At 49.5% G+C, this 71,399-nt stretch overlaps 1 protein-coding gene across 1 annotated transcript; it reads left to right on the top strand.

The window, feature by feature from the left end:
- The first annotated feature begins 36,611 nt into the window (after positions 1-36,611).
- On the top strand, positions 36,612-43,521 carry CDRT4 (CMT1A duplicated region transcript 4). Its single transcript, XM_045525263.1, has 3 exons — positions 36,612-36,654; positions 41,373-41,495; positions 43,073-43,521. Exons 1-3 carry the CDS (start codon positions 36,612-36,614, stop codon positions 43,519-43,521), a joined length of 615 nt encoding a protein of 204 aa, XP_045381219.1.
- Positions 43,522-71,399: the final 27,878 nt, after the last annotated feature.

Genomic DNA, 71,399 nt, shown 5'->3' with positions numbered 1-71,399 from the left:
GAGTTCCTGTTTCGGTCTGGGGAAGCCAGTCCCATACTGTAAAGAGCCCTGGCCCCACCATTTTTTGTGACGAGGCAGGTGGAGAAAGCCTTGCTCCCACGTCGCTTTTGGGTGACAGAGCCTGGGGCGGGTAACTTCTGATTTTCCCCTCAGGAAGGCTCCGGCCTGTGCACCTCCAAGTTAGGGGATGTTGCGAGGTCCTGTCCGGCTGTGGGTGGGGGTGGCATCCTTCCCACGCCAGGGCAGCCTTCTTGTCATTTCGGCTTGCTGTGACAGAGGGTTGGGGACTTGCTCAGGCGTGGCTCTCTTGCCAGGTCTCCTCTGCATTTCTTTCTGCCTAGGACCTCTTCCAAAAGGACACAAAGCCTGGTGCCAAGTCTGACTTTCACTGAAGTCTTTGGTTGCCGTGGGTCCTATGCTCTTGAGGGGTTAATCTGTTTCCAGGACTTTCTGTACCTCAAACCAGCATAGACCACGATCTCTTTATGCTCAGCAGCTTTTAGCTCCATGGTCAAAGAAAGAAATTTCAGTCACTACATGTAGTAACGTATCTGGAAATGTAACAAATACTTCAATCATAGGATGTCTTTGAAGTTTTCTAGAAAAGTCTTTTTAGCTTTCAGGCTGGGCAGAGGTTGATTCCTCGGAAGGGAGTTGGGTTACCAGGAAAATAGAAATGATCTTTGGTCAGTTCCAGGAAATGAGAGTTCCGGAGCTTCTCACCCAGAGTAGAGCAAGTTTATTCACGGTGGGAGTGGCCCTGGGGGTGTCTGGCTCTGTCTGTGAGGTAAGGTGGGAAAAGACGGTTGCTCCAGGGGAGACAGGATTTGCACCTCAGTCCTGCTGCTTTGCAGCTGTTGTTGGGGGTGAGTGTCACTGGGCTCAGTTTCCTCATGTGGAAACACTGATTTTAAAAAATAGCCAGGTGTGGTGCCTGTAACCTCAGCACTTTGCGAGGCTGAAGCGGGAGGATCGCTTGAGGCCAAGGCAACATAGTGACACTCTGTCTCTACAAAAAAAATTAAAAAAAAATTAGCTGGGTGTGTGGTGGCACACACGCCTGTAGTCCCAGCTACTCTGGAGGCTGAGGGAGGCTCGCCTAAGCCCAGGAGTTCAAGGTTGTAGTGAGCTATGATTGGGCCACTGCACTCCAGCCTGGGTGACAGAGTGACTCTGTCTCCAAAAAATAAAATACAATAAAACCTACTTTGCGGGGTTGTTAGAGGCGACACAGGAGGGGCTCTGTGAGAACCCATGGATTTGAGTGGGCACAGGGAGGGTGCCTCTGGGAGTCAGTGCCCCCCGCCCCAGGGCTACCCTGTTCACAGGGGGGTTCATAGTGCAGCACCTCAAGCTGTAGATGCTCTGAAATGTTTATCCCTTGCCGAGTGAAAATCGAGTTGAAACTGATTTGAATGATGAATGTTACGTTAGGGAGTTGGTTAAACCGGTCAGAATTTAGGGATTCAAAGCCTGGCTCTGCCATGCTACAGAGCAAATTACTTCTCCTTTCTTATGCCCCAGGGTCTTCACCTGGAAAATGGGAGGGATTAGAGTACATACCTTACAGGCGTGTTGTTGCTGAGTTAGTGCTTGTAAAATGTTTCAAACTAGAGCCTGGCACAAAATGAGTTTTCAGTGAGTGTTAGCTTTTATTATAAACGCCTCATTTGGAAAGAAAATAGCTAATAACCCCAAGAGTGGCTTTCATCTGGGGTGGATAAGTGGGGAGTCATATCAGAATTAAGATATTTACTGATTATTTTACATATTTGAAATTTCAGATAATATTAAAGGAAGCAATGATACTTTCATCTTTTCCAAAAGAAGCATTAAGTTTTAAAAAAGGTTGCCACTGGCTTCTGGCATGGGTCCATCTTCAAGGCATTTTGCAGTGAAGAAGCAATTGATGAGCGGTGATTTCCTGAAGCTTTCTGTATAGGAATTTGATGTATGCGCAGGGTCTGCTGGAAATCAAGAGAGCGACAGGCCACTTCAGAGTTCCTGGAATGTGAAAAGCAGAAAGGAGAAAACGAGTTTCCAAACCCACTGTGATATTCTTGACACTTGCATTAAAAAATAATGCTTTTCACTATACTAAAAATGCAATGCCTTATAATTGCACTATTTTAAATTAATCATGGGATTCCTAAATATTAATAATTTAATAGTGCACGGCAGGAGGTTGATCAGCCCGTTATGCTTTAGATGTAGCAGTAACTGAGACAGTCAGTCACTGCTCTTAAGAAGCCATTGACCCAGTGGAGTAAACAAACGTGTGAACAACCAACAATACTGCAGTGAGATAAGCCTTGGGGGTCCCGGGGGGGAGCAGTTAGCTTTGCCTGGGCGGGTCAGAGAAGGCCTACAGAGGTGAAGTTGGCCTTGAGGGAAGGGAAGGGCCTCTGATGCAGAGGATCTGCTGCTCTTTCTCCACGTCCTGTCTGCTCACGTCCTGCCTCCCCTTCCACTGCCGGCCCCATATTGTCTGGTCCTTCCACTGCCGGCCCCATATTGTCTGGTCCTTCCACTGCCGGCCCCATATTGTCTGGTCCTTCCACTGCCGGCTCCATATTGTCTGGTCTTCGCAGGGAAACTGGCTCTGCTGCTTTGCTCTCAGAGTTGGTTTATTTTTTTTACTATGAGAGTGATTTGGTTTCTTTGAGCTTTTCAGTGGGAAAGAAGGCAGCAGTGGGAATATGTGGGAAATAATCACTTTAAAAGGCAGCACCACCCACGTGGTGTGGCTGCAGCACGAGGTGCAGAGGTGCGTGAGGAGCCGTGGGGGAAGGTGAGGCTGACCAGGTTCGGGGTGGAGTGTTCTGTCTGCTGCGGGCCGTGGAGACAGAGGGAGCCCAGAACACGGGGAGGCCCAGCGGGAGCCCGAGCAAAGCTGTGTTTCCGAGAGGAAACCCCAGCAGGGGTGTGGAGAACTTCTTCCCCGGGTGCCGAGGTTGCCTGGCACGAGCAGGGGGGACCCCACCCCAGGTTCAGTTTGGACATGAAGACTGATGGCTTCACACACACCAAGAGGGCACACAAAGGTTTACAACTTACCTGATGAGGCTTTTTGAGGAAGAACAGGGAAGCCCTCCCAAGCTGGTTCCAAACGGGGTGAGAGAGCAAGACAGGAGACTGGCTGGGGTTTTTTTTCAGGGTGGTTACAGGGTGTGGCTAAGCTGGGGGTGCCTGTGTGCGGGCAGGGGCTTGTGTGGTTTGAATCTCTTGCCGGCTCCAAAAGAGAGGCAGGATTTCGTATCAGCTTGCCCAGAGGTAGAGCACACAGGAAAGCGGGAAGGGGGAGGCTGAACAGCTGTCAGCAGCCGAACATCAGCAGTTACAAAATGGATTTGGAAGAACAAAGACCAGTTTGCATGCTGTTGTGATAGTCTAGGCCGGTGGTTCCCAGCCTCCTGTTAAAAATACAGCTTCCTATTCTTTTAGCAATTTTGAAATATACATTATTATTATCTGTGGTCACCATGCAGTGCAAGAGATCACTAAAACTTATCGCTTCAGTCTAAAATTCTGTGCCCTTTGATCAGTATCTCCCCCTCCCCCTGCCTGCTCCACCCCCAGCCTCTGGTAACCACCTTTCTACCCTCTGTTTCTACGGGATTGGCTTTGTTGGATTCCACGTGTAAGTGAGATCACACAGTATTTGTCTTCCTGCATTTGGCTTATTTCACTCAGCATAATGTCCTCCAGTTCCATCCATGCTACAGCGAACGACAGAATCTCCTTTTTAAAGGCTGTGTGTATTTCATTGTCTATATACACCACATTTTCCTTTACCCATTCATCGTTGGTGGACATTCAGGTTGCTTCCATGTCCTGGCTGTTGTGAACAATGATGAAATGAACATCGAGTGCAGATATCACTTCGACATATCAATTTTAATTCTTTTGCACAAATACCCAGAAATGGGATTGCTGGATTATATGGTAGTTTTATGTTTAGTTTTACGAGGAAACTCCATACTGTTTTCCATAATGGCTCTACTAATTTATATTTCCACCACCAGCGTACAAGACACCCTGGCCAACAGTTGGTACTTTTGTCTTTTTGGTAATAGCCATTCTAAAAGGTGTGAGGTGACATCTCATTGTGGTTTTGTTTTGCATTTCCCTGATGATTAGAAATGTTAAGCATTTTTTCATGTATCTGTTGGCCATTTGTATCTCTGCTTTTGAGAAATGACTGTTCAGATCCTTTGCCCATTTTCTTAATGTTCTCACCGCAAAAAGGTAAGTCGGTGAGGTGATGGATCTGTTAATTAGCTTGATTGAATTTTTCTATAATGTACACACAAATTTAAAAAACATCAGATTTTGCCTCATAATTATACACAACTATTATTTCCAATTAAAAATAAATAAATTTTAAAAATTGAAAAAAACCCCAAAATCAAACAAAAGAAATACAGCTTCCTAGACTTTACTCTAGACCTACTGAACCAGCATTCCAGGGTGTAGGTTATGGAAATTTGTGTTTGTAAGTAGCTCTCAAGTAATTTAGAAGTACATTTCATGGAGTGACATTGGGCTATAGTCATGAAAAAGAGAAAAAGGATTGAGAAACAATAGGTATTTATGAGACCTTTCCCCTAGATCTTGTATCTTAGACTCTTTGGGGATTGTGCGACATGTGGTTGGAAAACCAATTTATACATTTTGGGGGGAATAGAAAATCTTATGAGTCTATCTAGAGAGCAGTGTTCATGTGATTGTGAAGTTGCACACACATTTTCCTGTGCATTATCCACTGTGTGCAGACAGACAAGCTGAGGAAAACACTTGCTTGACTCCTCCCCGGTCTCAACATGCTGTGTATCTCCACAGTTACTGTTGGGAGTGTGAACTCATATTCATAGTTGCCAACGAAAAATGGAGTTAGCTCTGTGAATCTCTTACAAAATAAATTACATAATGTGTTCCAAAGATGAAAGGAATTCCTGCGGGATTGCCTGCTATTCTGGAAACTGTGTTGCAGCATTCTTTCTCTCTTGAGCTGGGCGTTAAGGGTTCACTCACTGTCTTGTGCTCCATCATGAAAACAACTCAAAGCTGGGAGTTTTGACGTCCGTCTAAGAGAAGTAACAGATAACCCAAAAGATTTGAGCCACCGGAACTCATAAGGAAGTGCTGAGGGAGCCCGTGGCGGGAGCGCTGGTGTACTTATGGCTTGGTGTTCAATACTCTCTCTCTGTTGTGTGCCTTCCTCTCAACAGCTTAGTGACTCTCACGATTTGTCCATAGGTCTTCCACTCTCTTGGGTTTCTCATCTTGGAAGCGGGAACATGAAGAGAAAAATAAGCAGGAAAGTGATGACTAAATCTATCATGTGTCTCCGTATCTGTCTACCTAGCAAGCTATCTAATCCATCATTACGTGTTATCCATTAATTTTATCTCTCGTCTATTCTCTTTCTCCTCTCACCTTTGGCATATATTTGGAAAAAGATAATTCAGTAGATACTTTTCTTTCAAAAACACCTTTATTGAGAGATAATTCACTTTCCATATGATTTTCCAATTTAAATTGTACAATTCAATGGTTTTTAGTATATTCAGAGTTGTTGCAGGCATCACCACAATCCATTTTCAGGACATTTTCATTTCCCCGGTAAGAAACTGCTTAGACTTTAGCAGTCACCCCCCAAACCTCCTGTCCTCCCCCAGCCCTGGGCCCCTCGACCTTGTGTCTCTGTGGACTTGTCTATTCCATTCACATTTCGTATCAGTGGAATCCTACCGTCTGGGGCTTTTTGTGAGTGGCTACTTTCACTCAGTTTAAAGTTTTCAAAGTATCACGTAGTAGCTATTCTTTTGAAAAAAACTATGGGTCAGGTGAGACATAATGAAAATCCTTCTTGGAGGTAGGGGAGGAAATTTTGAATTTTGCATTTGCTCAATAAAGTATTGTTGAATTAAATTTATTTTATTTATACTCAGATGCTAGATGCTCAATCTCCCAACAGGATTGAGACACAAGTCCTGTCCTCCAAAATAAAATGCTGGTTAAGCAGGTGGATTCTGGAGCCAAACTGCCTGGGTTCAAGTCCTAGCTCTACCCACCCACCCTGTTGCTAGTTGTATGACCTTAAGCAAGTTCTTCAACCTCTCTCAGACTCAATTCCTCATTTGAAAAGTGGGAATTCAAAAATTGTACCTAATTTCAAGGGTGGTAGTGAGGGCCAAGTAAGAGCATAGATGCGAAGCTCCCGGCACATTGCCTAACCTCTGCCAAGCCCTCAGTAAAGGTTGGCAATGATTGTCATTAATTATTCAAAGAGCTATAGTCCGATGGGCACGTGAATGACTGCAATATGATCTAAGTGCATCAGAAGCAGTATGATTAGAGGGCCACGGACACAGTAGAGGAAACAATCAACTCTTTGTTTGTGGGATTGCTGCAGGGAGCACAGATCCAGACCCAGCCTACCATATATATTTTGGGGCTGCTGTCATGTTTTAAAGATTTTAAAATTCAGTCCTTTTAGGCAGGCAGTCACCCCACCACTCCTTAATGAGTCAAACCAGTTTGTTTGGTCTGTGCCCCATTGTGGAAGATGACCTTTGACCCAGAACTTAAAGGTTGGTTCTGAATTAGCCAGACTGGGAGCAAAAGGTAGGGGGTGCTGGTGGGGATTTCTCATTTATTACCTCAAAGTATACAAACTTATCAGATGATCGGGGTCACTCTTTCCCATACTTCTTTTATAAAATTTGTTTTTCTGGAATGAATACCTCATGCAGGCATGTGGTAAAACATTCCTGTAAAGTGAAAGGCGAGTGTCCTCCTTCGCTCCTTATTAGTTACGGCTGCAATTCTATAGCCTTCCAGAAGCCTATCTTGTATGCATATTCAAACATTTAAATGTATCTTTATCTCCCTTTCGTTTTGCACGGGGGAAGCATTTTGAAAACATTTTTCATAAAAAGTGAACACAAAACAAAAAAAAAACACACAAAAACAAGGCTGTGAACCACGTGGTTTTGTTTTTATTTTCATTTTCATCACAGAATTTTCTCCAATGTCCACAATAGGGAGCCTGATACAGTGAACCCTTACATACCTGTCATTCAGCTTTAATAGCTATCCAGTTTTGCTCTTATTTCATTTATCACCTACTTTCTTTGGTTTTGCTTGATTTTCCTTGGAGCTATAGTATTTTAAAGGCCTTACCATTTTTTTACTTAAATATATATTGTGATCATCATACATATAAATTTGCCTCATTAGTTTAAATAGAGACATAGAATTTCTGTTATGTGGATATTCCATACTTTAATCAGTCTCCGTTTGATCAACACTTAGATTGTTTCCAGATTGTTGATATTATAAGCCATGCCACCAGATGCATTCAGTTTTATGCTGTTATAGTACTATTTGAGGTACCCCTTCTCCTGCCTGGTCTGATAGCTATCTGGTAGAATTATAGAATTTTTCCCCAACACCTACAAGTTCTGGTAAAGGCTCATACACATTTCTATGTACTTGGATAGGTTAAAATGGTTGTGTTCTTATTTTTAATTCAAAAAATGTCTATTGAAAACCCACTGTAATGGGGATACCCGAGTAGGCTCTAGAGATGTGAAAATAACTGGTGGGATAGAATCTGTTTAAGGAACACATAGTTCAGGAGTGAAACACTGCATTACATTTTGCCTTTGTTTTCTTCCTTTATAGGTATTGTATCAGCTAGTATTAGATTTAGATGTGAGTGGCAGGAAATTCAATATCTGGCTTAAACCAGAATGAAGTTCTTTTCTGTATCATGTGAAAATCTGGATGTAGGTGGTCCAGAGTAGGAACAGCCCACCACAGTATCAGGAACCTGAGCTCTTTGTCTTGTTGTTCTGCCCTGTGTATGGTACAAAGTGGCTGCTCTAGCTCCAGCCATCATGTCTGCATTCCAATCATCAAGAGAGGAGGAAAGGAAAGGATAAGGGCACATCCTCTCTGTTTAGGGAACTATTCTGCAAGTTGCACAAACCACTTTTCACTTACATTTCAAGTTCAGAACTACTCTCTTACCCATCTAGCTGCAAGCGAAGCTTGGAGATACAGTCTTCATTTGGGATGGATGTAAATTCAGCTGCAAATCAGGTATAAGCATTGTGCTGTCAGTGTGAACAAGGTGCTGTGGGAGCTACCAATATGTCCAAAGGAAGACCATAAAAGGTTTCCTGGAGGAGGTAATACTGGAGCTTGCCTAAGACAGGCAAGGTTTGCTTTTTATGAGGTTAAAGAAAAACTAACCTGACAATTAAATTTAAAGGGAAATTCAATTAAAAAAAGATATTTTTACAAACCATTCTCAATCTGTCAGAAATTCTATATAAAGTCTTTAGCAAGAGTTTTTTTTTTTTTTTTTTTTTTTTAAGAAAAGCTTCAGACAAAGTAAATTTAACAACATTTGTTTGAGCAGAGAGTGATTCAGGAATCAGGCAGCACTGAGGACCAGCAGAGGTTCTGAGGGCTCCGCCGCAGCAGCGTGGGCAGGGAGCTTTCGCAGGCTGACCGCAGAGGAAGACCAAGACGTGAAACGCAGGCGCTCTGTAACACAGCAGTGGGTCCCTGGCATCTGCCCTCAGACACTGCGTTGTGGAATACGCAGGGCTGTCCCCGGGAAGGACGCTGCACAGAGGGCCTGAGGACAGCCTCCGAGGAGGGGTGAGGACGGGCCAGGACAACTGCGGGAGGGAGGCCGCGCAGCCCCCGGTGACCATTCACCCCCGAAGGACCAGGGCGCCTCAGTCAAACTGCTTATCTCGTGTGATAAAAATAGCAAGGAAGCTACAAGAGACTCTTAGGGTCATCTCAGAAGGACCCAGGAAACCACTTGGCTAGACATGGCACAATTTGAGCATCCATAGGAATAAGAGCTACAAAGAATTGAGACATTTGAAATTATTTAAATCTATAAATTCATTGCAAAAAGCCAGTAACTTCAGTTACTGTGGAGCTTGCAAGTATCCAATTTGTTATTTTAAAAACTGGTAAATAAAGTGGGGAAAAAAAAATCCAACATTTGTCTTGCCTTTGTCATGTACTTGTAAGTACCTCAGTGAAACCAAAGAGTTGATGAGAAGTATCGCCTTGTAAGAGTACTCCAGATTGAAGAGTAAAGAAAAACGGACAGAAGGAGAATAGTACCAATCTGCAGCTGCTGATGAAAGAAGGTTTCCAGTCAGTGAATTGTCTGCATCACAAAAGGAGAGACAGCCCTGCATCAGGTACCCCCCCGACATTCACAACGTCGTGTGTGGAAAAGCAAACCCAGACCTCACCCAGGCTCCGGACACTACGGCCAACTTGTAGGCGGACAGAGGAACTTGCTAGGGGAAGCCGTGGAGATGCAATCAGCGCAGTCCGGACTGTGGGGGACTCAGCTCTCCTGCAGATAAGGAGACTGAAGGAGAGAGGGCGGGGCAGCTGCACAGGCAAAGGGACAGAAGTTTCTCTGCCACTTGCAACGTACGGGCCTCACTGGGAAGCTTTGATCTGCCACAACCCCTCCTGGCCTCTCAGCGACTCAGAGCATCCTTTGAGCTTTGGCTCCGGTGGACAGTTGCCTGTCCTTTCTCAACCTCCTGTTTGTATTCCCGAGAGGCAATAGACTGGCCTAGGTCCTCTTTGTGGTCCAGGCCGCAGGTCAGAGGCCAGCCAAGGGACTGCCTGAATAGATCGCGTGTCCACCTTTGACTCACTCAAGTAGAGGTGCAGGGCCACGGGGGGACCCCGCTAGGAACAGGTGGTGTGTGCCGGTGCCTGATGCCTACAAAGGCAACTTGGGGAGTTAGAGGGAGAGTTCATAAACTTCTGACCTAACACACTGATTTTTTTGTTTGTTTGTTTTCGTACAGAACTTGAGTGTGCAGGCCAAAGAGATATGTTTGAGCCCATTTTGCCAGTGACTTGGGGTGGGAGGCAGGAGGAAGGTCAGTGCATGAGCCAGGGGGCTGAGCAAGCCCTCTGTGGATTTTGGGTGGATTCTCACACTGAGCTGGTGGGCAGAGCTGCCTGCGTGGGCTGGTCTTCGTGGTGCATGTTCTGGAGTTTGCACTTTGATTCGCTACCTAGGAATTGGTGCACCGGTGTGCAATTTACTTAACTTCTGTGAACCTCAGTTTCATAATTTTGTAAAATGGGGATTAGAGTAGTAGAACCTGCCTTATAGGTTTTCCTTGAAGATTTCGAACATTGAATAAGTTCTAGCATGAAAAAAGTTGAGGGCAGTTCCTGGCACAGAGTGGGCAACCTAGAGCCAGATTTGGTATCCCGGTTGCTTAGTTCATTCTGCCCTGCAGGAAGGGGCAGGGCCATGCTCTACACCTGCCTGTTGGGAGGTCACCAGGTGTGCCAGTGACAAGGCGGCAAGGTGCACCAAGGGACTCTGGAAGCATCGAGGTCAAGGCTCCGAGTCCCATGGGGTGTGTCTGGTCTCGGGGCACCAGGCCCGCACTGCAGTGGGCTGGCCCCTTCTCATAGCTAGCCGAAGCCGATGGTGAGCACAGGTGTGCACATCATGCTAACTTACAGGGAATTTGTGCCCACGGAGGAGGGAGAAATGGACCTCGCTAAAGCCAACAATCAAAAGCCATGCGAGCCTTGTGGGAGGAAAATAACTCGGGCTGTAGATTTTCTTCTCTCGCTTGGAGTCTTGCCATGAACAACATGGGAACAGACGTGATCAGCTTCATGGCTTCCCGAAACACCGTCTGTGTGCGCCGGCAGGTGGTGGGGCTGATGTCACTCTTAAAAGGCTCTCTAATGTGTCCAAGGGTCTGGCTCCCAGCCTGGGCCCTGGCCTGCCCAGCATGCGGCACTAGGTCGATAAGCAGCTCAAGGGGTCACTTCAAGCTGCAGAAGACTCCTGGGTTGAGTCTTTGCAGGTTCTTGTGGAACCACGGGGGATGTAGATGCCCATGCCGAGCTTCAAACCTGTCCCCGCCCTGGGCCTTTGCACAGAAAGTCATCCACCGTTTTCCCTAGACTTGTTAGGAGGGACGACAGAACCTTCTCGGCTGGCCCAGCCCAGCTCGCCTGTCACCTTCCTCGCCGTACACTCCCTGCCGCCTCCCCAGACATCCAGGCTGCCCCACCCCTCCGTGCTTCGCTCACGGTCCTTCCCTTGTCTGGAACGTCCCTCACTGGTGTGTAAAAGAGTTTGTGGTTTGAAAAACTGAAGGAAGACTCATAGCGCTGGGGCCCTGTGAGCCTGAGCCGCAAAAAAGGGACCCAAGGAGAGGTTGGAGGCACAGCCCCGCTGGCACGGGAGCTCCAGAGTGAGAGCGATTCGGAGGGAGCTGAGGGCTGGATTTGAAGAGGAGCTAGAGTCTGGAGGGAGGAGACGATGGGGAAGGACAGTGACCTTGAAGGGTCCACCTGCGGTGGCAGGTGCTGGCTTGTGGGCAGGAAGGAGAGGTGGATTCTTACTGGGGAACAATTTGATGGACATTTTCCTACCATTAAATGATAAAACGAGACTAAAACACAGATCTTCTGCCTTCTAGTCTTGGGCTTTTTCTAGAATGTGCTTCTCTCTCAATACTAGAGAACCCTGCAGGAGAGGAGGGAGGGGAAATGTACTGCCGAGTCCGCGTGATTGCGAGGACGATGCCGTGCTTGCTTTGGTTGCAGAGGAGCGAGGGGACTTTAGATTCCCGGCTGCACAGGTTGGGCTCAGGGCTTGGGGGCAGAGAGCGGATACAGGGAGAGACATTTCAGAGGCACTGTCCATGGGGCTTGATGACCGTGAAAGGGCAGTGAGTCCAGCATCTTTTCTGGGTGCTGCCCCCAGCTGACAGCTGCAATGAAACTGCCAGACTTTGCAACCTACTCTGCACCGCCTGCTCCTTGAATCTGGGAGGTTTGTCCGGGGTTGGGGTCCCAGGTGAGGGCGGAAGCTGCACCCCCTCCCCCACTGTGGCCAAACACGCCAGTCAGGGGAGCAGGCCAGAAGGGGCTGCCTGTCGATAGCTTCGTGGTGCAGGTAATTCTCTCTCGAATGTATCCAGAGAGCACCTTATTTCAGAAGCATGACAGGAGCTTGTTAGAAAGGCAAATTTGTGGGGCCCACTCCACAACTACTGAATCAAAGACCCTGGGGGTGGGACCCAGTGATCTGTCCTAATGGACCCAGGTGACTGTGGCACTAAGGAAGTAGACCACGGGTCTCATCCGTCTCTGTAGCCGGCCAAGTCTGGCCCAGAGTAGCTGCTGGTGGAAATGATCAGAGATCCCAAAGGAGACCATGCACGCCAGGAGCCTGGGCCGGGGCCCAGCACGTAGTAGGCGCTCGCTCCTGGGGGCGGGAGTGATCACTCCAGCGTCAGTGTTTGAGGGCTGCGTCTGTGGAACCTCTGAGCTTGCCGAGGAGGAGAACACGCAGAAGATCCGGGGAGGCGCACGGCAACTGCTGATGTCACAATGCGCCCCCAGCCCTGACTCCCAGCTCCTGGGCGCCATGGGACAGCGGCAAGGGGATGGCCGGCTGCAGCAAAGAGAGGACCAGGGAGGCCGTGGGATCCCGAGCACAGGCGACAGCCAGAGACAAAAAATAAGCGTCGGGCAGGGCAACAGCCAAGACATCCACGGAAGGATGGGGAATCGCAGGAACCTCTCAGGTAGCAGTCTGGGCTGGAAGGCAGGGGGAAGGGACGAAGGCACATACCCAGCTTGGAGGAGGTCACGCCCTCCCCAAAGAACACTCCTTCTGCTTGGTAGAGACCCCCAGAGCCTCAGCACCCCTTCCCTTCCGTGGTTCCCAATCCTGGTTATCCCCAGGCCCCCCAAGGGTCTGTACAACACGCTGATGCCAACACCCCAGCCCTGTCTTGTCCCTGGGATTCTACTTTACTTTGTCCATAGAGGGCTTGGGCTCAGGTATATTTATAAAAATGGCCAGGTGATTCCACTGTGTGTGGTCGGAGCCGCCAGCTCTACTTAAATGGGAAAACAAGACAAACTCACACAGAATATACTTGTGTTTCCCCCCAGGCGATGGACATGTGGGCCTTAGATTATGATGTCTAACGTGTGACCTCTCGACAGAGCTCAGGACCCGGGGAATGTTAGGCTAGGATTCGTGAACACTGTTTTTATTATTAAGAAACTACAGAACCTATAGAACCTACAGGGAAGAAGATAATAAAGAGCTGCACAACTGAGAGAAATTTTACAAAGTAATAATTAATATTCAAGTCACTTTTTAAAAGATAATTCAGAACGAGGAATAAAAGACATCAGTAAATGAAACCAAAAGTCAGTAAGAAACTTTTTCTTTTCTTTTTTTTTTTGAGACAGAGTCTCGCTCTGTTGCCTGGCTAGAGTGAGTGCCGTGGCATCAGCCTAGCTCACAGCAACCTCAAACTCCTGGGCTCAGGCGATCCTCCTGCCTCAGCCTCCCCAGTAGCTGGGACTACAGGCATGCGCCACCATGCCCGGCTAATTTTTTCTATATATATTTTTAGTTGTCCAGATAATTTCTTTCTATTTTTAGTAGAGACGGGGTCTCGCTCTTGCTCAGGCTGGTCTCGAACTCCTGACCTTGAGCGATCCTCCCCCCTCGGCCTCCTCCCAGAGTGCTAGGATTACAGCTGTGAGCCACTGCGCCCGGCCTTGAAACCTTTTCTTTTCTTTCTTTTTTTTTTTTTTTTTGAGACAGAGTCTCACTCTTGCCCAGGCTAGAGTGCCGTGGCTCAGCCTAGCTCACAGCAATCTCAGACTCCTGCCTCGGCCTCCCAGAGTGCCAGGATTACAGGCGTGAGCCACCGCGCCTGGCCTAAAAGTTAGTAAGAAATCTTATGGCCAATGAAGGCACTTTGGTGGGGACAAGAGAAGAGAAAACACTCATTTCTGCGACGCGGAGCCTCTCCCGCTCTCCCCAGCTTAGCGAGGGCCGCCCGGCTCCCAGGCACCCACCCCAGCGCAGTGTTCCCGGAGCCCAGAGCCCGCAGCCCGCACGTGCTGGAAGCTCTCGCTTTGCACTGGCTTGAGCTGCATCAAGGTAGCGTGACAGGGGCAGAAATGCGGAGCAGGCGAAGAACGTGGGAAGTCCTAGTTCTTGGGCGCAAATCTAGACTCCACCACTGCTCGGTGTGCTGACTGGCCTGGGGTCGGGGAACTGGCTCCTGCACAGTTGACCTTCTGGGCCTCGAGGTCGCAGCCTTCCTCCAGGCCTCCTGCAGGCACTGCCCTTGTTTCCTGCTGATGTCCCTTCAGGGACGTCTTCTACCTGCTCACCCCTGGGACTTGTGCAGGGCACAAAGAGGGCACCCTCCCCAGGCACGCAACGTTCAGGCCCCGTAAGACCTGGCTCTGCTCCTGTAGTGTGTATCTGTATTTCTGTGTGTCTGTGATGTGTCTGAGTGTGCCTTTGTGTGTGTGACTGTGTGTGTGTCTGCCGGTGTTTGTGTAGGAGTGCATTTGTGTGTGCCTCTGTGTGTCCGTACGTGCCGTTGTGTCTGTGTGCCTGTCTCTCTGTGTGTCTGTGTGTGTCTGTATGTGCTTGTGTGTCTCTGTGTGTCCGTGTTGGGGAGCGTGCGTGAGTCTGTGTGCTGGGGTGTGCGCGCACGCACCCTGCCGCACCTTCTGGAGCTCCCCCATGGCTGTGCCTCTGCTGGGTCCCGCCCGCACAGTCCGCTGTCCCTGGCGCTGAGAGCAGGGACTCCAGGCTGCAGGGCCTCGCGGAGGGAGGGGAAGAGCAGCAGCGGCGGCAGGGGCCATTCCCTGAGGGATTTTGGCAGAGAAAAGGAGGAAAATAGAAGTAAGGGAAGCTTGGGGGTCAAGGGAAGAATTTTCTAGAGGAGGGGAGAGTGGGAGTGTTTGAAAGCGGAGGGGGAGGGTGCAATGTGGAGGGACATTTGGAAAGTGCTGGGGGGCAGAGGGAGGCTGCCTGGAGAGGCAGGAATGTGGGCAGGAGCGCAGAGAAGGACAGGGAACTGCCTGGGACCTGTCGCTCGCCCAGCTCGGACTGCTAATGCCCCAGCATCCAGTGCTGCCGAAGGAGGCAAGCTTCGGACAGACAGTGAGTGTGCAAGCTCGTGGACATGACACAACCGTTTCCTCCTTTCACTTGTTTGACTCGTGAGGGCCGAGCCTAGGCTGGGGGCTGGTCTATGCCTTTGACAGGCTCAGGCTCTATCTGGGACATAGATGCTTCTGCTCTCAAGCCGGAAGCCTTGCCCGGCCCAGGGTCTTCACCCACTGCCTCCCACCCGCATCTCTAGCCCCATCCCCAGCCCCATCCTCAAACTCACCGTTGCTTCACCACAGAAGAATGAGGCCAGAGAGGTTGGTACCTTGCCCAGGGTCACACAGCTGGTACATGCCAGGACCAGGACTTGGAACCCACCGCTGCCTGATGCCAGCGTCCGAGCTCTCCACTCCATGCCATCCTCCTATGTGCTGCTATTGGCTTCCTGGTCCCCGTGCTCTGTCTGTCCCCAGCTTGGGCTTGACCTTTGCCGGCTCCTCTTCTGCCCGCCTGCGGTGGCCCCTTGGCTGGTTCAGCCGGCTGGTGCCTCTCGGCCCAGACTCTCCCACCAGCTCCTGGCTGGACCCCTGCCCTGTGTCTTCCCAGGACCCTCTGGGGCTGCCCCAGTGCCTGCTTTCCTCCAGCCACCTGCATCTCTGGTGACAGACAGTTACACAGGCAGGCAGAAGGACCCCTCAGCAGAGGTGTTGAGAAGGAGGTGCAGAGAGGGCAACCGAGAGCATCCTGGCTTGGGGGGGCTACGGGGGGGGGCAGCTGCAGGGAAAGTGCCAGAAGTCTGCGAGGAAGGGAGAGAAGGCAGGCCAGTTACAGCCATGCCTGGTTGAAACCGGACACCAGGAGCAGCTCAGGCTTGCTGCCTGGGAAATATTTGGCCTACTTTGATTTTCAGTTTTCATCATTAGTTTCTAAAATAAATGTTTATTTTACCTTTGTACTTCTTAAGGTTTTTAGGAACATAGGAAAGAATGATTTTGCTCTGGTTTTAGACATTTACTTTTGGCCTTAGAGAGACATGGGCCAACTTGCTATTGTAATTACAGCCTAAAGGCCAGCGGCTGGTGCTGGCCGGGTCCTCCTTCTCTAGGTGTGGCCGCCTGGCCGAGCAACTGAAGGCTTGTGTCCTCCACCCTGGCCATGTGATCCGTGACTTCCAGCCCCCTCACAAAGACCCTAACCCACCCTAAGTCCAAGCTCCTGACGGCTGCTAAACAGAATCACTCACATCCACTCTAACACTCACTCCCACTCCCACACCCACTCCCACAACCACATCCATGCCCACTCCCACTCCTACATCCACACCCACTCCCACTCCCACACTCATGCCCACTCCCACTCCCACACCCACTCCCACAACCACTCCCACAACCACTCCCATTCCCACACCCACACCCACTCTGACTCCCACACCCACACCCACACCCACTCTGACTCCCACACCCACTCCCACACCCACTGCCACTCCTACATCCACACCCACTCCCACACCCACTCCCACTCCCACTCCTACACCCACTCCCACTCCCACTCCTACACCCACTCCCACTCCCACTCCCACTCCCACACCCACACCTACACCCACACCCACTCCCACTCCCACACCCAGTCCCACACCCACTCTGACTCCCACACCCACTCCCACACCCACACCCACTCTGACTCCCACACCCACTCCCACACCCACTGCCACTCCCACTCCCACACCCACTCCCACTCCCACACCCACTCCCACTCCCACACCCACACCTACACCCACACCCACTCCCACTCCCACACCCACTCCCACTCCCACACCCACACCCAGTCCCAAATCCACTCCCACTCCTACATCCACACCCACACTCACTCCCACTCCCACACCCACACCCACTCCCACACTCCACCCACTCCCACATCCACACTCACTCTCACACCCACTCCCACTCCCATTCCCACACCCACACCCACTCCCACACCCACTCCCACATCCACACCCACACCCACTCCCACACTCACACCCACTCCCATATCCACACCCACTCCCACTCCTACTCGTACATCCCACCCACTCCCACACCCACACCCACTCCCACACCCACCCCCACTCCTACTCCTACATCCACACCCACTCCCACTTCTACTCCTACATCCGCACCCACCCCCACCCCCACACCCACTCCCACTCCCACTCCCACAGCCACACCGACTCCCACTCCCACACTGAGAGCCCCAAAGTCATGCTCTCTAACACTCAGCACTTCCAATCTTCATTTCCCTCCTAGCAGTTTTTGTTTCAATTCTGTTCACCCTCTTCCACTTCCTTCTCCTGCTCTGCCATCCTGTGTCCTACAAAATTTTTCTTTTAAATTTTGAAATATACATAAAGTGCACAAAGACATACAGCTTACATCTTTGTGGTTTGTCAAAAGTGGACACCCGTGACAACTATCCAGGTCAAGCAATAGGACACTGGTAGCTTCTAGAAGCTCCCTCAGGCCCTCTCCCATCAGTAACCTTCTCTAATCCCCACTCCCACACTCCACCCACTCCCACATCCACACTCACTCTCACACCCACTCCCACTCCCATTCCCACACCCACACCCACTCCCACACCCACTCCCACATCCACACCCACACCCACTCCCACACTCACACCCACTCCCATATCCACACCCACTCCCACTCCTACTCGTACATCCCACCCACTCCCACACCCACACCCACTCCCACACCCACCCCCACTCCTACTCCTACATCCACACCCACTCCCACTTCTACTCCTACATCCGCACTCTACTCCTACATCCACTCCTACTCCTACACTCTACTCCTACATCCACTTCTACTCCTACATCCTCTCCGCACTCCTACATCCTCTAATCCTCTCTTGAATTTATGGAAATCACAGCCTTTCTTTACACTGAACAAATGCAGTATTCCTAAACACTGTATTTGGCCTGTTTTTTGAATGTTATATATAAATAGAATCATCTTGACTGCTTCCTGCCTGGTTTCATCCACGCAGCATCCCTTCTGTGAGATTCATCCGCGCGGATGCACATAGGTGTGGCTTTTTCTTTGCACTGCTATATAGTATTCCATCGGATGACTGTACTGTTGTGGATTTCTCCATTTTACTCTAGGTGGATATTTGGGTTATTTTGTTTGGGGCTATTATAAATAATGTAGTTATAAATATTCTTGATGATGCATTTTCATGTTACACTTATCTGAACCCAGGTGTGGAATCACCAGGTCAAAGGGTGGGGTGGGCATATGTTTGTCCCAAGTAGATGATGTCAAACTGTTTTTAATTTACACACCTGCTGCAGTATATGAGGTGCTCATTGTTCTAAATTTTTACCCCTGTGGTATTGTCAGTTAAAAAACTGTAGCCATTCTTGTGGGTCTGTAGTGGTATCTCACTGCGGTTTTAATGCAAGTTTCCTGGAAGTTGAGTATCTTTTCATTTGTTTATTTTGCCATTTGGATCTCATCTTTTGTGATGTGACTATTCAAATCTCTTGACCAATTTTCTTACAGATTGTAGTCTTTTTTTTTTTAATTCTGTATGCAAACCTTTTTTGCTTATACAAAGTATGCAAATCTCCCGTTCTGAGTTTCCCTTTCATTTTCTTAATGGTATCTTTTGATGAACAGAAATTATTAATTTTCAGAAATCTTTTCCTATCCCAAGGGCATAAAGATATTTTCCTATGCTACTGTCTAGAAGCTTTATTATTGTACTTCAAATATTTAGAACTACGACCCACTTGGAACTGACTTTTGCGTGTTGCCAGAGGGTAGGAGCCAAGTGTGATTACCCTTCCATACTGATATTCAAGTGACCCGGCGTCATTTATTGAAAAACTGTCCTTTACTCACTGGTCTGCAGTGCCAGACAGGAGTGCGTCTTTTCTGGGCTTTCCATCAATATTCTATGTTATTTGTCTATTTATCTATCATTGTGCCGATACTACACTGTCTTAATTATTGTGGCTTTATAATAAGTTTTGTGAATGGAAAAAATCAAACTCTGTAAAATCATTTAAAGGTGTTTATTCTGAGCCAATATGAGTGTCCATGTCCTGGGGACACAGGCCCAAGAGGTCCTGAGAAAATATGAGGTGGCTGGGTCACAGCTGGTTTATGCATTTCAGGGAGACAGGAATTGCAGGTAAAAGCAGTACATGGAAGGTTTACATTGGTTTGGCCGGAAAAGTCAGGACATCTCGAAGCTGGGTGTTCTGTGATCAGGGATCCTTCCACCCTGTGTCTCTGCAGTCTCTTGGGACCTTGGATTCCTTTGCTTGTAGCCTATGACTGGGGTAAGAAAGAGTAAAGATTGGTAGTTTTATGGGCCAGGTCTGGGGTAGACCGAGCTCATGCACAAGGCTCTGCTTGGATACAAGCAGGGGAGGGGGGATCTTGGCTGGGCGACTCCTCCCAGTGACAACTGACACTAAGCAAGGAAGCACGAATCTTTGCTGAGCAGCTACAAGTCCCTGACACAGGAATCCTTCTAAGAAGCAAAGCCGATAAGGCCACTCCCTGCTTAAAATCATTCAACGGTGACCATGGTGCCTGCAGGGAAAGATACACCCCTTTCGTCTGCCTAGAACATTAGCACGACGGTCCTAGGGAAGAAACAGGAGGCACAAAGCCAGGGTGGGACCCTTCCTGGTTTGATTTCCACTTTCCAGTCTCGTTTCTTGCTGCAACCCTGTCCCCCAGCCCTGTGCACCCTCCATGTTGGCTGTCATTTCTGAAGTCCCCTGAGCGTGCGTGGTGGCCTTGCTCTCACGCAGCCTTGCCTCCTGCCGCTCATCTTTTAAGGGACTCGGATCCAGTGCTCGCTTCAGTCTCGCCTTCAGCCAGTCTTTGCTTTACACTTTACGCTTCAGCAATGTTGAAATATATTTTAATTTTTAAAGTCATATGCTTTTTCCTTTCCTCGAGTTTTTCCTGGTTTTCTTCCTTTTTTTTTTTTTTTATCTCAGTAATGCCTATTCATTATTCAAAACTAAACTCAGGTTCCAGTTCCTCCAAGAAGTGCCCTGGTTCTTTCTTCTTCTTAGGTGACCTGGGTGTCTTCTGCTCATATCATCCGTCCATATTTCTGCCAGAGCAAGTGGCACACGGCATCGCACTCAGCCATACGCATGGTGATCCAGGCAAGGACTTGGTCCAACCTGGTGGCTCTCAAAGTGTGGTCGCTAGAGCAGCAACACCGGTCTGCACCTGGGCCAGAGCAGCAACACCGGTCTGCACCTGGGCCGTTGTTAGAATTGCGAATCCCTGGTCCCCACCCCAGGTCTGCTGAAGCGGAGGCTCTGGGGGCGATCCAGCAATGTGTGCTTCCATCGGTGCTCAGGTGATTTTGGTACTAAGGGGAGTAGACCACCGGTCTCCTCCGTCTCTGTAACTGGCAGGTCTGATGCAGAATAATTTTTGAAACAAAATAAACCCAAATCATCTACCCCAGGAAGTGTCCTCGATTTTCCTAGGCTAGTGGGAAATCACTCCTCTACGTCCTCATGATGCCGTGGAACTGCAGACAGTGACAACCTTAGGGATTCTGCTGTGTTCGCCTTTCTACCCCGGTGCCTGGTGCAGGGCAGTGTCAGGGCGTGCACATTTGTAGGTCCCGAGATAGATGTGGGGGAGAAGGCAAGCACATGGGCCTCAGTTTCCAAGAGGGCACGCAGAGAACAAATGGTGAACAAACCAATGTAGAATAATTTCAGATAGGGACAAGTGCTGTCATAAAAATGAAATAAGGTGATGTGATAGCGATGGATTGAGTGGCTTGTTTAGGGTAGGAAGTTAGGAAAAGCCTTTCCGAGAAGGTAACGTTGAGCTAAGTAATATCTAAATGATGAAGAGCCAGCTATATGAAAGTCTGTGGGAAGACATTCCAGGTGGAGGGAACAGTTGAAGTTTGGTGAGTTTGGGGACAGAGAGGAGGGTGATGTGGCTGGAGTGGGGAAACGAAGAAAGAGAGAGAGGGGGGAAAGGGAGGAGAGAGAGCATGAGCGAGTGTGGAGAGGTGGACAGAGACAGGAGCTTGAATTTCATCCCAAGGGCTCTGGGGAAACCACTACGGAGGGATGTTGAGGTTGAGGAGTGACGTGCACACTAGTGCACATTTTAGATGACAACTTCAGCTGTTGTATAGATAAAATGAATTATATGGGGGCAAGAGTGGAAGCAGGGAGGTGAGCCTGGAGGCCGTGGGAGCATCCAGGTGGACGCGGGGGCAGCACTGGAGCGCGGTGTCTGATCATGTGGATCCTGGGCCAGCTACCCATGTTCAAGTCCCGCTTCCCCCGTCACAGACACGTGGCTTTGAGTAAGTCACTGAAGCTTTCTGTGCTGCAATTTTACCCTCTGTAAGAGGGGATAACACAGCACTGTAGCACTTAGCACACAGGTTTGCTGGGGAGGCCTGCTGAGTTAGTCCACGTAAGACGTGGGTGCCCTCGACGTGAGACATGTGGGCAGCCACTGAGTTAGTCCACGTAAGACGTGGGTGCCCTCGACGTGAGACATGTGGGCAGCCACAGTAGCAGCTGTCATCGATGTAGAATGGAGAGGGTAAAAGGACTCAGGACACTTCCTAGGTTGAGTTGACATGACTTGCTTAGAAATTGGATTCGGAGGATGAGGGAAGAGGAAAAGGAGACCCCTCATTTTTTTGCAACAGGTTGGTGAGGGGTGCTGTTTAATGACATGGGGAAGGACCAGCAGGGAGCAGGTTTGGGTATGGAGGTGCGAGGGTGTCAAGAGCTCAGTTTGAACAGGGTGGGTCTGAGGAACCCACAAAACATCAGAGAGGAGGTGTTGGCAGAGGGTCAGGTATGTGAGCCTGGAGTTCAGGAAGACCCATGGTTAGAGACACACATTTGGGAGGAGTCGAGTCACCGTGATGGGGTCGCCATGGGGGAGTGTGCCGTGGGGAGGACGAGGGGGCCTGGGACAGAGCTGTGGGCCCCTCCCCCTGTGGGGCGGAGCAGAGGGGGAGGATCCAGCTCACAGCCCGGGAGGGACCCATGAGGGGGACCCATGAGAAAGTGGCCTGTGCGTTCCACTGCCCAATAGGTCAGATGAGAGAAGCACCAGCTATGAAGGAGATCATGCAGTTTGGCAACATGGAAGTCGTTTGCCGAATGGAGGCATGAAATTTCATGTCACTGGTTAGCACTTCTCTCTAGACATCAACTCAGTTGGAAAAGGCCGGCTGTATACCTCGCATGGTGCTACAGAGAGTGTGTCTGTGTGGAGGGGAGGCCCGGAAGACCACAGTGGAAACAGTGTCTCAGGGCTGCCTTCAGGTGGGACAGCAAAGCCCCTGTCGGGTGGCTGCTGCAGGTCCACAGAAACCCGTCTGTTTCCTTGCTCATGAGTGGAGGGAGGCTTCCTGCCTCTCCTTCAAAATAATATTTTAGAAATCACCACAAAACGATGACCAAACTGAGGTGGAAAAAGTGTTTCTGAAACTAGAATCAAAAACTTCCAGTGTCACCACATTTCGGCACAGCTGTTCTGAGTCTAGGAGCATATTAACACTCAGGCCATTTCTGTGACCTCCCCAAAGCAAAGCATTAAACTTTCAGCTTTTCTCCGTTCTCAGGTAAGGCAATGACACACTTCATCTGCGGTTCTCGAACTTTCGTGGGCAGTGAAATCCCCTGGAAGTCTCATGGAAATGCAGATTGCTGGGCCCCACCTCCAGAGTTTCCGGTTCAGCAGGCCAGGGTGGGACCCCAGAAACTGCATTGCCAACAAACTCCCTGGTGGTCCCAGGGACCAGACAACTCTGTCCGGATTATATGCGTTCCCGGAGAACAGGGCGGCATCCCTCTTGCTGGCCTGGCCCAGGGGCGGCCCTCAATACTGTGAACTAAATGAGCAGATTAAATAAGCCTTTGGTGGCTCCCTCAGGGCTCAGGGAGGGGGTGAGTGTCGTGGCTGTCAGGCGAGGCAGGGCTGAGGGCCAGGAGGAGACAGGCTATCACGCTGGACACTTAATGGTTTGTTTGTTCGGCCACTTCACAATGACTCGAGTTGCTGCTGCTGCTCCTGAACTTCCCCGCAGCCCCAGCACTGGGTAGGAAGCGCTGCTCAGAGCTTCTGTTGGCAAGTGGCTGCTTCCTGCATCTTCTTGAGCCCTTCCTAACTCCCAGGTTTCCTGCTGTGCTCTGACTGCTCAGGCCTGCATCTCCATGAGTGGAATTTGGGCAGAATTTTAGGCAGAGGGATGCATGGACACAGATGGTTCACAGGGCAACGTCTTTCTGGGATCCTTTATAGAGCCCTGGATAAAGCAAGTCCTTTCTCTCCACTCTCCTGAGCCCAAGGAAACGGGGTGGGGACCCTGGCAAGTGGCTTTTGAGAGATGGAATTAGTTAAGTCCCCGTCGAAGGGAAATGAATGTCGGTGGCCACGTCCCACCGAGCACACACATCTTTCAGTTAGAGGGACTGCACCCCGGCCCTGCACACAGAGCTGTCTTTCTTCCTCGAGGAAAAGTGGCTCTTTCACAGCCTGCTGGGAGGCAGAGGAAATGGAAATTCCCACAGCATCCTGAGCCCCTCTGTTTGGGCGCTCTGCTTCCCTCCGTCTAGGTCTAGCTCGAGGACGGGGCAGGCCTTTGCAGACAGGCTGGGCGCTGTGGGGAGCGCAGGGCTCTGCAGCCGGAGGCTGCGGACAGCCCTGGCCGGGCTCCCGAGGGAGGGGAGACGCCCCGCGTGCTGACCTCCCGGCCTTGTCCCTGTCTTGGCCAGAGAGCAGCTTTTTTGTGTGTGGAGCCCCGCCCGGCTCCCCCAGTCTGCGGGCCCGATGCAGGGCAGCTTAGCGGGGGCTTTTTTGAGAAGCTGCTGAGCTCAGACCCTGCTGGCCCACATTCCTGGGTGATGAGGGAGGGATTCCAGTGTTTACTTTGAACAATGTTTTCCTGTGTCTGCATCGACTGGGTGTTAAATTCTTCCAGATTTCTGGCTCCATGTTGCAACGGGACAGAAACAGGTTTACGGCAGTTGGCAAGAGAGCGAAAGCAAGCAGGGTCCGTCTGGGCACCTTCTGCATCTAGAATTTCCATTCTGTGGATGGAAAGACTGTTTAGGGCCTGCTCTGTGGGCTGCACGCCCAGGAGGGGCTTGTTGTGGTCTCATTTCACAGAGCGCTGCACTTGTGCGCTTTGCATTTCCCACCCTAGAGGGCAAAAGTTAGCTTTGCTCTTCCGAAACGCATCCGGGAACGAGAACAAGCCCGGTTTCGAAGGTCAGGGCGTGCGATGTTTTCTTGGTGAGGACAAACCCAGAAGCTGGGCTCATGTGGAATCCATTTAGTGGGATGTTAGGACGCTGCAGTGCGTTCCAGTTCCCGGGGACTGCTGTGCCAGGAGGTTGCAGATACGCAGAAGGTCAGAGCTGGAAGGGAGACAGGGTACAGCAGACCCCAAGCTTTGCTTTTACACAGGAGGAAACTGAGGCACAGAGAGGCACAGTGGCGTGGAGGCTGGAATGTGCACTGCAAGGGCCGGTCCTGCGCAGCCGGTTAGATCTCCCAGCACTGTACAGTAAGTAACCCGACGGTGGAGACCTGTGCCTACTGTGTCTCTCACCACACAGCCACATGGGGCCACAGGGGACAGTCTCCTCTTTATTAAGTGTCTATAAGTCAGTGGTTTTAAAGATACAGAGAGCTTCAGAAAACCAGGAGCATCAATTCAGATATAAAGGTGCTTTTCAGGTCCACCTCGCACAATCAACAGTTTCTTCATTCTTCTGGGACGAGGAGCAATTCAGGGAAAACTCCAGGATGGCTTGGGCTCCACTGAGTTTTTGGTGAAGTTCCAGCCTCCGGGCAGGTGGCTGTCAGCCTCTTAACCAGAACAGCCCGAATCCACGTTGGGCATGGGGCAGATGGTGGCCTTGAAACTCACTCCCAGCTAGACCCTGTGCCGTTGACCCTGAGCCCCTTGGTGGTTACGGGGCATGGGTGTGTGAGTGTGAGTGAGTGAGTGTGAAGGAGTGTGTGTGAGTGTGAGAGAGTGTGTGTATGTGTGTGTGTGAGGGAGTGTGAGTGTATGTGTGAGTGTGTGTGAATGTATGTGTATTTGTGAGAGTGTATGAGTGTGTGTATGTGTGAGTGTGTATCTGTGAGTATGTGTGAATGTGTATGTGTGTATGTGTGTGTGAGAGGGAGTGTGTGTATGTGTGTGTGAGTGTGTGTGTATGTGTGTGAGAGGGAGTGAGTGTATATGTGAGAGTGTGTGTGAGTGGATGTGTATGTATGAGAGAGAGTGTGTGTGTGTGAGAGTGTGTGAGTGTGTGTGAGTTTGTATTTGTATGTGTGTGTATTTGTGAGTGTGTGTGAGTGTATGTGTATGTGTGTGAAGGAGTGTGTGTGTATGTGTGTGTGAGTATGTGTGTGTATATGTAAGAGACTGAGTGCTTGTGTATGTGAGTGTGTATGTGTGAGTGTGTGTGTATATGTAAGAGACTGTGAGTGCTTGTGTACATGAGTGTGTATGTGTGAGTGTATATTTATGTAAGGGACTGTGTGAGTGCTTGTGTATGTGTGTCAGAGTGTATATGTGTGAGTGTGTATGTGTAAGAGAGTATGAGAGTGTGTGTGTGTGTGAGTGTGTATGTGTGTATGTGTAAGAGAATGTGTTTGTGAGTGCTTGTGTATGTGTATGTGTGAGTGTATGTGTGTGAGTGTGTGTGTGTGTTTGTATGTGTGTGTGTTTGAGTGTGTATGTGTGTATGTGTAAGAGCGTGTGTGAGAGTGTATATGTGTGAGCATGTGAGAGTGTGTATGTGTGTGAGTGTATGTGTGAGAGTGTGTGTGAGTGTGTATGTGTTAGAGTGTGTGTCTGTGTGTGTGTGAGTATGAGTGTGTGTGTGTGAGTGTGTGTATGTGTAAGAGCGTGTGTGAGTGTGTATGTGTGAGCGTGTATGAGTGTGTATGTGTGACTGTGTGAGTGTGTATGTGTGAGAGTGTGTGTATGAGTGCATGTGTATGTGCGTGTATGAGGGAGTGTGTATGAGTGTATGTGTGACAGTGTGTGTGTGAGTGCTTGTGTATGTGTGAGTGTGTGTGTGTATGTGTGAGAGTGTGTGTGAGAGTGTGTGCATGTGTGTGTGTGTGAATATGCTCGCCACGCATGCCCAGGCAAGACAGGAGGACTCACGGCAATCTTCCTGGCTTCCGGGCCTGGGGGGAGCCCAAAGCGTTTGTGTAGCGGGGTTGGGTGAAACAGTCCCACGATAGGACCTGGCATTTTGACCTGGCTGCTTTCACAAAGCCATTTTGATGCCAAGAACATTTTGGCTTGGCCTTCAAAAGAAACCACTAAGCTTTCAGCTTCCCATCACCACGGGAGTACCGTGCGAAGCAAGCTCCCAAGGCCATCTCTGAGTCTCCCCTCACACCTTGCCCCTGCCCACCTCAACCCTGACCCCACGGCCCCATTGGTATCTCTTCTGTGTCAAAATGGCCTCGTCAAATCTGCTTTGTTAGAAGGGCAGCTTCGTTTCTGTAATATGTTACAGGCCTAAATTTTTTATTTACAAAAGTTCTCTTCTTTCATTAGAAATTGTGTTGTCTCCTAGACATGGGAGTGGAATGGGAAGGAGGAGTTATGCAGTGACATCTCTTTCACCACTGCCAGAGTAGGTGGCCTTTCTCTGTCTCAATCTCATGGGTGGGATTTTTCCTTGGAGTGTGTGGTAGGGGCCTTGTATTGGTTATCTCTTGCTGTGTAACAAAATGCCCCAAAACTTAGTTGCTTACAACAAACACTTGCTATCTCACAGTTTCTGTGGGCCAGCAATCAGGGTGCGCCTTAACTGTGTGCCCGTCTCAGGGTCTCTCCATGAGGCTGCAGTCTGGTCTCGTCGGAAGGCTCAAAGAGAGGAGGATCCTCTTCCCAGTTCACTGCCATGGTTATTGGCAAGATTAAACTCCTCACAGGCTGTTGAACTAAGGGTCTCAGTGCCTTGCTGCCTGTTGGCTGTTTCTTGTCACATGGGCCTCTCCTAGGGCAGCTGGCTTCCCTCACAACGAGAGCGAGAGAGCGCGCGCTCAAGATGGAAGCCAAAGTTTTTTGTGACCCTGTCTCAGAAGTGACATCCCATCACTTTGACCATATTCTGCTGGTTGGAATGGAGTCATTAGAGGCAGCTTACACTCAAGGCAGGGGTTTCACGAGGACGTGAACACCGAGAGGTGATGTCACCAGGAGCCATCTCACAGCCTACCTCCCACGGCCCTGTGGGCCCTGTCACCCTGCAGTTCTGACATGCTGTGGGTTGTGAGGGGCTGCGGGAAGTGACTTCCCTGTTCACATGGTCCTCCTGGGAGGAGGATAACCTTGCTGGCATGGCGTTCCAGAGACTTTTCAGGGACAAACAATTTTGAGTTTCTAAACTAGTTACACTTAACCTCTCTCTCCCATCCCATCCCACCTCCACTGTGAGGAAAGCATCAGCCCAAGACAGCGTCCACACCAGCCACCCCTCTCGGTGGTCTTCGTCACTCTCTGAGTAGCATGACACTTCTCTCTCCGGAGTTTATCTAGTCTCCACTCCAGCTGCCAATGTTATTTAGCTTTCTTGTTCCCCAAATGAACCCCCAGTCATAAACCAGAGAATGAAATCTACAACGACAGTTCAGAGCTCTTGGTCCTCACTGTATGAGCCGACAGTTACAAAGCTTTTTATGGATCATGAAATACTTTCACCTACATCCACTGGGTCATCAGAACATCCCGGGAGGCAGGGCATTTCCCATCTTGGATATCAGGAAGCCGAGGTTCAGAAAAATTAAGGAACTTGCTCAAGATTAGACATAAAAAGGTGAAGCTGGACTTCAAAACCAGTTTTCCTGACTCCCAAATTCTGTGCCCCACACTGAGGCCCCTGTAACATTGTTTGCATACCTACGGCTCCAATTATTCCACTAGGAAACTGGCGAGACTTCTTGGCCCAGTTTTGCTCCTTAAGTCATTCTAGACCAGGGCTGCAGTGATCTGAGAAGAGAAACAGAGCTCAGCTGGGACAAAGGGATGTCAAAGCTGGTATCCGACAAGCCTGGGGACTTTGGAGCATTACACAGGTGTGCGTCTGTGTGTGCACATGCATGTGTGTGCACGCATTCATGCATGTGTGTGGCTTGTAGCCTCTTTCTCATGTCAGGGACTATATGGATGTCCTGCACAGGGCTGTGTGTGTAGATGTGCACGTGTGCACTTCTGTGGCTGCAGGTGGACACAGATGACACAGGTCTCTAGGGCTCCAGGAGGAGCTCCAGAGAGCATCCTTTTGGTGAGCAGATGGCACAAGCAGGATTCTTGGGACTTGAATAGTAGTGTGGACGGGCAGGCTGGGTGAGATGTGGGGACAGCAGTGTGGCAGCAGCTGTGTTGGAGGGGCCCCTGGGCACCTCTTCTGCTCTCCTGTTGCTGCATCTCCTCCCTGATCAGCAGGGTCGTGACTCACTCTTGGTGAGGTGCATTTTGCTGCTAATTTCTCCAGCCTGCACATTGGCCTGCATCGTTCTGGCACCGTGGCAGACGTCTCGCTGCCCTGCATTTCAGTGATGATGGTAACAGTCTAACCAACAGGCTCTTACCATGTGCCCCGCACTCAATGCTTTATGTGAATTGCCTCATTAAATCCTCATGACAATCCCAGGATAGTTTCTCTTACTGCCTCTACTTTACAGGTGAGAATTCTGAGGCTTCTGAAGTTAAAATATCTTGTTCCTGGTCACACAACTCAGTCACTGACCTGTCCTGAACTCATACTATTAATTCTGTTTGCCTTCAAATACATTTGCCTTCAAAACAATTGTTTAATGCAGTTTTACCATATTGGGAACTTTGGTGAATTTTCTCTTCAGATATTGAAATCCATACACAATAATATCGCTGAAACACAACCAGAACAGCAGGGAGAGAGACGGTTTTTCTGCAGTGCTGCGCGAGGGTGGTTTGTAAAGGCCAGACCTTCGCCGGGGAGGGCCCGGCCACACCGCACACTGCACGAAGGGCCTGTTCCCGGATTTTAAAAGTATTTGCTGCATCCCTCCACCAGGCCAAGGGGACACATTAAAGCCCTTTTTGTTTAATTGCGTTTCTGATTCAACAAAAACTCCTTTTGTTAGGACCTCAGGGTCCCCTGGCCTGTCACCCACAAGTATTTTCTGTGTGGACGGTCACTGTATACTGTTGGTGTATATTTGTGCCTGGAAAGGTTTGTTTGAAACTAGTAACTAGAGGTTTCTTCCCCAACTTCAAGAGACCTCTTTCTTGACCTCCAGGGAATAAAAATTGCTGTTTTCACTTTTTAATTGTGGGCAACAGTTTTTTTTTTTTAAATCTATTCAACTGTCCCTTCCCCCCCAAACCATTCATCTTAGTCACATCATATTCTGTTTTTGCCAGTCAGCCTTCCTCATTCTGTGTTTCTCAGAAACCTAGTAAACTGAGCCGCCTCAGGGACTGGAAAGAGCTTCCAGCTGGGAGAAGTGAGGGAGATAAAATACCAGAATGAGGTGAGCAAGTCTGGCCTTGGTGGTTTTGATCAGAGTCAATCCTCACAGTAGGATGAGAGTTGACTGGAATTTAAAGATCTCACTTCTGAGCCTTAAAAAACACAATTTAAGGAGAGATGCGTCCACCAACTAAGTAACACATAACGGTAGACAACACGCTGGTAGGACGCTCCGGGGCGGAGAGGAGGGCGTGCGGACCCACCTGGAGGGCTGGGCCCGGCTCCCAGGTCCCAGAAGCTGGTGCCGTATGTTTGAACTTATCATTTTGAGGGAGGAAAACACACGCGTGTGAAAAGGTAGTTACATCCACTAACACCTTATGGGAGACACCCAGTGCTACGTTTGGTGGTGATGACACCTGGCGTGTTTGGTGGGAGTGGAGGGGACAGGACACACACTGGGCCAGGTGCACATGGAGGTTTGAAGGGAAAGCCAAGCAGAGCCTGAGTTGGAATTTGGTACAGTTAGGCCCCACAAGCTTTTTCATAGTAGACAGAGTGTCACTTCCCCTCGTCCGGGGCTGTCGTGGGTGGCTCCACATGCTTGAATTGCTGCTCCTTGCTGGGCACCGGCGACGCCCCATTCAGTCTTCACGGTAATCCTCCAAGGCACGCGTGTCATTCCCATTTTGCAGATGGGGAAAACTTACGGCTCAGAGACAGAGGGCAAGTGATTCGCCCACTGAAAAGCAGTAAAGAGCAGTGCTGGGATTTGAACCCAGGCCTTTCCATTAGCAGCCTCTGTTTGTCATATTTTTTGGGGTAATGTCCCCCCTTTGCCATTTGCTCTTCTCTAGTCGTGGCTAAAGCCAAGTCAGCCTGCCTCAGCTTCCACTGTGTCCCGTGCATGTGAGTAGCTGCTGGGTATTTGGATTTCCAGTGATCCTTGGAGACTCCAGGGGAAGTTTTTGTGGCAATGGCAGGTCATCCATTTAGCTAATGAATTGGATCCACGTGCCTGGGGACAGTGCGGTGAATGTGACAAATGAGGTCTGTGCTCTCATGGGGCTTACCTTCTAGTTGGTTAAGAGAAAATAAATGAGTAAGTGATACGAAACGTCAGGCAGTGACAGCGCTGCGCAGAGAATGGAAATAGGAGGTGTGATAGGTGGCAACCACAGGCAGCCTGGGAAGGTCTCACTGAGGAGGTGACATTGAGGCTGAGTCCTGACTTCTCAGAGGGAGCAAAGATCAGGGACATGTGCATCCCAGGCAGAGGAAATAGCCGGGAAAGACCCTAAGACAGGAACAAGCTTGGTGCTTTTAAAGACAAGGAGGGCCGGTGTGGCCGGGCACGTGGGTGATGAGTTGAGCCCCTCTGGCTAAGGCTGGGAGGGGAGGCAGGGACCAGATCAAGGAGGGATTTGCAGACCCAGGGAAGGGATTTACATCGTATCCTAAAAGCAGTGGGGAGCCACTGGAGTGTTAAGCAGGGGGATGATTTAATCGAATTTATGTTTAAAAACCATCACTCTGGGTCCCCTGTGGAGGAGGAGGCGTGGGGGACAAGAGTGGGAGCAGGGAGACAGTAGCAGGTGTTCAGCAGTCCGGAGCAGACCCTGATGTTTTGTAGCTGGAGACGTGAGAAGTAACAACACGGTGGGGTCTGGGGGGAGCAGGGGCAGGGTGTACTGAGCAAAGAAGCTGGAGGAACCAAAGCCACCCCAGATGTTTGAGTCGGGCAATTTGATGACTGATGGTGCCTCTTCCTGAGACGGAAGAGACCAGAGAGGAGCATTTTAGGGAGTAAGGTCAAGAGTTTATTTGAGCCTTGGAAATTTGAGAGTTTATTAGATACACAAATGAAGATGTCAAGATGACAGTCAGATATATAAGTCTGGGCTTTGGGGAAGAGGTCGGCCCAGAGTGAACATTTGGCAGATGGATGGGCTGTAAAGCCACAGAACTGGTTGATGTTACCTTGGGGACATGTGGAGATAAAAAAGAGAAGGGGGCTCAGAAATCCTCAACAGAGACTGAGAGGGGAGGAGGGGAGGGCCTGGGGTGCACAGGTGTCTTCTGTAGGAATAGGACACATCGTGGTCATGGTGGGAGGGGTGGCAGCTAGTCCGGGAGCCTGTGCGGGGAGTGGACCGGCGTGATGGCGGGAGGTGAGGGAGTTCTTGATGAATTCTCGGATTTTTCTCAAAGGCCGGTGAGGCAAGGGCATCCTCTGAGAGCGGGCGGGAGGAGGAGGTGAAGAGGAGGTTTGAAATAGAGACGAGTAGGAGGGCAGGTGTTAGGATCGACAGCCAGGCCGACTGACTTGGAGACAGAGGAAATGATAAAGAAAAGGGTTCCGCAGCTAGACTGCCGAGTGCAAACCCTGGTTTCTGTCAGCCAATCCTTGTGTGACCTTGGACGGACTGTTACTGTCCCTTACAGACTCTACTCTCCTTGCCTGTGAAATGGGGATAAAATGGTGCCTACAGCACAATTTTTTATGAGGATTAAATTGGTTACCATGGGAAAAGTGCTTGGAATGTGGCCCACACGTAGTCCATGGCACAGAAATGTTAGCTCTTGTCCTTTCAGGTGAGACAAGCTGCACAGCCATGTTTTCCTCCCCCTCCCCGAGTTTAGCTGCTGAAGGGGAGGCACCCAGAGGAGCCCCGCAGTTGGGTTTAACTGGTTTTGGGGCTTTGTCATGCCAATATGTGTTTGCCAGACACCCAGGAGAGCAGTGAGGGGGTTAAGGTTGTTTGCAAGGGACTTTGATGAGGAACGAGGGGGTTAAGCAGGGTAACGCAGGAAGTGAGGGCGCCAAGGGGAGACTGAGGGGGTGGAATGATGGGCTCACTGGGTGGGAACGGCTTGCGGGGCGAGCTGGAGGGGCGGAATGGGTGATGGCCAGACTGGGATGCATACAGCTGAGAATGTGGATGGCCCCCGGTCGTTGGGGATGATAAAAACAGGGTGCTGACTGCGGGGCGGGGGTGGAGATTGGGAGGAGGACAAGGTGTCTGGGGGTGAGCAGGTCAAGGGAGGCTGGGCTGGAGGTTTGCATGCATCACTCAGGGGACGGTGAAGCCCTGGTGATGCCAGGAGCAGTGGTGCAGAGGAAGCCACTGGGTCCCAGGAGCTAACGTTGTCAGGGACCGAGGGGCAGAGGACAGGGTGGAAAGAGGCAACAACCACGCGGCTGAGGAGGCGGGGTGGCCTGATGGCTCACAGGAGGAGGGAGGAAGGAAAGTAGATGAGAATGGCAGCGGGGATAAGGAGGACAAGTGCCTGCCTCCAGGCTCAGAAACCTGTGGATCAGGTGGCAGAAAAACAGCCCTGCCTGGAAAGGTCAGCAGGGGACCGGGGGAGAGGTCATGTCCTCTAGTGATGATCTGACAAAGTGCTCTTGGCAGAAAGTCTCAGGGATGTTTGGGAGGGTGTGTGTCTCCAAATTTCAGCTTTTTATCCTCAACTTTTCTGATTTTGAATGCAATTTTATCAGTTTACTAAGGCTCCAAGTAAAGCCCACAACTTTTTTGCACCCCGACGATTTTCTCAACCTAGTGTGATAAACACTATTTAAAATAGGGTCAATTTTACCCTCTTCTGAGAGTACAGGGCAGATTCCCTCACTGGAAGGGTTAGGAAAGGTTTCTCTGCATGGTGGAGCTAGGCTCTGGGTTGTTTTGAAGGAGATACAGTTCCTCAGAAGTGGGGAGTGGGAAGAGAATTCAGGGCAAAGGCTCAGCAGGTGTCAGGGAGTAAAGGTACGAGCGCGTGGGCAGTGATGGTTGTTTAGAGCATCACCTGTGGGTGTGTACACTCGCACATGTGTGTATGTGTATGCATGTATGCATGAGTACAGCGACACAAATGTGTGTGTATGTGCATGTGTGTGTGTTTGTGTGTGTAGGAGGAGAGTTGTGGTAAGAGCCGAAATTGGGAAGCTTTCCTGGGACTAGATTTTGGGGGTCACCTGTGACCCAAGAGTTGGGTACAATGTGTGACCCATGTATTTGGCTACAAGTCCTGGCTCCCCATGGCCAAGATTAGCTATGGGCAGGGAAGGTCCCCTGAAAAGCACATCCCACCCTGTGACCTTTGATAAAAGAGTCATGGCAAGCCTGGATGCTTCACGGCGTGGTAGCAAGGACACAGCAACAGGATCAATGGAAAGCGCTCTCCAGACTCTCAAGGCGTGATCCTAGAGCTCAGGCTGTGGGAGCACAGCAAAGGCCACCAACAGCCATCTCCAAGTAACTGGGTGCAAAGTGCCCCAGCCAACTGAAGTCTCATTTGGCAAGACACTAGGTGACTGCTGAGGGAACCAAAGAATCATGGAAAGCAAACCAATTTACTCCCAAAGCACAGTGAGTGTGAGCCATTTAGTGACGAGGCCACCAGTGTGACATCTTCCAACAGTGACTGAGGCCATTCAGCACTGTCATGCTCGATAAAAATCAGAGTGGCTCCTAATGAAGTCCCTGAGCCATGGAGCAACTGTCAAATTCATTATGCTCAGTGAAATAAGCCAGTCTCAGAGGACACATGCTGCATGATTCACTTACATGTGATATCTAAAGTAGTCAAACTCATGGACGCAGAGAATGGAATGGTTGTTGCCAAGGGCTGGGAGGAGGGAGAATAGAGCAGTTGCTGATTTGGTATAAAGTTTCAGTTATGCAAGATGTGTAAGTTCTAGAGATCTGTGGTACTACATTGTGTCTATAGTTAATAACACAGTATTGTGCACTTTAAAAATGTAAGAGGGTAGATCTCGTGTTAAGCACTCTTACCAAAAAAAAAAGGGGGGGGTTGTCTTTGAGCCAAGAGTTGGGTGCAGTGTGTGATACATGTATTTTCTCACATTCTGGCATGAGCTGGAGAAACTGCATGCTGCTGAGGACAGGCTGCCCATGGGCTGATGGAATAATTGAATCATATAGAAAGCAGCTATTTTAATTCTTTTCTTCTAGGCAAAGTCTCAAATGCAAGTCACCTTCTTCAAAACAAACAGTGGCCTGCATCCCCAGTGCTTGGAGCACTTTAAAAGGGATGGCCTGGCTCATCAATTGACCCAGGCCTGGGAAACGCCTGGCTGTTTCCCCATGTGTTCGCTAGGTTCACAATGTCCCCATTGTTCCAGCAGAGCAGGACTTCCTTTTTCTGATTGATTAGACACTGTGAGGCCACACGTTTTCATGGTCCCATTACTCAAGAGCCAATTATCAGGCAGAGAGAGGGTCTCTACACACAAATTGCGTAAAGCCTTTCGTGTTTAGTTTCCTGAGTATGGGCTGTAGGGCTATTTCTTGCTGCCTGTTTCCCCATATCTTTCCTACTTGTCTAGCCTTTCAATGTACAAGTCTACCCCAAAAAACGTCCACAGAGAGAAAAGGTTGAAAAGCTCTCCTCTGATTATGCCTGTCTGGCTTGTGTTGGAAATTTCACTTTTAAATTTTGAACTTGATCTATAGATAACACGGCCACATGTGTTTTGTGCCTAAAGGGTCTTCATATTTCATCTTAGGGTGGGAACTTAACATTTATGATTGAATACTCCTTGGATCCATATAAAATTCAGATTTATAGTTGTACCTAATAGGTAAACAACGCCTAATGCTTCTTCCTGCAGTGAATTTGTAAAGTGTTCATTCAGCCAATTCAACCTTGAAGTTCATATGCAGAAAACACACTGTAAACAGCCTAGATTATCTGCACTCTGAACGCAGAACTCAGCTCCTGAGCAGAGAAGCACCTCACTCAGGATTTGGAAACACCGAGGCTGGCATTAATCATGCCCACTGCCTATCCTTTCCTCTGCCCTTTGATTCTCAGCACAACCACTTTCTCTTCTTGAACCTGTTTTTCGACACCTCTCCCTGCACAGGCTGAATCAGGAAACTGATAGTCTGCCTTCCTCATGGCCGTGAGCTCCTTGAACCACGGCTCAGTGCCCGGTCCATGGACATGCTCCATACGTGTCTGCAGGGGGACTGCGGGAAGGAATGTGCTTTGGCCTACAGACAACGAGCTCTCTGCTTTTGTTTCTGGTGACACTGATGGCATGGATTAGTCTTGTTTGATCTAGTATCAGCGTGGGAAATCTGTGTGGCCCCTTGACATTGAGAAGGGTGGACCCTCAAAGTGAGAGGTGTGTGTGGAGAGTCCATGGTGGACTCTGGGTGAGTGCAAAACGTGCTCCTCTTGGAAGTGCAGTGTTTGGAGCTCAAGATGGATATTTAAATGCATGCAAGCCTGCATGAATGAACGAACGAATAAATGCTGCATAGCCACAGATCCTTGAACTCTGTTTTCGGTGTTGGGAAATAAAACACCCTCAAAGAACACAGATAATACTTACAGAAAATATGTAGAGTACAGAAACATTATCAAGAAGCAGTATATCCGCTCCTACTCACCAAAAGTGGTGAACCAATAATGCCCAAATCTGTGTTCGAAGGCGGGCAGTTCTGATCAGGCACCCACCTCCCCACCCCAGATGTGTTAGAGATAGCGGCCTCCCCCCAGAAAGGGGCGTGGTCTCAATAAGAACATACTGACAATGACTGAAGTGACCCACCCACCATATGCAACCTGAATTTATTATTTTTGGCTATTCAAAACTTTATTTATTTAATTTAGTTTTAGTTTAATATAATTTTTAATTTTTTTAATTTTTTGGAACGTGGCTTTTTAAGAGAGTGTAGTGAGAGAGTGCAGTAATGGGCTTGTTTGAGGACACGTGTGTCAGGGGCGGGACCGCAGTGAGGAAGAGGTGGGGGCAGCACGGTGTGGAACAGGGAGAAGGGGAGAGAAGCCTCTTCTTTCCCCAAACACTGCCTTGCCCCTCCCCACTCTCCCTTCCCTCCCTCTTAACCGCTCTGGGATTCCCAGGGCTCCCGGAGGTGTCGCCAAGGGCACATCAAAGGATTCCCTTGCCTGCGCCCCCCCAGCCCATTAGGTGGAGCTGGGGCTGGGGCTCTGGCAGAGCTTCCGTGGCCCCCATGGGGTCCGGTAAAGAAGCGGGGGAAGCCCACGAGAAACGGGGCTCCCGGGGAGTCGGTCGTATGTGCCCTCTGCGTCCCCCCAGTCTGAAACGCGGGGAGTCCGCGCATGCGCCCTGAGCGCGCGGCGCCCGCGGGATGGAGACCCACAGGTGAGGCGCCTGCCCTGAGTTCCTCGTTCCCTGGCGCTCTCTGGCATCCCAGAGATAAGCTTTCCAAGGCTCCCTGGCCTTAGTGGCAGCTTCCTCTTCAGCCAAAAATAACTGAGGGGTAGCCAGAGGACAGGAAGAAAACACAAAAACAAAAAAAGGAGAGGGGAGGGGAGGAAATGCAGAGGTGAGATGAGACTTTGCATCAGGTTCCTGTTTGAGAAAATGTGATTCCTCTTCTGGGGCCCTGGCAAGGGCTTCGGGGTGGCTCGGGGAGAAAAGCGAGAGGGGAGAGACAAGCCGAGAAAGAGCCTGAGCAGAGAGGAGAGGAGTGAGGCTGAACACGGGGAAAATGGGTCTTGTTTCCAACGGAGTTTATTCTTCGGAGTAAACAGTTTCGTGGGACGCTGCGTCTGATTTCAGAGCAGGTGAATCATTGAAGATCCAGTTATACCCTGAGCAAGTCTATCCTTCTGCCCTCTTATGTCAGAACATTCTCTCAGGCTTGCAATTCCAAAAGGGGCAGGAGAAGAACATTGTTTCAGAATCCACGCAAATGTCCCGTTGGTTTCTAGTTCTGTAAGGTGCTCTACCCAGCGAATGAGTGAATAAATGATTGATTTTTCTGGTCCAATGAGGTTAGAGGATGCTGCATATTCAGTCTCCGTTTTGGAGACTTACAGAACAATTTGACGCATAACAGGCTCTGAGAAATCCTGTTCTAAAGGAATATGTGTAACACAGCATTTTTTTCCCAAACTTGATTAAGGACAGGCCGGCAATCTTGCATAACAATTTAGATTATGTGAGTGGCAACTCCTGGGTTAAACAATCTGTCTGGCTGTATGCGGTGGCGGCCCTTGCCGTGTTTTTTTTTTTTTTTCTTTAAGTAATGCCTATTAACATCTTGAGAGAGTCTTGCATTCTGTGGGACACAGTTTAGGAAACACAGGATTAAAATAATAATCTGGCCATCATGACTATGCAAATGACAATACTTCCACAGCATTAGTAGGGCCAAGAGTCTGAATGGGGTTGGTTTGCGCCAATGCACTAATCCATCAGTCCCGCCTGGAACCCATGAAATCCTTTTGCAAGATGGTTTCCTGAGATAAGGATGCAGCTTGTAGCCACAGAGGATGAGATCATCAGCTTTGGATGAGAATCGTGTCCACAGCCATAGTTTCCTTAACTCCCTGCTTTATGCCCCTGGTTCTCCTGCTCATTTGTTCTAAGTCAGTTTTGGTGTTGGCAGGTGGTGGTTGTGGAAATGGACCATGGCCCTTTTAGCATGTTTAAAGGCCCCTGAGATGCAGTACTGACTATATAATCAGGAATTCTTGAATGAAAGCACGCGTCCTAGGACTGCAAAGGGACTGAAAAGATCTTCAGGGCCCATTTCCTGTCCCTAAGTAGTTGATAATAATGCCTTATAAATTTTCAGTGTTTTTGGTTTAGATTCTAGAAAAGTGGTTCCCAAACTTTGCTGCACATTGTCGCCTGGGAAGCTTTTAATTTTAATGCCTGTGCTGCATCGTGTTCTAATCAAATCACAATGTTGGAATTAGGAGCATGCATTGGTATTTTTTAAAGATCTCCAGTAATTCCAACGTGCAGCAAAGTTTGGGGGCCACTGGTTGAGAAGCACTTTAATTTCCGGACATTTTATTAAAACAACTATGTCTCTCTGAGAGAGGCAGGGCAGGAATTCATTCTAATCCTCCTTTTGTAAGTGATAACTGAGGTCCTAAGAAGTTAAGGTACATGATTAAAGGCACAATGTTGTGTCAGGTTCCAGGTAATTGAATTATCTAGGCCAAACCCAGTCTGCCAGACTAGGTTCTGGAAACGGTGGGATGAGAGATTGGGTGGAGGCTGACGGGAGCTGGCCTTGGGAGCCCAGTGGATTGAACATGGGCTTTGTGTCTGTAGGAGAAACAAGAAAGCCACTTCAACGTTATGTCCCCTGCCCCTCCCGTCAATGCTATGTCTGTCTGTAGACTGCTGGTTTGCATTTCATTTATAGGGAGACAAAATGGAACCTTTGTGTTGGAATTGAGGGAAATTATAGAAGCCCACAGCTTGTCTTCAGACTTAATGTCAACTATTTGTCTCCTGTTCTTTTCAAACAAACAAGGGCTCCCCGTGAGTTTTGAGGCAGTCTCAAACATGCCCTCCCTTGTTTTTTTTTTTTTAAATAATTTTCCAGTCCCTGCGTTAGCAGGTATGAGGAAGACCCACCATTCTGTAGCATCATCCTATTGGCCACACGGGGCTGCTGTCCTGGTCGATCAGTCATGGCAAGAGGCTCTGAGCGAGGTGGCTGGTTATGCAAATGCACACTGGTGTTGAAACAAATGAATCACTAAGAATGGTACTTCCCTGAGGCTTCATTAACTAGAAACTTAGAAGCAGTGATGAAAAGAATGATCCCAAATCCCATCCGCCAAATGTTGCCAGCTCAAAACGTGTTTCCACCATCTGGCATGATTAATTAGTCCTATTTTACACATGGAGAGAAGTACAAATTTCTAACAGTGCTACAAATGTGGAAGGCAAGTCCAGAGTCCTTCCGTTGGAGGCGGACAGGTGCAGGCTGGGTGGCCACTTGAGTGTCCTGCTCTAGGTTATGGGGCACTTGGAATGGATGATCTTAAATTCTGAGACCCTATCGTAGGTCTTGGGGGGGGAAAATAAGATACTTTCACTTCCAATTAAAGAAAAATTGTTACATGAAATTCTTTCTAGGTTAGACAACTATTTGAGCATTTTTTCCTCCCTAGCCTCACAAAAATGATATTGTGAATTCTGGAAATGCCTTGTTGTGGAAGATTGCCGCTAAGATCTATAAGGGGCTCCACAAGCCCTGTCTCTAAATAGGTTTGACAAAAAATAGCCCTTTTTTTTTTGATGAATGTCAATGAATCTCCAGGATGCTGTCCTTTGTTAGGTGTGTTATAATAAAAAGCCAAAATTTGTGACTATTTTATAGGAATTGTGGAATTTAAGGTTGCCCCTGTCAATGATACACTCACTTGCATTTCACAATAGCTCCTTGATTAGGAGAAAAGAGGTGTGCAAAACCTCGGGACTGAGTATCTCAGGGGAGTGTTTCACACAGGAACCGGTCAACTGAATATGTAAATAATGAATTCTTGGGTAAAAGCATGTATCTTAGAACTGGAAAGGAATTGAAAAGATCTCCTGGACCCATTTCCTGTCTCTGCGTACTTAATAACAACCTTACAAATCTCCAATTTTTTTCCCTTTCCCTTTTTGGTTTAGGACAGTGTTTGCTGAATCAGCAACTCTGTAGGTGGGCCCAGCAATCTGGGTCTTAACAAGCCCCCCAGGTAGACGCACCCTCAAGTTTGAGAACCACTGCTCCAGAGTTCTCACTGCAGGGCCACACGGAGACTTCCCCGGGTCAGCCTGGGCTTGGGGCTCCGGCAGTCGAGTCCTGGCAGCTGCCCATCTCTGCCACCTTCCTCCCCTCATTCCAGGCTGACAAGGGCAGGTTGGCAGGTGGGAACTGGACTCACTTGCAGTGACATGACCACACTTGCACTCTGGAAGAGAAGATGGTATGGTTTTGAAATGGGGACATTTCTTTCTTCACCTCCCTTCGTGGGCCAACCTCCACACAGCCCCCAGGCCTGCCCAGTGCTCACTCCTTTAGAGCGAAGAGACCAGAAAGGAGAACATCTCTAGAGATTGTCATGACTCTCTGAGGGTTGTTTCTATTGTTTTTTTTGTTTTTTTTTTTCTTTCTTGAGACAGAGTCTCACTTTGTCGCTTGGGCTAGAGTGTAGTAGCATTTATCATAGCTCACTGCAGCCTCAGACTCCTGGGCTCAAGTGATCCTCCTGCCTCAGCCTCCCGAGTAGCTGGGACTACAGGCATGTGCCACCATGCCCAGCTAATGTTTCCTATTTTCAGTAGAGTCAGGGTCTCGCTCTTGCTCAGGCTGGTCCTGAACTCCTTGACCTCAAGCAATTCTCCTGCCTCGGCTTCCCAGAGTGCTAGGATCACAGGCGTGAGGCACTGGCCGGGCCAGTCTGGGGTTCTTGATTGAGCCAGGCCACGCTGCAGGCTTTTGAGGGGCTCACCTGGCCTCTCTCTAACTCCGTGGAAGGAATGTTCTCTTCCTGGGGGGTGGAGTCCTCTGAGCCTCATGCAGACACTGTAGGACTTAGGCTCTGCAGGATGGCTGCTAATCACTTTCTTCTCAGTTCGGTTTGAGGAGTCTCTGGCTAACAAGTATTATTTTCTAAAAGGAACATGGACCTTTCATGCAAAGAAACCTGTAAAAACGAAAGAGAGGACTGCTGTGAGGAAGATGAAGACAGAAGAAGGTAGGGTTGGGGGCATTAACGACAGAAGCTCCTGCGGTGGTTCTGGCTAAAGTTGGAGGCATGTGCCACCATGCCCAGCTAATGTTTCCTATTTTCAGTAGAGTCAGGGTCTCGCTCTTGCTCAGGCTGGTCCTGAACTCCTTGACCTCAAGCAATTCTCCTGCCCCGGCCTCCCAGAGTGCTAGGATCACAGGCGTGAGGCAGTGGCCGGGCCAGTCTGGGGTTCTTGATTGAGCCAGGCCACGCTGCAGGCTTTTGAGGGGCTCACCTGGCCTCTCTCTAACTCTGTGGAAGGAATGTTCTCTTCCCGGGGGGTGGAGTCCTCTGTGCCTTGTGCAGAGTGGCTGCTAATCACTTTCTTCTCAGTTCGGTTTGAGGAGTCTCTGGCTAACAAGTATTGTTTTCTAAAAGGAACATGGACCTTTGATGCAAAGAAACCTGTAAAAACGAAAGAGAGGACTGCTGAGAGGAAGATGAAGACAGAAGAAGGTAGGGTTGGGGGCATTAATGACAGAAGCTCCTTCAGTGGTTCTGGCTAAAGTTGGAGGATTTTGCGGGGTGGGGGGCTGGGGTGGGAAAATATAGGGCACCGTGGATAGTCACTCTTGTGCCAGCGGAGAATACAGTGTGGTCAGGAGATGGAAGACTCCCCTGCCCTCAGTGTTGCTCCAGGCGGTTTTAGTTTCCCCTCTACCAGATCCGTGCAAATGCCCTAACCTGTGGTATCTTTGCATTTTGCATTTGCTTTGAGGAGACAAGGATGATCAGCCAAGCCTGTGTTTGGAAGCCTTGCTGGGAATTTTCTAGTGAGAGGTTTTGTCTTACGTCTTGGCTTCCTCAAGCAGAGTCTTGCGGGCAGGTGGAAGCCTTCCACAGCACATGCTTTACTGACAGGTCTGTCCCAGACAAGCTCCGGCTCCTGGACATCCAAAGGGCAGCCCAGGAGTAACTGTATAATCTGCATCTTCTCTTGATTATCCCCGTTTCCAGCATTTTTTACTGAATTCAATTTGGAGATTGCAGGATGAGTCTTTTAACTTCCCTTGCTTCCCAAACTCCCATTGAAATTACCAAAAGAATACAGAATTAGGGAAAGGGTGCACCACTTGGGAATATGGGGAAAGGCAGCAGCTGCAGGAGAGACATTTTGCAGCATTTCTGTTAGGTAGAGTGAAGTTGCAAATGAAAGAAGGGAAGGACTGACCCACCCATGATTTGGTATCTGCAAATCAGGAATAGTTGAATTTCTAGTAAAGCCTCCCTCCCCTGAGCACCCAAAAGTTCTGGCAGCAGCTCTGAAAAGATTAAGTTTTTTTTTTTTTTTTTGAGCCTGTTAAGCTTGATTTCAAACCCACCACTTGTTAGTTGTGCAAGCTATTCAGCCTCAGTTTCACCCTCTGTTAAGTGGGGATAATACCTGCCTTATAAAGGGTTTAAATGAGATAGTGCATAGCTGAAAGGTTAGTAGTTACCATTTCCTGGTTACTATGTCACACACTGTGCTAAAAGCATTGTGTGAATTATCTTTAATCCACAAGAAAGTTCTATGAACGTGGTCTTCTTCTAATTATCATTTTACAGATGAGGCACCTGAAGTTTAGAAGGGTTAGGAAACTTGCTGAAGGTTCACAGCTACGAAGTGGGTAGAGGAGGAATTTGGAGCAGTCAGGTGCAGAGCCCATGCTTTCAAGCTCTAAGCAGGACTGTTCCCAGCCCTTAAAATATATTACTTTATTTAGGCCTTACAATAACCATAAAGTAACCATTTTTACTGGTGAAAAAAATAGAAGTTCAGGGGTAAAACAATTTGAGGTTTTGCAAATATTTGAAACCACACCTACTTGCAAGTCTCCTGCTGCTTACCATTTTGCTGTTTTTAACTTGATATACTCTCTAGAATGTCATTCTGTCCCCCAGCTTTGGACTGGATTTTATTCCCACTGAATACAAGGGATACATAATGGAGTAGACTTCAAAATGTGGTTCCAATACCCTCCCACTCTTTGAAGAATTGAATTATTGCATGTGAGTGCCTCTAAATGGTCTTCATTTCTCTTTGCTGGTAGGACTCACAGAAAACATTGGACTTCCCCTGAATCTGCTAGAAAAACACGAGCCCTGGCCAGCCTATGTCACGTATACCTCCCCGATAGTGAAAAGGCTCATTGAGGAAAGCAAAATGAGAGAACTGGAATGCACACGAACTTTTGAGGAGGGCCGCTGCAAGCAGAACAAGCCTTCTGGCGTCATTCAGCTCAAAAGGAGAAAGTCGTCCAAGTCCTCTGGTGACGTGTACACGGACATGTTGTCAGACACCACGCTATCGTTGTGGGGTGCTTACTCTGTATTGGCCGTGAGTCCCGCCACGATCTCAGAACCCACACGCATACACACAGATTCCAGAGAATGTCCCACTGCAAACTATAACAAGATCATCTTCTCCCGCAAGCCTATGATGAGGATGCTTCCGTACAGCTCGCTACTGGCCAGCAAGGAGAAACATTCACAAGTGTAGCAAGGGGTCCCCGCAGCCATCCCCCAAGACTGTACAGCAAATAAGCTTCATTTGCCACAAATTTCACTATGTCCTTTAAATTTGAACTTGCCCCTCCCCGCTCCTCCCTGCACAGGTCGGCTGAGAGAGACCCGATCAGGACACCACCGTGGCTGCACACCCTCCGGCGTGTGGTCTGCTGGGGTCGAGCAGTCCCCTGGCGCTAGTCTGAGCCGTAGATGCTTAGAACGTAAATGTGGGTGAATCTTCCAGGCCTGACAGGAGACAGAAATCACACCAGTTATTTTACTGGAGATAACTTAATATAAAGAATGATTAACCAGGGAACGGAAGAGGGCAGAAAGATAATACAAAAGGGATCAGTGGAGGTAGCATCTGCAGGGAGCAGTTGTCATTCCTGAGGCTGGGGGGACAAGGGGAAGAAATTGGACTCATTAAAAGTTAGACACTGGGAGAAGGGACCTGTGGGCTGAATCTCAGACTCTGGAAGGAGGGAGAGAGTGGGGATGATGCTTGGTTGAGCTGGTGTCACTGAGCTCCCAGGACAGTTCCTGTGGAGATAGTGTCCCCACCTCTGAGAGGGGGGAGCTGTTTGGCTGGTGTCTCTGAGGGGACACCCATGAGGCTGCTTCTGTGAGTGTTAGTAAAACCAAAAACTGGACTCAAATTCTTCGGGAAGGAGTTGCCACTGCCTGGGTGAACAAAAAGGGCTGCTAAAGGTCGCCAGCAGCCTTCCTGACAGGCCTAGGAAGCCCGTAGAAGGTGGGCAGAATGCAAACAGGAAGGAAGCAAGGAGCCAGTTCCTTGTCCAGCCTTGCGAATTCCCGCTGGCGCCCCCTATGGGCAGAGATTATCACGGCATAAAGCAGGGATGTGGTTTGCAGCATCCCAACCCCAGCATCTCTACGTAGAGGATGGATTTTGAAGCCAAGAGAAAATTAGCTTAATAACCAGCACAGCATGGTTCTGAGTGATCCCACCTGGCTGCTCCACTTGGCCCCTGAACCTGGTTTTGAGATTTTTTCCCCTTGGGGGATGTACAAAGTCACAGTGGGGACCAGACTGTACCCTGCTGAGAAATGGAGGATTCTTTTCCCCTGCACTTTAAAGTTTGCCTTGTGGAGCAGAGTTGGTGGGGGAGAAGTTCCTGGCTGAACCCCAGCTGTTATTTGTCAAGGACAGCTAGAATTGGTCCACCCATGCTCTGAGTTGGCCCCAAAGCAAACTATGCTGAAATCTGCCCAGTCTCCAAGGAGACAAACTTTATCTTTGGATGCAAGAGTGATCTGGTTATGACAAGCCTACCCAGCCAGTCTCATGTCTGGGGTTTATCTACTGAGCAGGGCTGACCTTACCTGTGTTTCTGTGTTTGTATTTGCAAGGCAGTTAATACTCACCTGGCTTCCCTCATGGAGATGTGGAGCACGTGATGTACTAATTCATATGAGTGCTATTTGAAAAAGCTGAGGTTGCTCTATAATACGTTTTCTCCATCCAAGAGTCTAGTGCAAATGTTTGCAAACACTTGCAGGAGCGGCTTTGGAGAACTCTTGCTCCTGTGCATTTGTGTTGAGACAACCGCACACACTAGGAACCCATTTCTGGATTCCAAACCCTCAGCCCAAATGATTTTTTTGCAAAAATATAGGTGGTTTCCAGGGATTGTGTTTTGTGTCCATAGAACGTTTATAGACATGGAGGCAGGTGATAAATTCCTCAAGCAAGAATTTTTATCTCTTCTTTCTTTTTATGGGTGTTTATGGTACATTTGGGAAGGTGTGGCTTACAGAGCCTCATTGAGGGTTAGAGTTTGTAGGAATTTGGGGTGGTTTCTTCTTGTCTCTTTGAGGGTGGAGCAGTGTGATAATTTATCAAAGGTTGCACAGTTGTTTTCTGTAAAAAAATTTCTAGACATTTAATAGTTTTTACAAAAGTATGTACTTTCTAAATTAAAATGATTGCTTTATAGCCATTATTTGAATTAATTTAATTCTCAGCATATTATAACAACACAAGCATGAGCCCAGAACATCATTAACACCTGATGTTGCCATGGAAATTGTCCATGTTCTGTGACTGCAGCCCAGAAGCATCACCTGAACTTTTAAGAAAGAAAAAGTCTAAATTTTTTTTGAAATGGGGAACTCTGTTTGAGCCCAAACCGGGATTCACAGGTTTGGCCAACATGGAGACTTGACCAGCCATGATTATATGAATTCTCCCAGGAAGAGGCAGTTGGGCAAGATCAGGTGCACCCAGTAATGAAACCTTGGTCCCTGGGGGAGGAGGATGATCTCGAGTGACCTGTGGTGTCACATGCTTAGGTTTGTCTCCTGGTCCAGACCTTCCTGGGCGCTATGGGGGTGGGGACCAGCGAGTCAGACTCTCCAAGGGCTCTTTCACTGCAGTCCTAGAACAAACGCGTTGGGGGGCAAACGCCAGGTGGGGAGGGATCTACTTGGTTTCACAACACATCAGTGCACACGTCCCACTGCCCTAGGGGTGGACAAGACACAGCTGGGTCTGGTGGAGCCCTTGGCAGGACGAGTTTGGTTCATGAGAAACTGACATGAGTTAGCTCCCAGGAATAGGCCTGGATCCCCCGCTGGGGCCTGAAGTCCGTTCTGAGCAGGCAGCGCGTGGGGTGGAAAGTGTTCCTGATGTCACCTCATCTGCCTGTCCCAGCTGGAGAGGCCTGGGGCATCTCAGGTTACTGCGAACTTAACTTCCATCTCTAAGAGGAAACTGGCTTTCTGTGATGCTCCACAGCCCACAGCCTCTTCTCATTTATCTCCTCTGCATATGGACTTTTCTGCTGGACAGGAGAGCTGTTTCGATTAGTCTCCCTGCCGCGGTAGGTTTATGAAACACCAGGGTGTATTTTGTCAGCCCGCCTATGTTGCTGCGTAACTAAGGCCCCATCTGACACTTACCGGGCAGCTGCTTTTGAACAGATTCTTTGGCTCCCTGCACACTACATGGTATTTACCCATTTGCAAATTCCATGGTTGATGTTTAACCTCGGCAACATAACTGAGCCTGCTGGTCATTTTCACATCGCCGGGGCTCTTAGGACATCAAATAGTTCCACATTCTGCAACCTCCCTAACCACGGCCTGGGAGCACGTCTTGAAGGGAATTAGGCTGCGGTACAGATAAGAGGCTTCAGCAAAGTCTTCAAGGAGGTAACTGCGCAAACAAAGGTGCTGCTGCAGGTGCAGGTGAGCCAGATGTTGGGGTTAGCCCGGGAGCCTCCTAACTGGGATGGGAGGCCTGGTAAGACCTAGACAGGAGGGTTAGGCTTTAGTAGCAGGGGGGTCTAGAGCCACTTTGGAATGAGACCAGCACAGCGTGATCAGCAAATCCTACTCTTCCTCCTGTTGGTCCGAGGTCCTTATGTAGGAGGCATAAATGCTACTCAGTCCCTTAGTCTCTCTCTCTCTTCTTGTTTTAGAACAGGGAGGACCAAGTGAGCACTGTGAGGTAGGGATTCTGATCCTTGGGCCTTGACGAGGGTCCTCAGAGGTTGCCAAGGAGTCACATGGAGCCAAGGACACAGCACAGGACAGAGTTCAGCTCCCTGTGCTGGAATCCCGGCCGGGGCTGACGATGTGTCCGTGAAGACGAGAATCCAGCAGTAGAATCCTGGCCCCACAGCCCCGCGCCGTGTGCTGACAGCGGTTGTGGAAAGACTGGAAGCGCTTTGTGAGCTGTGGCGGAGCAAGCGTGCGTGTCGGCACAAGGTGGCTCTTTTCAGCCTTGATGGAGTCATTTGCTCCTGAGAGCTTCTTGGAATCCTCACGCCTCCAGACCAGAGGGCACACTTCGAGCCCCATTATCAGTGCCAGATAAGGGAAGACAGATTGGCAACTGAGGGAGAGGGGAGGGGAAGGGAAGCAAATGGGCCTGAGATTTACTGTGATCCGATGTTGTCAGAGCTGGGACTGGAGCTCAGGGCTGGGCTCATGTTTGTCAATCAGGAAAACCTCCCTCTGTCTCCTCACTACCCACCCCACCCCCGTCTCTTAGCAGGGACCCAAGGCCAGCTACTATGGTCCTTGGAAATCACGTGACAATGGCCTAAACCTGCAGGGCATGGCTGGGCCGGCCTGTCCCCAGCATTGAGCACATCTGCGAGATGCCTTGGGCCACACCCGACAGGCCCCGCAGGGGCTGTGGGAACCACTCGAGTCAGGGGGTCGTGCTGCTACCCTAGATTCTGTGGCTCCATCCTTAACATGATCTGATGTCCCCACGGGTCAGGGCAGAATATGCTGCCCAGGAGATGCTCACTCTTGTCGGCACACTGTGCAGGGTGACAGACGGCCTGCAAAGGACCTTGGCCTTGGTGTCAAGACCCCTCTCTCTTCTCCCAGGCTCCATATTCCAGGGTCAATAGAAGTTCCTACCCGACCTGTGGCCTTTCTAGGAAGCTTCTGTTGCTGGGGGCCCAGCAAGGCTCATGGTATCAATTCACTTCCTCTCTAAATTCAATTGTTTATTCACCCAGAACATTCCATCATTTGGGGTAGACAGAGGGGTGAGAGAAGCCACCGCATTTCAGGCGAGTCAGAAACCTGACTCTTGGGGTCATTTCTGTGCCTCTGCCAGTGGGAAAGGTTTTTGTGGAGAGCGAAGCTAGTGACAGAGAAAGTTACAGCGGGAAGGAGCTGGCTCTGCGTGTGCCGGGCTCTGCTCACGCTGCTGCGTTTCGGAGCCTGCCTGTGTCCGCACTGCTGCCCGCAGACTGGGGTCCATGCTCACCTCGCTGACCAGACAGTTACTAGAGTGGGAGAGCAAGTGCTGGCTGATTCCCCTAACTCAGATCTCCTTCCCTTCCTCGGTTTTCTCTGTGACACCTCTGCTGCTGTCCTCAAGGAGGGCAGATGTGGCCCCAGGGTTCAGCCATGGCACTCTCTATTGTGAAGCAGCTTTGTTAGAGACCCCTGTTCATGGGGCCCATTCGCCGTGTGCACTTGGACCAGCAGATGTAGGATGATGAGGCTGAAAGTGCCCGTGAGACGTGGGCAAAGTCGGCTGCGTTTACCACACTGTTACCAGAGCCACGAGAGCCCTGTCCACGGGCCGCCACAGCGCTGGTACTCCAGTATTTACTGAGCAAGTCCTAACACACAAACCAAGATGCACTGCGAAGAAGGGTTTTTCTCATAATGTCCAGAGGTTGGAAAAACCACTTGGCTTTTGTCGAGCTTGAGGCCCTGGGGAGGCAGCTTTGTCATGAAGGTTCCTTTTAGTCCTGAGGGTATGATCCAAATGAACTGTTCAGTAGGTACCTTTTGTATGCCCTTCCTTACAGGACTCTGGGGGGATAGAGGAACAGGAGACACAATCTCATAAAACCTAACATTTAGTTATTCTGTTTTTTTAAATGACCAGTCCCTACCTAGCTAGTGGAATTCCAGGTAGATATTTTTCTCTAGCTTTCCTCAGAAGGGGCATCATTTCACAGACCTAACTTGTTCTCTTAGTCCCACATTTGCAGCACGCTGATGGGCCCCCCGCAAACATGCTCTGAGCGCCTGCCTGTGCCAGGCTCTGTGCCAGGGCCCGGCTGTGGACACGGAGGCACAGTCGGGCTTGCGTTTCGACAGCGGAGATGTTAGACCAGCGCACTATCGAGTTGGGGTTGCGATGCACGTTCCACAGAAGCACGCGGCTCTCGGAGAGTGTATTTGTTTTAGGCTCATGCCATGTTCTTTCAGTCTTATGCAGAGAGGATTACGGAAAGAGGCAGGATTAGTATCAGGACAGCTGCTCATAAAAAGGAGTGAGGTCATGGTGAATTTTTGGCCAAGCTGAATTTTAGTGGCCTGGTTAAGTTTTCAAAACTTTGCAAAGCTGCCTTCGGTTTATCCTCAGCCCCAACTTAGATGTTTGTTTCTGTGGCGCCATGGAGCTGTTCCTGAGTTCACATTGGCTTCAGGTTAGGGCATCTCAGTCTATAGCCCTGGTGGCAACACAGAGGAAGTGTCAAGCACTTGCGTACTGTTTGTCCAGGACTCTCACTTCCTGCCCGCCTTTCTGTCCTGGAGGACTGGGTGGGGCAGCCGCAAAGGAGACACTGAGGCCCCTTTACTGTCCTCTCCAGACCCGGGGCAAGTGCCAGGGCCAGGCCTCCAGCTCTGGCCACTGGCCTGCTCAGCCCCACCTCTCGTCCCCTAGTTCTCCAAAGCAAAAGGACCAGTGCTGTCTTTCCCTTCTTCTCTGTGACAGACAGCCTCTGCTTCCTACTTGCTTTGCTGGGTTTTGTGGGCCTCTCTGTAGACTGGGGCAAGGGCTGCATTTCAACCTTGACATTGCCCTTTCTCTATCTCCGTCCTCCCTCTTTGGTTATAGCCATATGGTTTCTCCCTTTGCCTTTCCATCCCTACTCTTCCCTTCCTTCCCTTTCTTCCTGAACTTCCTTCCTCCTCCTTCCCTTTCCTCCCTTTTGATTTCATTGTTGTTTATTTTTTTTTTTGTAATTGCAAAATGAAATGATGCTTGTTGTCAGTAACTCAGGTTTTCTTGAAGTAAGTGACCAAGAGGACCCTGGCCCCTCCGAATGTTAGGAGCAGCATGCCCCTGCAGTGCTCAGGTTCCAGGAGTAGGAGCTCCATCCTGAGGACACAGGGGAGTTCCCAGTGCTTTCTGGGAAGCTCTGAGGAATGAATTCATATTCCAGAAAACCATCCTAGTGGCCACCTGTCACCCAGCCAACCATCTCACCCCAGAAGCAGCTGCCTTAGGGTCCCAGGTCCCAGCTGTCTTGCTAACCCCACCGTAGCCACTGGGTCCCCCGGCAGCTTCCCAAAGCACAGCTCTGCCCAGGCTGCAACAGCCAACAGAGGTGCCATGGAGGCTGGTGGGTGGCAGAAGCCCAACAGAGTAAATCACAATTGCTACAAGAACTGGCTCCTTTGGGGGTCCACAACCTAAATGTGGCTTCTGTTCCCTGGTGAGAGCAGCTCCATGTCCAACATGGGTCTCAATGTGTCTGCATTAACTCAGCACCCAGCCCCGATTCTCCCTCAGCCTAGAGGCGTTGGAGCCACCTCCGCCTTGCTTTCTTCTGTTCATAGGCAAAATGGCCACGGGGAACACAAACTGCCTTATCCATGAGACATGGTTTGGTTCTCCTGGACCAGAAAAGACAATCACAATATTCAGCAGTACATTTCATGTTGCATGACTTGTTCAGTCAGGAATTACAGTGCACGTGGAACTGCAGACCACTAAGCAGAGCTGAGGGCTTTTGTCTGGCTCCCTTTAGAGTCCTGCTGCCAGCAGGCGGGAAAGTTATGCTTTCTGATCACCTGTGGCTGGTTCTTGGAACACACACAGCACCTCCACCACCACCATCACCATGCCCACCACCTGCACCTCCATCTGCAACCCCATCACTGCCCCAGTGACCATCAGCACCATGCCACCACCACCACCATCACTGCCACCATCACTGCTCCCATGACCATCACCACCATGCCACCACCACCACCATCACTGCCACGATCACTGCCCCAGTGACCATCACCACCATAGCATCACTACCACCATCACTGCCACCATCACTGTCCCAGTGACCATCAGCACCATGCCACCACCACCATCACTGCTCCCATGACCATCACCACCATAGCATCACTACCACCATCACTGCCACCATCACTGCTCCCATGACCATCACCACCATGCCACCACCACCATCACTGCCACCATCACTGCCCCCATGACCATCACCACCATAGCATCACTACCACCATCACTGCCACCATCACTGCTCCCATGACCATCACCACCATGCCACCACCACCATCACTGCCACCATCACTGCCCCCATGACCATCACCACCATAGCATCACTACCACCATCACTGCCACCATCACTGCCACCATCACTGCTCCCATGACCATCACCACCATGCCATCACCACCACCATCACTGCCACCATCACTGCCCCAGTGACCATCAGCACCATGCCACCACCAACACCATCACTGCTCCCATGACCATCACCACCATAGCATCACTACCACCATCACTGCCACCATCACTGCTCCCATGACCATCACCACCATAGCATCACTACCACCATCACTGCCACCATCACTGCTCCCATGACCATCACCACCATGCCACCACCACCATCACTGCCACCATCACTGCCCCCATGACCATCACCACCATAGCATCACTACCACCATCACTGCCACCATCACTGCTCCCATGACCATCACCACCATGCCACCACCACCATCACTGCCACCATCACTGCCACCATCACTGCTCCCATGACCATCACCACCATGCCATCACCACCACCATCACTGCCACCATCACTGCTCCCATGACCATCACCACCATAGCATCACTACCACCATCACTGCCACCATCACTGCCCCAGTGACCATCACCACCATAGCATCACTACCACCATCACTGCCACCATCACTGCCCCAGTGACCATCACCACCATGCCATCACCACCACCATCACTGCCACCATCACTGCCCCAGTGACCATTATCACCATCACATCACCACCACCATGACCATCACCACCACCCCCATCACTGTCCCAGTGACCTTCATTGCCACCACCATCACTGCCGCCATCACTGCCCCCATGACCATCACCACCAACCCACCCCCTCCCATTATTTACCCCCACTACCAGCACCATCACCGCCTCCACCATCACCAAATTTTCATCTTTGTCCATTTATGCTGCTGTAACAAGCACCACAGACTGGGTAATGTATTAACCTCTCATTGAATTTTAGTGTTTCCTTCAGTGAGGCATTACCCATAGTTGTGACTTTGTCGTCAGTAGAAATCACAGATATTTTCATACCACATGATAATTGTAGATAACTTGAAATATTGTTTCTGCTCATTACTTCTTTGAAATCATGGTAGTCATTAGACTTGCTGCTACATCTTGTTATTTAATGCATTAATAAAGAAAACCCACAGTATACTTACCAAACATCTGTTTTTAAAAACACTTTATTTAGTTTCAACAGAATTGGTTTCTGTTTTTAGTCTTATGTATTTTATTAAAGAAAAAGTTAAGAACCCCTGGCATAAGGCCAATTTCCCTGACTTCAACATGCTTCAGATCTTGCTTCTATTGAACGTCTGAAGTAAATATTGGAAGCCTCTCTCCCCTGACGTCTACCCCAAGAGGTAACAGCTATTTACAGCTTGGCATATATCCTTTCAGACTCTTTTTTTCCAATTAAGATACACAGATATTTGATATATGGATGCACACAATGCACATGGTTGTGTCTAATGGGATGACTACATATATTCTGCAATTTGTGTTTTCCACTTAACATCTCCCCCTGTTAATGTAAAATCACCTCCATTCTTTGGGATCACAGTGAGATGCCAGAGTTCATTTACCCATTCTTCCCCCAATGGGTGTTCAGGTTGGTCCCAATTGTTTTGTTGCGACTTTTGCTGCAGTGGGCCATGCTATCTTTCCCGAGGTAGTTCCTCCTTTTGTCTTCCCATGCCACTTTCTTGAGTGTCTTAGTGGCTTTTTGGAGCCTGTTTCTGAGAAATTGAGGTCGTGGCATATGAGGTATGGGCACCCATATTTGATCTTTTCCTGTAGGCTCTTGAGAAACCTATGTGCATGGTGGTGAAAGAGTCCGGCCTCTGGAATGCTCAAACAGCATGATCAGAGATCCTGGTGCTCGAGTGACCTCCAAACATGAATCATGTTTCAAATCATGAAGCAAAGCAGGGGTAGTGACTGCCTCACTCTTCTTTTTATGTCCTCCAAGTTCCTGCATGGTGTCTTATTACAGGGTCCCTTGTACAGTTGCCCATGCTGAGCACTGCACAGTTTCAGAGTGATGGGAGTGAGGACACAACTTCACATAGACTATAATGAAAGTGAAGTTCTTTGGAGTAGTATAACATGAAAACAATGGACTTATACGTAGAAATGGCTAAATGTTTTCTTTTTTGAAAAAAGTATTGCTTTCACAAAGATGGAATCTTACAACATACCTTTCTTTTGCCTCTCTCACTTAACATCACATTGTGGATATCCTTGAAGTCAACAGATAGAGATCTAACTCACTTATTTAAATAGCTGGGTCATGCCCCATCATTGTCAATCCCTCCTCATTTGATTTGATTATATGATTTTGGCAAAGTCCAGGTCTGGGGCCTCTAGGTTACTTTCTGCCTCACCTGCCCTCAGATGTGGCTTGGTGTAATGATGCCTGTCTTAGTTTGTTCTGGCTACCATAACAAAATGCCACAGACTGCGTGGCTTATAAACAACAGAGAGTTATTTCTCACAGTCCTGGAGGCTGGGAAGTCTGAGATCAGGGTGCCAGCAGATTCATGTCTGGTGAGGGCTGCATCCTGGTCCGCAGATGCCTCTTCTTGCTGTGCCCCCGTGTAGGGGAGGAGTGGAGAGCTCCTGTGGGCTTATTTTGTAAGGCCACTAACTAACCTCTTTTATAGGGACTCCACCCTCATGACCTAATCACCTCCCCGAAGCCCCACCTCTTGATACCATCACCTGGGGGGTTAGGATTTTAGCATACAGATTTTGGGGGGACACGAACATGTAGACCCCAGCAGTACGTTACGGAATGTGCAGATTTTCAGTGTGTTCACCTGCCTTGCTTGGCGGCCCAGCCTCTCTAGGTGAGCAAGGCCTCGGTTAGGAGAGCGTCCCAAGCCCACACAAGCAGAGAAGCTGCACCTGCTTCTCGGGCCTCACTTGTTCTCACCAGGCAGCGTGGCCTTGTCCTTGCCACCCTGCCTGCTTGCTCCGTAGTACTTGCTCTGGGGCATCCTCAAGTTGGCGCCCCCCAGCTCCTTCCACGAGGGCTTGGTGTAGCCACCTGCCCCAGGACACATGAGCCCAGCAAGCAGCCATGGAATTCTGCCCCACCTAGAACCAAGGTAGAGCTGTGGGTTTCCTGCGACAGCTGGGACTCCTGAGAATGGGAGGCCTCTTACACACCAGCATCACAATATGAATCTGCCTGGGGCCTCTTACAGTTCCAGTCGCCTACAGAAAATTGCCTTAATAAACACACAAATCTGCAATGACTATTAGGCGAATGACACCACCTGGAGTTGTACCATTGCACCACCTGTGCGGCCACACAAGGTGGCTCTGGAAGGAAGTGATGGTTGATTTGATGCCTGAAGGGTAAGAAGGATCTAGTCTGGCAAGCATGTGTGTGTGCATGTTCGCGTGTGTATGTGCGTGCACGCACATGTGCGTAGGGGACAGGGAGATATCACACTTAGACAAAACAGCATCCGGGAAGGTGTGGCGGTAGTGTAGTATGTTTTGAAAACTTGTCCACAAATTCTTTGATACTCCTCCCTGCCAGAGGTGGAGCTTAGCTTCCCTCCACTCAAGCGTGGGCTGGACTGGCGACTCACTTCTGATGAAGAGAATGTGGCAGAAGCGATGGGATGTCACCTCCAGGATTAGTTTATAAAGAGACTGTGGCTTTAGTCTTAGGTGCCCACTGTCTCTGCCTCAGGTCGCTTGCTCTGGGGGCAACAGGCCGACACGGAGGTGGGCGGCTCTGCGGAGAGGTTGCTGCAGGACGCTGAAGCCACCCGCCGGCAGCCACGGGCGGGAGCTAGTCCCTCCAAATGATGCCCGCAGCCCTGGCCAGCAACTCTGCTACCTCGTGGGAGACCCTGAGCCAGGTCCACCAAGCTAAGCTGCTCTGGAATCGCTAACCACTAGAAACTCTAGGAGATAAGTGTTTGTTGTTTTAAAATGCTGACTTTCAGAATAATTTGTTATACAGCAATAGGTAACTATTCAGGTGGGAAGTGGCCCAGCCCTTTCAAGACATTAAAAGGAGGCCAGGGTGGCCTGGCAGAAACAGTGGTTTTCCAACTTGAGAGTTCTTAAGAATTGCCTTATGTGAGTGCTAAAAATGCAGATTCCTGGGACCCACTGTCAGAGAGAGTCTGACTCAGTCCGTCTGGTTGGGGCCCAGAGGTTTGCATTTGAAACAAGCATCCCAGGTGATTCCGATGCAGCTGACCTGAAGACCACATTTCAGAGGCCCCTGTGTGGGAGGGCTGCTGGGCTGGGCCACCCAAGTGGAGGCTGGGAGGTAGGCAGGGGTCTAATGTGGGTCACATTAAAAAACAAAAACATAAGACAAACCTTCCTAAGAACAGTGGACAGCACTGCGGGGTTTGAAGCAGGACAGTAGCTAAATCTATAAGCAGAGGCTAACACCTGTTTAGCTTTCTCCTCTCATTGCCCTGGCACTGTGCACACTGTCTGACCAACAACCCACGCTGAACCTTAAATATGGGGACACGAAGACAAGTAGGATTTATGGCCTGCCTTTGAGGAACTCACAGGTAATTCTAAAAAGTATATACTGGAGGGCTGGGCATGGTGGCTCATGCTTGTAATCCCAGAACTTCGGGAGGCTGAGGTGGGAGGATTTTTTGAGCCCAGAGTTCAAGACCAACCTGGGCAACATAGTGAGACTCTATCTCTACAAAAAATAAAAATAATTAGCCAGGTGTGGTGGCAAGTGCCTATAGTCCTAGCTGCTTGGGAAGTTGAAGTGGGAGGCTCGCTTGAGCCCAGGAGTTCGAGGTTGCAGTGAGCTATGATCATGCACTCCAGCCTGGGTGACAGAGACAGACCCTGTCTCTCTTTTAAAAAAATGTATATAGAGGAACTCACATAGCCAAGTGAGAGCTGTCCCCTTCAAAGTTATCATCGTGAAACGTTCTTTCATTCTAACAAAGCTGGGGCTGCTCAGGGCCTGTTCCGAACTCTGTTTTTGGTAATCATTTTCTGGGGCAGTTCATGGTCTATTCCAAAAACCAGTTGCTTTAAAACCATAGAATAACTGAGTGAGTAGAAGTGCTGTTTGAGATCATTTTATGGAAACCTTTTAATCTCACCCAATCGTTTTGAAGAGGAGACAGAGGGTTAGAGAGATCCAGTGATTTGGTTGAGTATCTGGTTTCAATACATCCAAATCTTTCAGGTCCACTGCTGACACCTGCCACGGGCAAGGGAAGGGAGTCTGGTGGCCCATGTGCTGAGCGTCCCCTGGTAGACTGGATGGGGGCAGGTGGAATTCCTTTGGGGTGGCTTCCCAAAAGAGGCAGGCACTTCAGAGCTGGGCTTGAAGAAGCAGAGTGACGTGAATGGGTGTGGAAGAGGGGGTAGGGAATTCTATTTATATCTGAAAATGCACAGCTATCTAAAATTCCTTTTCTTTAAAAAAATGGTGAACCATAGATTTTCCAAAGGGATGTTTTCAAAACTTTTTTTCCCGGATGGAGCACACCAGACAGTGTTTGCATCCATGCCCTTGTTACAGGGCACTTTTGGTTTTCTATGGGCTACAGGACAGGTAGAAGAGGCTGTGGGTTTTGTGCAACTCCCTTAGCTCAGCTGTAAGTCCTCCCCGTTTTCTTCTACTTATTCCATCTTCATGTGACATGAATTAAAGAGCAGGGTCCATTGTGGACGGTAGGGTGAGAAGAACTTGAAGGGAAACCACTGCAAGTACTTTTCAAAAGGCAAAGCACCCTCTGCGGCAGAGCCCATGTGCCCCCGCTCCAGCACCTGCCGATGGCATGTGATCCCGGCTCTGGCAGTCTCTGCCTGGATGGGGCATGGAGCTGAGTTCCCGAAGGGCTTCCCTCAGTAAGGGCAAGTAGGAGTCGGTGGATGAGCAGCGCAGCTTCCTTGCCCCTGAGTTGGGCGAACAACTGAGGCATGTTCTGTCAGTGTTCCCAGCAGGAGACTCAGTTACCCAAACAGTGATCTGCTCAAGAGTGGACCTGGTGTGGCCCTTTCCTTAATCTGTCTCACTGCTCCTTTCTTCCACTGGTTTTCCTGGATTCATCCCCTACATGGACTCCCTGTTCTCCAGTCTTTGTCTCAGGCGCTGCTTTTGGGGAACCCAACCTAATTCAGCATCCAAATAATGCCTAGATTACCCAGTGATCCAGGAATACAGAGATTCCTTTCCAGGGAAGTTCTTTATTTTGCATTGCATGTCGCATGATCTTTTAGAAGCTGAAAAGCAATGCATGCATAATAAAACAAAGAAACAAACAAAACAGCCCATGGAATGGAATGCAAAGTAATTCTCCCCCCACACCTCCCTGCAGCCTCCCACCATTCATCTTCCCAGCGGCAACTGCCACCAGCAGGCTGGTGTGCATCTCTTTGGGAGTCTCCTCTGCACGCTTTTAAAACTTTAAGTCAGATCATGTCACATGGCGTCCAAGGCAGAAGTCGGGGTCTGTTGAGCAGCCCACAAGGCCCGCCACGCTCCTCTCCCTGGACCTGTCTTCCACAGCCTCCTCCTCGCTCCTCTTTCCCAACCTCCCCGGCACCCGCGTTGCTCCTGGTTTGTAGAGTGTGCTGCCCTCTGGAACTCTCTTCCCGATCTGTGTGTGTGGTTTTCCATCTTGCCTCACACAAGTCTCAGCTCAAGTACCCATTTCTCGGTGGAGCTTTTCCCTGAGAACCTTATTTACAGCTGTAGCCCTTCACATACCCCTCGTTTTTATTTTCCTCCATGTCACTTTGCACCACGCGGCATATCACATATTCTACTATTGCGTATTGCTCTCTCCATCGGAATATAAGCTCCATGTGGACAGAGGGTTTTGTCTGTTGTGTTCACTGCTATGTCCTTAGTGCTTCGAACAGTGCCTGGCATGGGGCAGCTCTCAGGAAAGCTTCGGTGAATGGAGGTACAAGTATGCGCCCCTCAAATACACATGCATGCACCATGTCATGTAACACACACATTTTGTTCTCCCCCTTGCTTTACCCATTAGCAATCTTCGAGATTGTTTCTTTTAGAACATGTAAAATCATCTCATTCTTCTGAACAACTGCAGAGTATACAATTATGTGAATGCATTTAACCCATCTCCTCTTGATGAACATTGAGACTGTTTCTAGCCTTCAGCCATTGCAGGTGATGCTGCAGAGTGTCCTATATCTTTGCGCACATGAATGAGTATATCTGCAAGAGGAGTGCACTCTTCTGTGGTCAGATACTACCAAGTTGCTCTCCAAAAATGTCACACCTGTTTACACTCTGTCCAGTATTTGGTGAGAATGCCTGTTTCCCCACATTTTAATCAACACTGTGCATTGTCGAACTTTTTTGTCTTTGTTAACCTATTATAATAAATTTTTTGCCAATTTTAATTTGCATTTTCTTTTCATTTATTTATAGGCCATTCCTCTCTCTCTCTCTCTGTGGATTGTGTATGTGTTTTGGTCATAAAAAATGAGTTGTTGGTCTTTTACTTGTGGATTACAAGTCCTGTTTGTGTATTAAGACTTTTATATATTAGTCATTTGTTCATAACTTGTCTTTCAAATATTTTCTCCACCTTTTCATTTGTATTTTGACTTCATTTTAGTATTTTCAGTACAGATTGAATTTTAAATATTTCCACAGTCAACCTTATCAATATTTTTATTTATGGCTGTTGAGTTGTGGTAGGGTTAGAAAGGCTTTCTCCTCCCCTAAGATTATATGAAAAGATGACCTTATGTTTCTGTTACTTTTATATCTTTTCTTTTTTATTAGACATATATTTTTCACCTGTTATTTGCTTTACTATAAATACATGAAGGAAGACTCAGTTTGACTTTTTTCCTCTATGATTGGCCGGTTTTCCCAACAATATTTATTGAATCTTCTGTATTTCCCGAGATGATGTGAAATTGGCTGTCTACCTTATTCTGCATTTTTCAGTCTCTTTTGGGACTTTCTATTTTGGCTCATTGATCTCTCTGTCTATTGATGTGCCAGAGTCAAATCCTTTTCATTAATGTAGCTTTAAAATCTCTTTTTTTAATTTTTGGTAAGAATAAGCCTTCGTGAAGTTTTTTTCTGATTGCCATTGAGCCTTTTGAAGAGAATGACAGCAGTTTTAGGTGATAAAATTGCCATCTTTTCTCCTAGGTGCCCAGAATAGTGCATGGAATATAGGCCCCTTGATGCCGTTAACTGATGAGCCTGTTTTGCTGCTGAAAGGCCAAACTTCATAATGGGGAGATCGTAAAATAAAAGCTAATTGTCTCCCTTTAATTCCCTGAAGTTACAGCCCTGCTGGCAACCTGACCTGCAGCCGCTGGGCTGCCTCTTGGATACCGCTGGCAGGTGTAATGGGAAGAGTCAAACCTTGAATTTACCAATGAATGTAGCAGTCTGAACATACAACCTTTCCAATTTTCTTAAAAATAAAAGGCAAAATAGAAAAAAATGTAAGTCAGAAAAAAAGATCCTGCCCTTGGCACCCTGGGCCTGTGACTGCTGCCCGTGATTCCATCATATACTCAAGGAAAACCCAAAGCGCGTGCAGTATGGGGCTGAGGCCGTGGGGCTGACACGCGGCCAGCGCGAGTGTGGACACGGCCTCCGCTGCCCCGTCCTGGGCCTCCTGAAGTCCCCGGACACTGATGCCGTGGGAGCTTGGTATGAAGTTAATGTTTCGAGTGGGTGGGGCGTAGGGCGCAAGAACAGATAGTTAGACGTTTTTTCTTCTCTGCTTCTTTCTCACACAATACTCCTGGCCTCCGCGGGAACAGGCCCCCATTGTGCACCCCTGGGCCGCTTGGCAAGGGTGGGTGGTGTCTGCAGCCCCATCGAGACCATCTTTGAGAGAGCGTGAAGAGCCTGGGAGCAGAGCTCAGCTCCTCGGAGGAACAGCTACGAGACAGCCTGGACTCACCATGACCCCGACTCGGGGGTGGGGGGGGGCTGCAGGTCTCCTGTTGGCTGCCTCGCTCCCCTTTCCTGGGCATCTCCTGCCACAGAATGACTCAACGTCAGGGTGTAGAGGTGCCCAGCGCTTGGCACTTAAATGCCAAGGTGAGCCCACCCAACCCCAAACACGTACCAGTGAGCAGCATTTAGAGCCGGGCGCCTTCCCTGCCTTTCCCAGAGGCCATGCTGGCGTGTGTCTGCAGTAAAGAAGGTGAGGGGAACGGGAAGGCTCTGGTTGCAGTGAAGGAGCTATGAGGACTGTCCAGGTGGGAAGGACGTCACCCGCCTTCACCCAGCACAGGCTCAGCGCCCTCGGTGGCAGCTCAGGGTTGACCATGGCTCACAGGTGTTTTGCAGGACCTGCCCCAGGGGGTGGGACAAGTGGGGCCGACACCCCTATAGGAGGCTTGGCCTGTGGGATGTCCTCATGGGTGGTGCTGCTGGACCATCCCTGCCCCTCTGGCTCAGGCCATCTGGGGTCACCCCTGTCTCGTCTCCTCACTCAGTCTGTGTCTCTTTTCAGTTAAATGCTCTTTTCCTGTTGTAAAAGGTCCCTTCTGTGTGTGTGCCACTCCTGTCTTCCCGCTTTGTCACCCCCAGGGAGGTCTGGTGAGTCGGGGGAGCAGGGTGGAAAGATGGACGTGGAGCATGGCCTTCTCCCGGGACCAGCAGCCAGTGCACAGCGTTCCACGCTCCGACCACACCCGGGAGCTCACCACGGGGGGTCCCGTCTGTGGTGGGGTGGGCATCTGCTCCCCAAGGCTGAGAAGATTGAATCCATGTAGTGACAATGACCATCATTGTCGTGTTTGTGTACTGAGTGCTCACTGCGTGCCAGGCACTGCTCTAAACCACCTCGTGTGCGTGACTTCATTCAACCCTCACAGAACCTGTAGACAGCTATTTACATTGTCCCTATTTTTATAGAGAAATCACAGTGACGTGCTAGGATTCAGAGAGCCTAAAAAGGTAGCTAGATCATGGCAAAATCTCAGGAAAGGTGGTGGCTGCAGTGGGCCCTTGTCCTGGCTCATGAGCGCTAACTGCACATCTACAGGGATGTTGCACCGGTGGCTTAAAATTGGTCGTGGTGGGAATATTTACACCACATGAATTGGCAAGTGCTGCAAATCAGTTTTTTTCTCTTTTTCTTTTTTTTTCCTGTAGAGCCCCTTTTACCACCATGACTACTAGTATTATATCCCCCCGTCCTAGAAACAATCTTAGAATTGGCTCCTACTAAAATCAATGCACTAAAAGAGGGGACCCTCTCAAATGTCTTTAATGGAGGACATCTTCCTCTGTACCCTTATGTCACCACGCTGGTAATAAAACCCAGTCGGGGGGAAGTTTTACTTCAGTGGACTTCAACTGCAGGAGCCTCGGAGGGGGCCTAAAGTCAGGGGAAATGGCCCTGAGAGCCCCCACGAACCGCTTGGAAGGCTGCATGTGATTTGCCATCACAAGGTGAGCTGGGTCTCATCGTGCTCCACCCTCACATTTTTCCAAGTCAGTCCTTGACAGCAAAGATGCTGTCCCATAATCAGATCATTTGACCTGTGAAAAGAGAAGTCCATTCCAGCTCCGGGAGAGGCTGGGAAGGAGAGGCAGCTGGACAGAGTGTATTTAGCACAGGACAGCATGTCGCTCCTTGGTTCCTGCTTCCAGTCCCTTGCTGACCTCCCTGCAGGAACTCAGGAAAGTCTCTTGGAACCTCTGTTCTTTACCATGCATCGAAGAGATTTGATCTTGAAAGAGCTCCAGAAGGCATCTAGCGTATCACTGGCATGCACACATGATTTGCTCCCAGAATGCTCTGAGGACTGTCAGGCATTGCACACATGTAGTCATGACTTTCACGATAGCATTTTCTCAAGCTGGCTTGGAGTTTGCATGGAATGGACAATATGTGGAGAAAGTAGCAACAAGGTGAGCAGCACATTGCAATAAAGCATAACACACTCAGAGGCTGGGCTGAGCTGAGGGGTGACACAACCCTGAGCCCCTGTCTAGGCTTAGGTGACCACAGCCTCTGTGGCTGAAGAAGGGAACAGACTGTTGGGGACACCGTGTGCTCTGCCCTGACCCTCTATGAGGGGCTGGCTGACCCGGAAGGCACATGCAGTTCCCTGAGGAGCCGTGTGTGCTCAGAGTGACCAGTTACTTCACTGGAGATGCAAGCTAAAGCCCCAGAATCTCCATGCTTGGAGCCTGGGAGTGCTGAGCCAGCCAGACGCACAGAGAACATCATTCCTCAGCCTTCACGCTCCCTGGAGCTGGCAGCAGGCGCTAAACACCAGACACCTCTCAGTGGGCACACAGGTCCTCCAAGCACCTCCCCGTGTGGTAGGGAGCATCCTGTCCCAAGAACAATCCGACAAAGCCTTTCAGTGGGCGTGTCCTAGAGGGGCTTCCAGGATCAGATCCGTGAAGGGTTTAATGACCATGAAGGTTGCTTCTAATGCTGAAATTCTATCCTTCTGCGAAAGTGCATTTGTGATGGCCGGAGGTATTTGTAGACCAGGAGTCATCCACACAGAGCCACGTGATGCAGTGGGTGTGACTCTGCATGGGCTCCAGAAGTCATGTCTGTGGCTTCCCAACTGGACTCTGCCTCACCTCGGTGCTCCTTGGCACTAGAGCAGCATACTTTTAGGATGGCACCTTCCACAGGACATTCAATCATCCGTTCATGAGACTCCCTCCTGCAGCTACACCAAAGCCCTGAAGGGCAAAGATTTTTTTTTCTCTTTTTATACCCCCCAGCTCTTAGCACCCTGCTTTGACTATAGGAGATCCTCCACTAAAACATGGGGAATAAAATTAAACCAGGCCACAGACCCGGCAGCCACCAATCTCCCTCGGTCTAGCCAGCCTCCATGCTGAAATGTATGAACTTTAAGTCCCCCAGGAGGGGAGCGTCAGGAAAATGGCCCCAGTGATCTGCTTCCTTAGGAAGTTCCGCCTTTGAAACAGGAACACGCAGCCCATGGGCAGCCCCGCAGCCCCGCAGCCCCGTCGTCCCGCAAGCTTGGAGCTTCCTTTCCCGGGAGGTGGTTTCCCACAGAGACAGATCTGGGGAACATTTTGGCCCTCGTGGCCTCTTTGGGGAAGAAGCCCTGGTCCTCTTCATTGGCTTTATTTTGAAATGCTGATTTGGTACATACACAAAGGACCCTGCCAGAACGTCCAAACCAGGCTGATCTGCTCAGAATATGTCTGGTTTTGATGGCTGGAGCACCTTCCCTGGAGACGGCCCCTCTCAGGTTAAGGCGTGTTCCTTGTGTCGAAGGCAATCTTTCTCATTAGGAGTGAATTACAGGCATGTGGGTTCAACTTCACACAGCAGTTATGACCCTGAAAAGAAATAGGCAAGCTGAATATTTATACTGTGCATTCGATGATTTCAGATGCATGGAGAACTCAATAGCTAAACCAGTGGCATTAATGTATGAATGTTTGTATTTACTTTTTGTAATCATGGAGACCTTTTTTCAAATGAAATCCTGTGTGGGGACCTGTTGTACCAAACAGGTAAGTGATAGGGGGGTTCTGCTTGGAGCTCAGGTGGGTTGGGTGGGGGTCAAGGGAGAGCTTCTGCGTCTGCTGCACCCCTGTCTCCCCTGTCCCTGGGGAAGGCCATGGGGGCCCGTGCATGGAACCTGAGCACACCCTGGGACCCCAGTACGAAAACCACTAGTTTAAGGAGCCCTACAATTATGAATCCTTTAAGACATGATTTAAAATGTTTTCCAAAAGGAAATTGCTATTCTCATGAGCTGCATTCCACCCTCTCCCCCACCCACAGTGTTTTACGCCAGCAATTTGGATTTTGACGCAAACCTTTTGCTGCACCTAAATGGCCAGAGAGGTGGCAGCTCCCTCCTCCCTATCCAAGCAGCTCGGCCCTTCTCATGAGCCCACCCCTCCTCTCAGCTTCCCTTAGGCCAAGCCCCTCTGTGCCCCTCTGTCCAGCTGTCCACCCACTCCAGCTTTCAGCACGTGACTCTGTGTGGCCCGCATGTGCCTTTCATTCCCAGTCTCTGCAGCTGCAGCCCTTCCCCCCAGCCCCCACATCTGCAGCAGGTGCAGCCCCCTGAGGGCTTGAGGAGGCCCCGAAGACACGCGGCCACAGCCCGGTTCTGTCCCAGGGTAGGACGGGCCAGGAGCAGGGAGCTGTTGCCGCCCCACGTACCATGTTCGTCCAGGCCTTGAAGCCCCCGGGAAGCAGCTTTAATCAGTGGGCGTCAAAACACAGGAGCAACTTCAGTCTCAAGGAGGGGGTTTGAGCCCTCTCGAGAGACTCTCCTCCCTCCTCGATCCCCACTGAATTTACCAGAGAAACAGGAGCCTAGGACAGAACGCTACCCCTGATGAAAACAGGGAAGGTGAAGTCACCAAGCCCGAGTTGGGAGGAATTTCTGCAAAACCGTGAGGACAGGAAGGCCAGGACAGCTGTGAAATGAGCCGTGTATGGAGGAAAAGGGGGCGATGCTGCCCGGGGGTGACCTCCCAGGTGGGGCTGCAGGAGCCCGAGGGTGAGCACAGGCCACAGGCTGGCAGTGGGTGTGGTGGGGCGAATTGTGTCTCCTCCTCTGCAAATCCTTGTGTGGAAGCCGGAGCCCCCGGTCGCTCAGAATGGGATGTCGTTTGGAGACGAGGTCTTTACAGAGGTAACCAAGTTAAAGTGAGGTCCTTAGAGTGGGCCCTAATCCAACATGACCAGTGTCCTTATAAAAAGGAGAAATTCGGACACAGAGACAGACATGCAGGGAGAACACTGCAGGACGAGGAAGATGGCCCTCTACAAGCCAGGGACAGGAGCCCGGAACCACCCGAGGACCAGCCCTGCCAGCATCCTGACAGCGGACTTCCAGCCTCCACACCTGTGAGATAGCAGATTTCTGTTGTCACAGTCCCCCAGTTCGTGGTATTTTGACACAGCAGCCTTAGCAAACTCATTCAGAGGGGTGCCCTGGACTGACACCCGGAGAGCCGGCACAGCGGGAGCACCGAGGCTGTGGCTCCCCGGTGGGGCACAGGCTGGGCCGGCTGCTCCCCACGTTCCTTGCTGGGCAGCAGAGGTGGGGCCTGGCTGTTTCCCCAGGCTCCCAGCTCCACCTCATCTCAGCTGACTAATTTCCAATCTTGCAAGACAAAATAATTCTTGACTCAACTAACTTTAGGCCTTCGTGCACCAGCTGTGAGTCTCATCTCAGCTAATACAGCCCAAAGGGCCCCAGACCTTGAGGAGATTGTCCCCTTCCACTGAAGGTCTCCTTGAGGGGAAGCAAAGCCTGTGGACGCTGCGCAGGCTCTTTTGACGAATGCTGCGTCCCCTTCTCTCCCCTTCCCCTCGCCTCCACCCGTGTCCCTGCACGGCGGAGCAGCTGCTCCCAGGGCGGCTTCTCTCTTTCTCTTCTCCACTATTTTTTTCCACCAAAAATCCCAGTTGCCAACTTCTCCCCCATGTTCCCTTCCCTCGTCTGTTCCAGCTCTCTCAACTTCCTTCCCCATTTTGTGTATTTCCTCCCTTTTTGGTAGCATTATGCTCTTTCGCAGAGTGATAAATTTAGCCTCGCTTAGCTTTTTCTCTCTCCTCTCCAGCCTGTGTCCCAATAAGGACAACAGGGGCAGGGCCAGGAATCACCCTGACCGCGCTGGAGAAGATGCCTTCCTGGTTTTCAAGGGAAAGGTTGCAAAGACAAAGGTTGTCTAGACCTAAGATGTTCTTACAGAGAAGCTCATAATCTCAGACAGAACTCTGAGCTCCCCAAACTGCAAACACACATAAGCCCCTTTAAATGGCTGCCAGACTCACTACCGTCTCCTCTTAATGCCAATGTTTCCTTTAAAACATCTTTATTTTTTGATTTCACATATGATACATATTTACTTTAGAAAAAATACACAGAAAAGCAAAAAGAAATGAAAATTAATTCCACTACTCAGAGATCATCACTATTAACATTTTGGTATGTATGTCCTTTCAGATTTTATTTTATTGAAATATACACATGAATATCTAATTCTATCTGCCTGTCTATAAATATATATTTAGAAAAGTGGGGTCGAACACATACGAGGTGTGTATTTACAAAAATGGAATTAAATGCACCCTGCATCGTAAGCCCCTCCATCTTTCCGTGTCAATGCGGTTTTTTACGGCGTCATTTTCAACAGCTGCTTAGGTCACTGTGGAGAGGTCAGGAGCAAATAGTTTTCTTGATGAGGAAGAGGAGTGAGGATAGAAGGAATTAAAGTGGCATTGCCACACCTCGACACACAGGTGCTCGTGAAACAGTTGTCAATGGATTGAGTAAAACGTTAGAGAAAGATTTCTTAAAGAGCACAGCTCATGGATTCAGGATGAGTTATAATTACTTTTCTAGAGGGACATCGGATCATAGAAGAATTGGCCTGAACTGGTGGAAGCTCCCGCAGCCTGTAGACGCGTTTTAATTTTGCGTGTGGAGGTCCTCCATCTAGCAGTCAGCGGCCAGACTCACGAATGAGGGGCCCATGAATGCAAGGGCCCCTCAGGGAGGTGGTGTTTGGGTGAAACTTTCAGGCTTGTTTTACAGATATTCACTAAATCTGGACACACTTGAGGAACCACCCACACTGTAGGGAACTTTTTAAACCAAACTTTCTGGGACTGATGCATCACCACACAAAAATTTCCCATGACTTACACGACCGAGAGGGAAAACAATGCTGCGTTTCATAGACAGCTGAATTGCTCGGCCCAGGGGACACTCAACACCGGGCAGAACCGTGCAGACGTCCACACGCCCTCCGTGCGGTCAGACGCACAGCCACCAGAGCTGCCGCCTGGCACAGGTGCTGTGTGACGGCTCAAGAGCAGGTGACAGAGGCAGTGCACATCTTAATAGATGCCCCGGTGGCTAGACATGATGACTGAGCTATCTGGCATTTTAAACACACATTCCAGGCAATCCAGGGGCTTCTGGCCAGCGCATGTGAATTTCAGGGGAAAGAGATCGTTCTCTTTTGGAATGTCCCGTTACCAAAAACGGACCCTTGCTATCTTGAGCTCGCCGCTGATTGGGTGAGGGAAAAAAATCCCAGCCTGGCAGCTCCCTCCTCCACCTCCCTCACGAGCGTCTTAGAGACACTCAATGGAGGGACAGTGAAGTTGTCTCCTTTGGGTGCCAATTTCTCGGGGTGCAGACAGGCTCAGGGAGTCTTTCACACCCTTCCCATCAATTAGGAACTTCAGGGCTGTTTCGATGGTACCACTGGGGTGATCTATAAAGTCAAATCCTCCTAGTCTGTACAGGGAAAGCTTTGTAACTCTGGTGATATGGTGTTGAGAAATAGGCCCCCAAATGCCAACCCACCTCACACGTTAAAGCAGATCTGATTTGCTGACACTGGGATCTGTCCCAGCCTTCCCCAGCCCCTCTCAGCTCAGGCATTGACGCCTCCTTCCCAGCTTCCCAGCTCCCTGACCCCCACACTTACTGACAGTTTTGATCGAGGCAAGCTCTGTAATAGCAGGCTTAGTTCCACCTTTGGGTGGCATTAGAGATCCATCTGGGGCTGGGATGTGCTTGGGGTGAGGCATAGGTGCTGGTGCACCAACCTGGCGCCTGCCGTCCCCAACGCCCAGAACACTGGCTGGGATCACTCTACTCTTCTGCTTCCCTTACGGGCTGTTTACCCAGGTGCTGGAAGGTTGGATTGTTCTACTAGGCTCAATAGCTTGTTGGTTCTACCTCCTTGAACAGGGTGAACTGCTAAAGAGAGTCATTGATCTTTAGGACAAAAGACCCTGTTTTTTTTTAATCTTTTAATTAAAAAATAATAAAATACACATCACATAAAATTTACCGTCATAACTATTGCTAAGTGTACAGTTCACTGGCATTAATTGTGCAGTCATCACCACCACCCCTCCACAGGACGCTTCATCACCCCAAACTGAAAGCTCCCCACTCCCCTCCCCACCAGCCCCTGGCAACCACCATTCTCCTTTATGTTGCTATGAATTTGGGATGTACCATATAAGTGGACTCATACGGTATTTGTATTTTTGTGACTGGCTTGTTTTACTCAGCATGGTGTCTTCAAGGGTCATCCATGTTGTAGCATGTGTTAGAATGTCCTTCCTTTTTAAGGCTGAATAGTATTTCATTGTATGTATACACCATATTCTGTTTATCCATTAGTATATAGATGGACACTTGGGTTCTTCCACCCGTTGGCTATTGTGAACAGTGCAGCTATGAACACGGGTGTACAAATATGGACCTGAACTTTGAGATAATTCATAGGCAATTGTAAGAAATAATACAGCTTTCTCTGTGTGTGTGTGTATTTGGTTCTATGCAATTTTATCACTTGTGTAGGGTCATATACCCACCACCTAAACCAAGATACGGAACAAAGATCCCTCATGTTGACAAGGCCCCCATGTTCAGCCTGGAGTTTACGCTCCATTTCTAAAGGGTGAGCAGCAACAAGTAACTCAGCCCTCCTCTGGAGATGTCCTGCTCCAGGTTTCCCAGTTGACCCTGCAGTGGCAGCAATGGACAGACGTGGATCTGGGGGATGGCTCCTCAGTCCACAGTTTCAGCCACACCTTCCAGGACTGTAAACGGGGCAGAGGGCTGGGGGGGTGGCCCCTTGTGCCCAATAGACACAGTGCCCTCCAGCCAGTGTTCCCATTTCACACCCCTTGTCCTGGCCCTACCAGGCTCACACCATTGGTCACCACGATGCTCACCAAATCCCAGCCAATGCCATTGGAGTTAAATCCCAGCTGGTAGCATCTCATGTAGAATGCCTCCACTAGAACAGTGCTGTCCAATATGAACAAAAGGTGAGCCACATATATACTTTTAAATTTTAAAGTCATTACATTAAAATTAAAAAGAGGTGAAATTAATTTTACTAATATAGTGTTTAATACATGAAAAATATTATCATTTCAATATGTAATTAATAGAAACATTTTCAATGAGGTATTATGCATCCTTTTTTTTTCATGTGAAGTCCAATATCTGGTTTATATTTTGTACTTACCCTCGCATCTCAATTTGGATGAGCCACACCTCAAGGGTCCCATAGCCCACGTGCACTGGTCAGCCCAGTTCCAGAATCAAACTCTGCAACATCTACTGTCTGAGGAGCTTGTTAATTCCACTGATCTGAGCATCTGCTCAAGCAGCACTCACATAAGCCACGCCGTGGAACAGCTGGTGGCGGGGAATATGCCATCTTTGCTTTTAGGGGCTGTTACCTTGGGAACCTGCTGTTTATCGGCAGCCCTAGTTGGTCCACCTGTTTAGTGACCCCAACATGGGAACTTGTCTAGAGGGTCAGAGAAGAAGCATGTGGCCCTGTGATGCACGCTGACACCTTTGGAGAAAGTGGAGACAAAGTCAGCTGCAGCAGCTTTTAAGGGCATTAAAATGGAATTCCAGACTATTGGAAAGGAATGGAATTCTGGAACATGGCATAGTTCCAGATGGCACTCTGGAAGCTGGTGTAGTTCCCTGGATCCAAAGGGTTTGGGAATTCCACATGAGTCATCAGGGCTGACCCCACAGGGTCCCCTGGGGAGGGGCAGGCTTGCTACCCACTGTCACTTCTGTCCCGGCATTCTGCCCAGGAGTTGGCACTGCCACCCACATCCAGCCACCTCAGGAGATAGATCGAATACCAGCAGCCCACAGGCATCCTTTGTCAGCGAAATGCACCCTGGAAATGGGTGGCTGGATAAAAAGTCCTCTGTCTGTTGTAGAACGGGACAATATCTACCGCGGCCTACACTTTTATTATGGGAATATTTCTCTATATGCTTAATGCTCCTGAGAGAAGTGCACATTTTCTGCAAAATGTGTGGCTTTGTGGGCTTGCAGTTGATGGTTTTCCCTGGAGAGGCCCTTCACGCTGCTATTCAGAGCCTGACTCCTACCCTCCCGCCCTCAGCCCAGCCTGGCCCAAGCAGATGCATAGAGTGTTCTGACCTGGTGCATCGGAAGGTTTGCACGGAGAAAAGTCTGTATATTTTACATGTACTGAACTAAATATAATACAGTCATGTGCCATATAATGATGTTTCAGTCGATGATAGACCACATGTAAGACGGTGGTCCCTTCAGATAGTGACAGCGCTGTACAGTGGAGGAGCCTGGACTGTCTAGGTCCATGTAAGCACACTCTATGGTGCTTGCACAATGACGAAACTGTCAAACGACGTGTTTTCCAGAATGCATCCCTGGCGTTAAGTATCACATGACTGTATATTTAAGGTCAATTTCCCCTGTTCCTTTTTCACATTTTTGACGTGGCTACTTGGAGGTTTAAAGCTGCATGTGTGGCTCAAGTTGTATTTCCTCTAGGTAGAGCTGCTCCAGTGGACGGGTTGCAGGGCAGGACAGTATCTACCACGGCCTGCACTTTCACTATGACACGCTGTTGTGTTTATGTTATGACCTGCTGGACTGGGAGTCACAGCATCTAAGTCCTAAAGCCATCGAGGCACTAAGGAACCCAGAAGGCTGTGGGCAAATCCCTTCTCTGGGCCTCAATTTCCTCATCTATAAAACAGGAGAGTCGAACTAGATAATATCCAACCTACCTACAACTTCCAACTTTTCTGTTACCCTGATAACACGGGTAACCGAGAACGAAAGGATGATCTGGCATGTTCCTGCAGAAGGACAGGCGCACGCCCACGTGTTCTGCTGGCAGGTGAAACAGCGAAGCGATGGTAAACGGACCTGTGTGGGATGGGCACGCCACTTACTCACCAGCCACCTCCCAGCTGAATTCCCTAAGGACTTTCCTCCCTGGAACACACCTGTACCCAGGAGGTGAGACAGGTGAGGGGCCAGCTCGCAAATGCAGGGCCCTGCTTCTCAGAAATCAATTTCAGGGCAAGGGAGCAAAGGCATTAACTGCCTATTCCAGGAACACTTTCACGGAAAATCTCTTAAGAGCTGGAGAGCAGCAGCTGCATCTGGGCTCTTGCATTGTTTATGCATGCAAACATTGACATAAATATTTCAGGCGAGCAAATAGAAGAGCCAGAATTACTCCCTGGCCTCTCGGTCG

Source organism: Lemur catta, chromosome 15 (assembly GCF_020740605.2).
Source record: "Lemur catta isolate mLemCat1 chromosome 15, mLemCat1.pri, whole genome shotgun sequence".
Lineage (NCBI taxonomy): Eukaryota > Metazoa > Chordata > Mammalia > Primates > Lemuridae > Lemur > Lemur catta.
The sequence above is the reverse complement of the archived record's forward strand: the minus strand, read 5'-3'. Positions and strand labels throughout refer to the sequence as shown.

Coding starts and splice junctions, on each gene's coding strand:
- CDRT4 (XM_045525263.1), top strand. CDS start 36,612: ATGCGCCCTGAGCGCGCGGCGCCCGCGGGATGGAGACCCACAG. Junction 36,655..41,372: donor CGCGGGATGGAGACCCACAG/GTGAGGCGCCTG, acceptor CTTTCTTCTCAG/TTCGGTTTGAGGAGTCTCTG. Junction 41,496..43,072: donor GAAGATGAAGACAGAAGAAG/GTAGGGTTGGGG, acceptor CTTTGCTGGTAG/GACTCACAGAAAACATTGGA.